Source organism: Quercus robur, chromosome 8, assembly GCF_932294415.1.
Source record: "Quercus robur chromosome 8, dhQueRobu3.1, whole genome shotgun sequence".
In the NCBI taxonomy this organism is placed as follows: domain Eukaryota; kingdom Viridiplantae; phylum Streptophyta; class Magnoliopsida; order Fagales; family Fagaceae; genus Quercus; species Quercus robur.
The window spans coordinates 4,161,212-4,230,190 of NC_065541.1; the positions used below are offsets into that span (position 1 = coordinate 4,161,212).

The 68,979-nt window shown below is 33.2% G+C and overlaps 1 protein-coding gene and 2 long non-coding RNA genes across 4 annotated transcripts; all 3 read right to left on the bottom strand.

The window, feature by feature from the left end:
- Positions 1–4,585: 4,585 nt before the first annotated feature.
- Positions 4,586–15,726, bottom strand: LOC126694251 (uncharacterized). 2 transcript variants are annotated; one of them, XR_007645698.1, is made up of 5 exons: positions 15,361–15,726; positions 12,945–13,167; positions 12,299–12,413; positions 5,711–5,828; positions 4,586–5,610 (listed from the first exon to the last, which is right to left on the bottom strand). It is a non-coding gene; the product is annotated as an uncharacterized LOC126694251 (long non-coding RNA). The 2 variants fall into 2 exon arrangements; XR_007645697.1 differs by having other exon boundaries at positions 12,299–12,407; positions 15,361–15,725.
- Positions 15,727–27,147: 11,421 nt separating this feature from the next.
- Positions 27,148–30,440, bottom strand: LOC126694249 (uncharacterized). Its single transcript, XM_050390332.1, has 2 exons — positions 30,222–30,440; positions 27,148–28,416 (listed from the first exon to the last, which is right to left on the bottom strand). Exon 2 carries the CDS (start codon positions 28,406–28,408, stop codon positions 27,422–27,424), a length of 987 nt encoding a protein of 328 aa, XP_050246289.1. The 5' UTR covers positions 28,409–28,416; positions 30,222–30,440; the 3' UTR covers positions 27,148–27,421.
- Positions 30,441–40,555: 10,115 nt separating this feature from the next.
- LOC126694252 (uncharacterized) lies at positions 40,556–51,663 on the bottom strand. The gene is made up of 3 exons (XR_007645699.1): positions 51,317–51,663; positions 41,681–41,798; positions 40,556–41,580 (listed from the first exon to the last, which is right to left on the bottom strand). It is a non-coding gene; the product is annotated as an uncharacterized LOC126694252 (long non-coding RNA).
- Between the last annotated feature and the right edge of the window lie 17,316 nt (positions 51,664–68,979).

Genomic DNA, 68,979 nt, shown 5'->3' on the forward strand with positions numbered 1-68,979 from the left:
TAACAGAAAAAAAAAAAAAAAAAAAAAAATTCAGCCATCAACAACGTTTCTTTTCCACTTCTCAACCCATGACCACCAACCACCAAAAAAAAAAACAAAAAACAAAAGCCAAAACAAACCTATAATCCAACCACCACCAACCTTCCTCTTCCACTTCTCAACCACAACCAGAAACACAACACAACTTAATAGAAATCAAACAAATCGAGCCATTGATGCACAGTCATCGTGACCCACGACCCAACCAACCAAATCGACCCACTAACCAATCAAACCCAACGAAGCACAATCACCCACGACCCACGAACCAATTGAACTACAAGATATTGAAGAGACCCATAGCCACACCATCAAGCACGGCCAACCCAAACCCACGAATCCGAACTGGCGACACCTCACAAATCACGAAATAGGCAACCCAAACCCATGGATCCGATCTCCACACCAATGCCCTCGAATCCGATCTCACCTCAATGCCGATGTCCACAATCCGATTTCACATGGGTTGGAGTCGGAACCAAGAGGAGAGAGCAGAGGAGAAGTGAGAAAGGAGAAAGAAAAGAAAAGAGAGAAAAGAAAAAATATGCGTGTGGAGTGAGAAGTGAGCGTGTGGGGAATAAAAAAAATATTTTTTGTTAATACCTTCCAGCTACAATGAACTGCTAGAGATAGCAGCTCACTCTAGCAATCACTCAAAAATTTTGAGCTTTACCTTCTTTGCTGTAGTGTGTGTTTTTGGTGTTTTGATTGCTAAAATGACTAAATAGTCATTTTAGCAACCTTATTGTGAATGCTCGAAAGGACCAATCACAAAAAGGTCTTGGTGATTTGTACTTCTAAAGACCATTGATAGGTTCCTCATCTCTTTCTCTTGCTAAGTTTTCAAGTTGAGCCTCCAAACTTGTGGAGTACCTTATAGGAAAATTCTTAATTTAAATTATACTAGCAATGTAAGGTTTACATTATGGATTTGTACACATTTGTTTAGTTCGCAATGTAAATCTTACAATGCTAGTACAATATAAACCTATAGATTTTGATAAAGAAACTTAAATTCAGCCCATGATATTTCCCTCATTCCACAAACTGGCCAAAATTTTGATGATGAGACTTAAATTTAAGATCTTATAGATCACAATATCATACTAGCCTCATTACATGCACAATGACTTTTTTTTAGTGTCATAATTTTTCATTCATCCCAATTAAAGATTTATAAGTTTTTCCACTAATATTATGCATTTAGAACTACAAATACAGCTAGAGTGTTATGAGGCTAACTCCAAAAAATGAACACCGAAAATTGAAATCATATGTTTGTGTGTGGATTTGTTCATTTTTTTAAGCTAGCCTCATGACATTCCTAGTTGTATTAGTGGTTTTAAATGAGTGATGTTAGTGGGAAAACATGTAAAACTTAAATTGGTACGAATGAAAAACTATGACACTAACCCCCCCCCCCCCCCCCCCCAAAAAAAAAGAAAAAAAAGAAAAAGAGTCTCATTGCACACGTGAGCATGTGTGATGAGGCTATTATTCCATAATCGTCATCCATTTTATTTGTTGCTTGTAATTTGATTGTTAATTGTTTTATTTTGGAAAAAAATAGTAGATACATATAAAATATTTTACTTGAAAGCGAACGGAGCAAAACCAAATTAACTTTAGCTAATATACATATTTCAATTATAAATCCCAAACGAAACTCTACCTATAAGCCGATATAACTAATATTTATATTCCATTTATTGTTAACAAAAGAATCAGTCCAAATATTTCATTTGATTTTTTTTTTTTTTAAGAAAAATATTTCATTTGATTCGAAACATAGTAAAAAATACTAAATACAATCCATATATATATATATATATATATATTTAATGAGTGGATAATAATCTATTTAGATATTCCATTTAGTGGGTTATAGTTAGCTCAACTAGTAAAATCTCTAATTGTTGAATAAGAGATTTGAGATTCAATTATCGTCTATACCAAAAACCTATTAATGTTTTTATCATCAAGAGCAAATGTCATAGGTTAACACTCTCTAAATATATATATATATATATATATATTCCATTTAAACTCTCTCAAATCAGAATTCAAGCAAAGTTGTACAAAAGGGAGAGAGAAGACTTCGTAATGGGAAATTAAAAAAAAAAAAAACACAATACCAAAACACATTTAAAAAAAATCATCAACCTGATTGTCCCTTGAATTTTAGAGTCATTTGGATTGTTTACAATATTTGAATGGAATCATCTCTATCTCTAATTGCATTGTATCATTACTCTCAATCAAATTGTTGGATGAATTAATGAAATACCTGATTCATGCTCTGCACCACCAAAACCCATTAAATTAAATAGGTTTAGACTTTAATTGAGATTAAGCAAGGTAATATCCAGATAGAATATGAGTTTTTGGGCTTCAAGGAAGGTAAGCTTTAATTTTTTCTCTCTCTTTGTTTAACGTTTTAATTAGATAATATTAATATATTATTAGAATTTACATTTTTAATTTAATGGGGTCTTCAGTCCTCGGTTTGTCTTATTGCACTAATTCTCTTTATTTTGGTAGAATTTTATAAAGAATGCAAAAAAGATAAAGAGGCAAAGTTGCAAAATAAATTCAAAAGCAACAAATCGCTACCCACATTCTCCAATATATGCATGTCCAACAACAATGTCAATTTAAGCAAATAAGAAAGCAGAGAAGATATAGCAGGTACTTTTTTCTTTTCATTATGAATAAATATAAAATTGTATTGTCCCATAGTATCTAAAATTAACTTGCTTTATTCATTTTAAACTGACAAGTGACTACAATCTAGAAGAGATCTCAACAATGTTAGAAATAAAACTGGCATAAGAAGTGTTTCTACTTTTTATTTTTATTTTTTATAAACATTTATGTTTCTAATTATTTTGCAATAAATACAACATATATTGTTTTATAGTAGGTTTTTTTTTTTTTTTTTTTTTTTTTTTTTTTCTTCTTCTTTTGGGAAAAAGTTACATAATCATGTTTATGCAGATAATATACCAAACAATTCAGCTATAATTTCCTATAATTTCCAGCAACCAACAAAAACAAAGGCTTCATCTTAGTAATAAACATATTTTTACATTAAATCATATTTTTTGTTAATTATTTAGACATTGGATGTCAATCTAAAACTCTACATTAATTATAATTCAGGAAAATATTATGAACCATGCAACTTTGGGCTTTGGCCAACCATCATGCAAATGCCTATATTGTGGTGCATTATTGTGGTATGAAGAATGTGTATGAAAAGCAATGCATTATAGAAATCCACATATTCAATAAGATAATGTGTTATTTGAGCTAACATCTCCAGAATCTCAACTGATAAAAGTTTTTTAATTTTTTCCGATTGAGCCGCCATAACCTCACCTAATGAGTTCTGAACCACAACCCCAATCCCAGCTTCGTCTTGCCCTTCAAACGTCGTCTTGCTCTTCAACCCCAAGTAAATGACCAAAAGGGGATTTAAGTCTTAATTTTCGACCAGCTAATACAATTGATTTACAAAGCAGTAATAAATATTAAAATTAAAATTTAGAGATTAATTAGAAAGTTGCAAAAAAATAAGTCATGAATGTATTGTTAAAAAAATTCTTGCATGCGCATACAAGGTTTTATGAGCCCTCCCTGCAAAATTTGTGATTGAAGTTCAAAGAAATTCAAGTAGATTTTTATTTTATTTTGGTTCTACGGCATTGCCCAGACACCACAAGAAGTGCTAGAACCACTAGGTTATCCCTCTAAACCCTAGTGGTTGATCTTTAAATATATCCAATTTACACACCTGTCTATTACATGGCTTCATAATTAGGAAATGGCATCGATAGTAACATGTTAAATTGTTAATATTCCTATATTACTACTACAATTTTCTTGGTCTCTTTACACAATATGCCATGGATTCCTTTTAATCAAACCAACCATTTCTTGGCTTCTTGCAATTCCATGAATACCTTTATAGCCTCCTCAGGCTCGTTCTATCAAATCCACCATGCAGAACCTTTTTTCCTCCCCAATATTGACTCTCAAATAAAGCAATTGCCTTTCAAGCCAAAGGAGCAATTATTTCCACAGCTCTTCGATGACTTGGAATCTGCAAAAGGATTGGGTCTTGCATTTTACACTTTCGTACCATTTGCTGATGATAATCACAGTTGATTGCACGGCTATACTAGGCAATGTATATACTATCAAAATAACATTGATGTGGTGGTCAAAACCTTTCTAACGCTTAAGTTAGAAAATAAAGGATGATGGAGCTTTGGTAACAGATGTGCCTTGGATAAGAATCCTACGATTGGCATTTTATTGTTTTTTTCCTGTACTCTTTGAGTTTACTGAGCTGTAGAGTAGCAACACTGTTATGGCTTTAACCCTTCCTAGCCTGTACAGGCGCATTCCACTATGTATGATTCTGCCGGTCTACCCTCTATACCATATTCACCAATAAAGCTACAAGAACTTGTAAAGAAATCAAAGCACCACAATCACCAACTAATAATCCCCTGTCAAACCTCCTCTAAGATTCAAGTCCTTATTTCTGAACAAGTTGCTTTTTGTAGAACTTGGACTAGTACAATCTCGAGATGACGAATCTGGAGGAAAAATGCAAGAAAGCTCAAGAGCTGAATTAACAAGCTGCTTTGGATTGTCTGTGCCTTTTCATTAGTAAAAGACATCTGTTGAACTAAACTTAAAATCTACACGATTTCAAATGATACATTAGAAATTATCAAATCACCACAAGATGAGAAGTGGGCACACAATATACTATGGAACAACAGGGTTGATCTTACTCAAATTTCTTAGCCTAAGAAGCACATGCACAATCATCCCAGACACAAAACCCTGCGCTGCACTTGAACCCACAAGTGAAACCGCTGTGCAAATAAGCATCACAAAAGATTCCTCCTTGGAATTCATGTCCCTTGAAGCCATAGCTAGCTCAATCCCCGCAAACAAGAGCAAAACTCCAAGTATCCCAACAGGAAATTGGTCCAAAATCTTCCCCAAAGAAGTCCCTAATACCAAACCCAACATCAATTTAGCTGTGCCAAGAAGTACCACACACCCACCACTCCTACCACCAAACTTGTACTGCCCAGCTAACCCACCATCACCATGGCAACTTGGCATAGCTCCAAACCAACACCCTATCACATTCATTAACCCGACCGTCACGGAAAGTGATGTGGCCGATAAGTCCTTCCCCGGAAAAAGATCAGACGACAACTTGCACACCCCGATCACAGAATTGTTTGGTAAATTGTTTCTATTAACATCTCTCCCAGAAGCCAATCAAAGTGTCATCATTCCAGGTCACCTTATAACGTCTAGTTATTCCTAGTTAGTACGGTTGGCTACTAGCAAGACCCAGAATATTGTTCAGAAACCTTCACAACCAATTTCACATACATGAAAGGATTTGAGCTGCCTCTACGGTTTCTCATCCTTGATGCCAGTGAATCAGCCATCTGCTCAATCTCAGGAAGAAATTTCAGAGCATGATAATTCACCCTGCACCTTAGCCTGCTGATTTCTTGAGGAACATTGTCATACCTGAACCCAGATCATTGCATGCGACAATCATTACATTTTTTTGGATAAATCCAGAACTGCGACTGCAGTAAAACATAGACAAAAAACACTCATGACTTACCCAAGCCGATTGACAAAAGGTTTAAGTGCCATTATCTTCTTCTCCTTGATTTGGGGTAGAACATTATCAATGTAAAATTGTGCTGGTGCATACTTAGGAATGTTTTTTTACTGTCCATCTATATAAAATAACACAATTTTGCAATCAAAACAAGTCATAAGCAATTGGCATAAATTAAACATCAAGATAACATTTAGTTCATTCAAAAATGTTGACCTTATAATTCATAAGGTCAATCCAGGCATTTTGTATTCAGTAGCTCGTGAACAAGCTTGAACTTGTTTGATAAGAAAATGAATCAAGCTTGAGCATATAATATTGTTTGGCGATAAGCTTGTGTTTGAAATAAATAAAACTACATAAACAAGACTAAACTTTTAATACTCGGATTTGCTCGGCTCCTTCATAGCCTTAATTGATTTAATTAGTGGGTCACCCATTGGACTATAAACGTATTAAAAGTTGAGCTAACTGAAACCCACACATTCATAATATTTTCAAAACAAATCATAAGTAGTAGTACTTTATAAGATTTTTATTTTTATTTTTTGTTAAACTGCAAATTACACACTCTAATTTTGACTGAAATTCAATTTAGTTATCTAATTTTACTTTTGTTTAATTAAGTTCTCTATATTTTAAATTTATTCAACTCAAGTTTTTAATCAAACTTCGTTAAAAAATTACCATTAAAAATATTTTTCTCACATTAAAAAAATCTATAAAATTAATAATAATAAAAAATTTAATTAGCTTATTTTTTTAAGAATCATTTTTTTCATCAGTTAATTACATACTTTCTTTTTTCTTTTTTTTTTAAAGGAAAATTTAATTACATACTTAATAGCAAATTTTTCTTTAACTTAAAAAAAAAAAAATAGCAATTTTTTTAACGAAATTATATAGTGATCTAATTATACAGCTTGAGACCGGTTTAGGTTTATGGGTCAAATGTCTCTTATCCTGACCCATGTTTTGAAAAGCAATTCGGAAACTCATATCGACTTCTTCCATTTAAACAAAGAGAATTGAAGGCCCTAATTTGTTCGAAAATGAACTCAATGGCGAGGCAAGCATGGAGGCTATTGAGAGGGCCGAGTCATAGTGGGAGCATCGACTCAATGAGTTGGGGACGAAACAATTATCAGACTCAACAATGGAGGGGGATCTGAGTGAAGGTTCGGGACGGTAACTTGGAGCAGGCGCTGACGTGGATGCAAAGGAAGATGCAATCTAGCGAGATCGAATGGCTGATAAGGAAGGAGCAGAGGCACCACATCAAGAACTCCGAGAAGCGCATCTTGGCTCGCAAGAACCTTGAGCGCAAGATTCGATCCTAGGACCTTGCTCGCAAGCTCAAAGCCATTCTCAGCAAGAAGGTCAGGTTGGTCCTTATTTCTATTACTTTCATTTCATTCTTTTTATATGCAGCATGATGATATTAGTAGTTGATTGTTACTAAATAGTTTAAATTTGATTTTGGTAATTTGAAGAACCAACATATAATATGTTGTGCGAAATTAATGAACCACAATGCTTTATTCGATTGTAATGAGTAACTAGTAACTAGTAGCTAACCCTTGCGATGCACGGATTCATTAAGAAAAAAACAATAGTGCAATTATCTATTAGATAATGACTCCATTTGAATATGATGTTTGCTTCAAAATCTTACATTATAAGCATATCTAACATGACCACAATCATCAATTTGCATATTTTAGAAAGTAGATAAGTAGTGTGTTACCGCCACTGTCTCTAAAATTGATTCATAACATTGATGTTTGGCTTGTCTTTGTCAATGGTGTGAGCATTTATCACTCAGCAAGAGTGACCCATAAAACAAAGTCCCGGATTGAAGCAAATCTTATTATAATCTCAAAGGTTAGAGAGGTTTTGACTAAATAGTTACAGCATGCATAATCTTCAAAGTTAGAGATAATCCAACAAATTTTTAATTAGATAAACCCCCAAACCCTTTAATTGAGAAAAGTAATGCAAGCTGAAAAATAAAAATTAGATATAAAGCATAAGTTTGAGGAGTACATAAAGTTATGGCCTTTTGCATATACATTTTGCACATGGCTGGCAAAGATTGTCCTTTGTTTTTTTTTTTTTTTTGGGGGCGGGGGGGGGGGGGGGGGGGGGGTGGGGTTGTTCTGTACATAAACTATTTCAAAAGGCAAAGCATAAATGTCTTCAATTTCTAGACACCAAGGTTATATTGTCCTACTATACTGAAAGATGTACACCTTCATTGCATTCCTTAGGTGCCTCATTTAAGTCCAACAGATATGTAAATGCAAATCAACATATATTGAAGACTAAAGCCCACATTAGCTCTAAAGCTTGGATATTTAGCTCTCAAAGATTAGTTCTTATACTCCTATGACTATATTGAAAAGGTTAATTATATACTAAGTCTCTATCCTCTTAAGTTTGGAATTTCTTATCGATCTGATGAAGAACAGGACTCTCCTCTAGGCCTTGAAAAAATATGGTAAAGAGTATGAGTAGCTGCAAAAATAACATAATTCTTTCCCCTTTCCATTTCAAAAAGATCTAAAATTCCGATCTACATAATCTGGTTCTTCATCTTCCAACCCCAAGAAATTCATAAACACCACTCCATACCAATCCCTACCACTTTTCCCTCATCATACCCAATTCTATGCCTATTTAATATCATAGAACCTGATATGAATTCCCAAAAAAAAAATCTGATTTCCCTAAATCCAAAACTTCTGCAACATCTGATTTCCCTAAATCCAAAACTTCTGCAACAAATTTCAGATCGCATTTGCATAAATCTTACATTCACTCAGCTAAAATAAAACTTACATATAATCAAGGGGTTTCTTTTTTCTAGCATCACCAACTCTTCTCCAGTTTCAAATGCCATTTTCAAATGCTAAAGTCTTCATTGGAGTATCTGACCTTGAATATTAGGCTTGTAGATAGTAATTCAATTATTTAAATAGAAACTTCAAAAGAGGTATTTTGGTGTTTCAATAGACATCTAAACAAACTAGATTTTTTTTTTCCCATACGCATCGTTCATAATGATAAAAATGTTAGTCCACTGCTAAACAACAATTTCAACACTGGTTCAATTAGTATTAAACATTTATTTACTGATGAGAGTCTCTCCTAAAATACTTTGACATCTTACACTCCCACTGACTGATAGATCATATCTTCCTTACTAATTTCTCAAAACTTGTTAATGGACGATTTTATAAATCAACTTGTTATTGCATCTTGTTCTTACATGAAAATTATCTTTTTTTCCTTACTATACATGTGAAATGCAAAGCAGTCTTTTCTAGAGATGTAAAATGTGAGTTAATATTGAGTACTTCAAGAGTAGAACAGCATGATAATGCCTCCTCTCACATAATAATGGATCCCACTAATTAAGTTCAAGGTGGGATCTACCATTTATATGAGAGGAGTAAATACCACATTATTTTACTCTTAAGGTAGGTACCTAATAATTTTCCATAAAATGTAAAGTAGTTGGGCAGAATTTCATACGTTTCTGATGCCTTCTATTGGAACTACCTAAAATGAGTTTGTTCTGTTTTATTTGTTCTTAGCATGGGAGCCGAGCCCATTTGTTACTAATTTTCTTAAATAGTTAGTAAAGAACTTGGGTTGAAATTGCAGAATTTCTTATAATAATCTGATTTAAAAATTATCAAAAAGACCATGACAATGGATTTTTCTTCTTTTACATCTTTTGGCTTATTTAATCATCTTTTGATAGCATCACGTGTAATATGAAAGACTAGATACTGAATTCACATAATTATAAGATCCAAAAATAAAACCAATCACACAACTAACCCAATACATAAGCTCACCATCAATAACCCATTTTTTAAAAATAAACAACAAATTTAGACTCCTACAGCTTTAGAAAACATCCTGACACATTACCAAACAAACAAGAAAAACATAAACAATAACAAAAACTATATGAAAATATTCTAGCACAAAGAACAAAACCTCAAATTTAAAATGTCCTCATCATACTGCATTCGTTCGCTAAGAAAACACCGGGACAAAAGATAGGAATATATGTAGAACTTTAACTAGTCCAAGGGCTGTAATCAAATAAGCCAAGTAGTGAATTTTCAAGCTCAGCTTGACAATAACAGTAACATGTTCAAACCCCGCTCCAGCTCAATCAAAGCCTACAAACAATTTCGAACTTGAGCTTGTCAAAAATTCTAAAAGCTTGAGCTTGACTTGATTCATTAGTCAAGTTGAGCTTGAGCTCAATATCTAGCTCAAACTGGGGTTCAATATCAAGCTCTTGATCTAATCTCAACCAAAAAAAAAAAAAAATCAATTAATGGATAATTACAGAAAACGATGGATTTTCGTTAGTGAGCCACGGGAAAATATCACAATTTCTCAATATTAATAGAATCTCATAAAATATAAAAATATCGCAAATGAATGATGCTAGGGACACAATGTTTTTCACAACTGCTTTGTGATTGGAGCAACATCACTTTCACCTAGGTCTACCACTAATACTTCTTTTGTTATGCACTAGGTACAACTCACAAGAAGCCATGTTAGCAATTATACAAAAAAAAAAAGGAAAAAAAAAATAAAAAAGAGTTGTGAAAAATATTGTCACTAGACTTATCGTATCACAAATTGGGAAGCGAGGGATGGACATTTTTTTTTGATAAGTAGAAGTGAGGGATGGACATAACAAGAACAGATCAATAAAGTAATCATGTATTTTTGACTAGTTTCATTGTCCTTCTCCTTCTCCTTAGGATTAACAAGTGCGATTCAACTTCGTTTTATTTTTTGGTGAATCGGTATACATTCATTGAGAAAAACCAAACAACACAAACAACAGAAGCTTGGACCAAAAAAAAAAAAAAAGACACAGGGAAATGGTCCCAACAACACAAAAGGTACCAATGTGTTACACACCAAAACAAAACTATACAAATAATTCTAGCTATACATAGCGATGGACCAGGGAGCTAATTACATGACTAGCATAGAGACAGCAGAACAGTTAAAACCAAGGCACATATCAGGCATATTACAAGTTTCGAACAACAAAAATTTAACATTGCCCATTTGTAACAGAGAAGCTTAGTGAATTTACTGTCAATAAAATAATGGCCTATAAGATTCCATGTTGGTTGCTTAACTGACTTACAGCAACTATAAATAGGAACCAAGGGGTTCCACTTCAGTGTGTGTCATAAGCACCAAGAGTGAGTGGAGTGGTGTGAAGAAAAGTTTGAAGGAAAAGTCTTCTAGTGTCAGTAGGTGTCTAAAGAAGTGAGTTGTGTGCAAGGATATTTATGTAATTTGATGTGTGTCTTGTAAAAGGTTAAGTGGCGGAGAAGTGCAAAGGCAAAAATAAAGTCTCCGTGTGTGTCTAAGTGTGACTTGTGTCTTGCAAAGTGTATTGTCAACTTGTCAATATTTGGAAATAAAAATTTTCTTTTAATATCTTTAGCATGTGTTGTCCTCTGTTTTGTTCAACAATCTGGTATCAAAGCTTCCACTAGTTCAACAGGCAATCCAGATTCCTCTAGCAAAAGGGCAGACAAAGAATAGATGGTCTTTGCTCTCAATGCAGCCCCTACAGAATACATACAAAGTATATCCCAATTTAGCTAGCCTGTCTCTAATTGTTAATTTGTTTTTAATTGCCAACCATCCCATGAAAGTACGTCTAGGAATAGCTAACTTCCACCAAAGAAACTTCCACCAATCCACCTCCAACTCTTTTACTCTAATTTCATTATAGGTGGCAGCACAAGAGTAGCAGCCAGAGCTTGTTATTGTCCACTTTGCTGCGTCTTTATATTTGAGATTCACAAGATGTAGCTAGCTTTGGCAGGCTTCCACATCCAAACATTGTCCGTCAAAACAGACTACTTTTGCTTCAGGCTTGCTGGCTGCATCATAAATCACTCTATATACAATAGGATGCCAATTGTCATGCCATAAGAATATGGTCTTCCCATCCCATACTTCAAATTTAATGAAGCTCATAGCCAGATCCCTTAATTTTAGGTGCATACCTGTGGGACTTTAACAGTCCATAGACACCTGCCTTTCAGCTGCTTGGAATGGACCCAGGCTACCCAAAGAGAGCCAACTGTTGTGTAAAGATTCCAGATATGTTATGGAATAGCTGATTTGTTCCAGTCCTTCTTCTCTCTTGGGAAGGTAAACTATTTTTTCCCAGGATACTTGGTTGAAATACTTCTATAATTAAATTGTAATTACAGTAATTTTGACAAGCTCTCTCTAATGTCTTAATAATTTTTTTTGGCAAGATTCATAGATGTGTACATGACAACTGGCATGACACATTACATTCATAATTAAATTGTTACGTTCACAGCATTATCACTGAAATAGTTATTACTTTCTACCTTGACCCTTAAGTGAGCCACCCCAAATACCCAGGAACCTAGTACACACAATGATAGAGAGAGAAGAAAATATTTTTTAAAAAACTTCATGGAATTAATATAATAAATAAACCCATAAAGCATTTTACAGAACAGAGAAATAGAGAGAGAAGTTTACCTTCTTTAAAAGCATCGCTTTTGTTGGCCTGAGCCGTGGCACTGTGCACAGAGAGCCCTAAGAACCAGGAATTGGTTGGAACTCACCTCAAAATAAAAACAAACCCTCCCTAATACTTGAAAAGATGAGAAAAATGTAAGAAACGAATTTTAGGGTTTGTTTTTCTTATTAACCAAACTGGGAATGAGAGGATGATATGTTATTTTTTAATATTTTTATCTTATAGGGATATTGACCTTGTAAAGGCTGAGTTTCAAGTTGGTTGAGTCCTTTTTTCTAGAAGCTTGAGCCCAATTTAATCTAGACTTGTCTTTTCAAGATTTTTTAATTATTTTTTTATTTTAGATGAGAAAAACTTAAGTGAGACTCAAATTGAAGTAATAATCCCTAGAAAGCTCTGAAACTTTGGCTCACCTCAAAGGTCTGTAAGGGGCATTACCATCATGCAAAAAGTCAAAGTATCACTTATGCATGTTAGAAAATGCCAAATCATGAGATAAAGGTAGCTATTTTCACATTCTAACAAATGTAAAATTTGTAGATTTTACGTTGAACACATAATTAATTCTAGACGAGAAAATCGACCACAATATGAGACACAAAAGGCATAGATGACAAGTAATTGGAGATATGAAAGAAAACTTACCAAAGCAGAATGACATGTATCAGAAGCATACTGCATTCGGCTAGAATGCAAGATACATCTTCTTTTATTAATAGTAAAAAATTGCACACCAAGCCCTAGCGGTCCGGCTTCAGCAATCTTAAGTGACCTCGTTTTTCCACTAAAGTGCCGAATGACTTGAAAACTTTCACTAGATCAGATCCAATATGCATTTCATTCGTCATGCATTGACCCTCTACTTCCACTGCATATGCATACATAACAGTTATGTAGCATTATTAAAATCAAGACCTAAAAGCTTTCTTCAAAATACCCAACAAAATAGAACTCCAAAGAACGAACTTGTACATATAGTACAACATGAAGGAAGTTCTTTCTTCAAAAAAAAATTGAAAGAGTAAAGACCCGATCGAATAATGACACCAAAAGGTATTCTGTCTCTCAGTATCTCTCACACTCTAATCTTCATCTTCATCATTATAACAAATAATTTTTTTGGGGTGGGGGGGGGGGGGGGGGGGGTGGGGGGCCCTAAAAGAATGAATTTCTTAAAAAGTGATAATCAAGTAAACCGGCACCTTTTGTAGTTTTGTTGTGATTCAACTTTATATGGTCTGAATGAGAACTTGGATGGAACTAATCAAGGGGCTGTACCTGCTATATCTAAGAAAAATCTAACTGAAATTTCCTAGTCATTTGTTATATCATCCAAGGTTTTAGAAAAAATAAAAATAAAACCTTCTATTTTGCACCTTTAGCAAGTAAAGAACACAAACTATATCATTGTACTTAACTGTGGAACAAAACCTGTTAAAATAGCAGTATGCTAGAGCAGAATTCACGTTAACGATGGGAAAAGAAACATAAAATACATTATGATAAATCTTAAAATTAGGTATCTTGTAGATTTGCATCTGGAATCAGATGATCCAATATAGTAGACTTATATTCCAACTACAACAAACAGAAAAAAAATTTACATTTCCTAACATTGCTTGTGATATGAAAAAAAAAAAAAAAAAAAAAAAAAAAAAAAAAAAAAGACTTATTCTTATTCCCCGGCTCACGTCTTAGTAAGCTCCTTCCTTCTTCGTAGTCCTCTGCCGCACTCTAATACTTAGAAAAGAATTGTTTGTTCTTTTTTCATTGAAGAAAAAGGATCACCCCTCTTCCTTTTTTTGGAAATAGCTCACGCTCACCTGCTATCTCGCTGGGGGGCCCCCTTCTTCGTGGAAAACACGAGCATCTTTTTTAATGCAGGAGGGCATACCACAAGCCGTTATCCCCAATGTAGGCAAACATTTTGCTCCATGAAGCCAAGCTGACTTAGTTTTTACAATTTTTTTATTTTTTATTTTTTGTCTTGTGCCCTGATACAGTACTAATCCCATCAAGTTTTGGATTAAACCGTAAAGGTGTATTTCAAAGATAATGTTACAATAAAAACTCAAATTAAGAAGAATACATCTTTTCTTGTTGAGAACTAATCATCTTGGAACTACACTGTTTCACTGCTCTTGTAGCAAAAGAGTTGTTGATGGAAGTTCTCAAGTCCCTAAAGTTAAAAGCACCTAGCCAAGGGTCATCTTTCCTACTCGAAAGAAGAAAAACACTGACAATGAGTTCTAACCCAATGGTGCGTCATAAATTTACCAATTAAAAAGAGAGAAGAAATGGAAAACATCATTACTCAATTAAACAAAACCACATCCTAGCTAAATTAGTCCAATTTTTTTCATCCAAGTTTGTATGAATTCTCCTATGTTTGAACTGCGAAGTGCCAATGTACCTAAGGTAACACTCAAATCTCTGTGTTTCCAAAAGATCACTCAGAACATATCAATGGAAAAGGTTGTCTTTTTATTTCAATGCTATAATATGAGAAACCCCTTGCAGTTTTTTGAGATAATTATTGAATAAAAAACAATCTCTCAGACCCAAAAATAAAAACCAATCACACAATTAACCCGATAAATAAGCTCAACATCAATAACCCATTTCAAAAAAAATTAAACAACAAATTCAGAGAGAGTCATACATACAGCTTTACTTTTTTATTACAAAACACCCCGATACATTACTTACCAACAAAACATAAACAATGAATAAAGATGATAATCTTCAAGCACAAAGAACAAAACTTTTAAATTCAAAACGTATTGATAATGCTGCGTTTGAAAAATATACATGGAACCAAACCCAATGAATGGAACTCAAAACTGGGCTCAAGTTTTAGAGGTCTCAAACGATAAGAGATCTAAAGATACGAAGTTAATGTTGCAAAATTTGTGACACTCAGAATGTGAAACTTCGAATTTGTGTGTATTCACTAGTCTCAAAGTCAATGAAGATTCTCACTAAAACAAAACACATAAAGAGAGAAGAAATCATTAAAAAATAGAAATAGAAACTTAGAGAGAGAGAGAGAGAGATTTACCTCGGGTAAAATTGTATCTTTCGTTGGCCTCAGGATTGGCTATGGGCACAGAGATACGAACAAGACCGCAAATTGAGAGATTTTACCTTCTGGGTTAATGTTTTTCTCTCTGTTTTCTCGCGAACCAAACAGGGAATGAGAGTATTTACAATTTCAAGGGCGGACACCAGGAATGGAAAACAAGATTTACTTTCCTAGATTTTGTGGGCAAAGCATTGTCTTCTATTCACTGGAGACAAGTAAGTATCAATCCTTTCAGAGTGAGGATGTTGTGGATTTTTATAGCTCCACAGAAAAATTGGACTGTTGTTGGATTGAACCTAGATGGTGCTAGATCACTAAAAGTGGCCGTATGTGCCAGCCTTTGTACTTTGTACATTTTAAATGCCCATTTTTTTGGGAGAAGATTCTGTTCTTGTATTTAGTACATGTAAGTTTTATTTAATTCCACAAAGTAATGTTCTAGAGTTTTTTTTTTTTTTAATTCAAGAGTTAATGTATGCTCCTTGTTAATTATAATCGATCCCATTAAAAAGTGAATTTGCCTTTGTGATAAGTATCGAGGCATATGGTCTTTTTAAAAAATTAAAAAAAAGTATTGAGGCATATACTATAACGAAATATAATGTTAATCTTGAAAAAAAAAAAAAAGGTAATTACACTAAAACAGGATAATTATGTATTTTTGCTTTGCTCCTATATTTCTCTTTTCATAGGTACTAGGTAGTGGCAGACCACTTTGAGGTGTGGGCTTTGTTTCAATTTTTTTTTTTTTACTCACGTGAACTTTCATTTAATGTATGTCAACCCTTTTTTCTTTAGGTGATGGATACTATGTTTTAGTATATTTTTTTAATTTCAACAACTAACTAATTTACAATTTTTTTTTTTAATTCGCGATCAAAAGGTAAATTTTAGTATTCAAAGTTAAACCCGTTTGAAAAAGACTTGAGAAGAACAAGAATCATGAGTTTGATAAACTAGAAATAACATTTGTACAACCAAGAGTCTTGTAACTCAAATAATATTATCTACTCTCCTTTATAAGGAAAACTAAAATTCAAATCTTCTCTCTCCTTTTTCATTATGTAACTATATAAAAAAGAAAAGAAAAGAAAGAACATTTATACTTTTGCAATCTATAGTAACAATAATTATAGAACTTTAAAATAAGTGACATTGAAAAATCTTTTAGAAGAAACTTTCATAAAAATAAAAAATAAAAAAATACAATTTGTATTGATTGAGAAGTTAATATCAAATCTTAAATACCCCATTCAACACAGGTTTCAACACATGACCTCTATATATACGAGCAGAGTCAATTTAATGGTAGTCTTTTTAAGGATATATATTAATATTACAATTAGGTCACTATGATTTTGGAACGTTGACAAAATAATTATAAACAAAAACAAAAATAATAATCATTACTAAAAAAACGTCATAATCATCGTTAATGGATTATTAAAGTATGATATAATTAATAATTAATAATAATTATTATTATAAGCACTGCCCTAGGGTGGTATCGGACCATTCCTAAAATGGTGCTGCACCAGGTATCCTCATTGGTCAGTAATTTGCTTGGGCAGCACATTGTAATGTACCTCATCTTCAATGGCTCATGGGAGGACAACCCATGATCATGCCTCCCCGAATAGAATCAAAGTGGACTGAAGAGACTGAATATGACCAATGTGGATTGAATAGGATTGAAGTGGATAGAATAGGACCAACATGGACCAAATGGACCCAATAGGACCAACATAGACCGAACAGAACCAAATTTGACCGAATAGGACAAAATGCCGATTAGGACCGAAGTGGAAAAATAAATGTGGACAATATTATTAGAGATAATTACGGATTACCCACCTGTGGTTTAGCCCGAAGTTAACTTATCCACCCGTGGTTTCATTTTTGACACTTTATCCACCCGTGGTTCATTTCTTTTATGCTTCGTAACCCACCTCTAATTTTTCTATTACTCTAACAAGTTTCATCAAAAAATCAAAGAAATCAGATCAAACGCTCCTCTCCCACGCACTCTCTCACGCTTGCTCACCCACCTGAGATCTTAAATGCTACAATGGCACCCATTTGATTTATTAGTCCGAGAATCATCTAGGTTTTCATCGTGCAAGGAAACCAAGGAAGAAGGAGAGCTACAGATTTTGGGTTTTGAGCGTTACCAACCTGTTCATGTTTGGGAACACTTTCGGTCTTAATTCGTTTGTGTTTCTCTCTATTGGGAGGGCTTCAAATCAGCGTTGGGTCATGGTGCTGTGGGTGGACTTGGGTTCATGGGGCCGTGGGTAGCAACTTGCCGTGGGTCTTAGGAGATGGATAGAAAAGCGGCAGAGATAGAAGCATAGTGTTGGACAAAGACGGAGGCAAGATCGACAATGACAAGCTCATCGATAAGTTTGGCTGTCAAAGGCTTGACCCTTCTCTCATCAATCGCATCGAGCTTCTCACCTTCTGCAGTGCCCACGGCTTCCTCCACCGTGGCGTCTTCTTTGCCCACGGGTTCCTCTACCTCCCAATGCTAACACACTCTAATAATATATGTATTGAGGGTAAATTGGAATTTGATGGTTGGATTTTTCCACTGTTTACGGAGATTTCAATGAAATATTGGATGGATGGACAAAAGAGAGAAAGGGGGAAGACAGAGAGAGGATGAGATCTGTGGAGTGGTTGATTTGAGTTTAATTTTTCTGGGTTTGAGAAGTCCCTGAAATATATGTCTGGATTTGAAATTGGGGTTTCAAATATATGCCTGGGTTTGAATTCCTTTGTTCTTAAGTTCCATTAAAGTTCTCTAAGTTTTTTTTTTCTTCCAACAGAGAAGTTGAAGCTGTGATTTTTCTCTCTCTGCATGTTAATTTTCAATGTGTTGCTAGCAATTTGTGACTCTTTTCTGTGGGCTTAATTTTGAAGCCAATTTGGTACAAAATGTAGTATCAAATGTTGTGCTATATTTTTCTTCTTCTTCGTTTATTTGATTTAGGGATTGGGTTTCGTTTGGTTGTTGGGGTTTGAAAAATGGGATTTGAGGCATGGTTATTGATGGATCCGTGGGTTTAGATGTGTGTGGGTGTGTTGATGTTTGTATTTTGACTTGGGTTTAGGGATTGTATTTTGATGGATCTGTGGTTGGTACTTTGATGGTATTGCTTGATTTGATTTGTATTAGTTTTCTGGGTGTATGTTCTTCATGTTTGTGAATTGTGAGAAAGTAATACCATATTTTAATCTTGTTTTTCTTTAGTTTTTTGTTTTTTTTTCTTGTTTTGGGAGGATAGAGACATAAAATGGGTGTAAAAGACTTATTTACCCCTTTGTTTTAAAGAGAGGTGGGTAACAGAGACTAAACGGAAGTAACCTTAGGTAGGTATAAAGTGTCAAAAATGATAGCATGGGTGGGTAAGTTAAATTCGGGCTAAACCACATGTGGGTAATCTGTAATTATCCCATATTATTAATATTATTATAATTAATATAATTTATTTAATGATGATGATGATTATGAGAAATAAGTTATTTATTTTATTAAATAAGTCTTATTGAGTAATGTTTATGATAATGATTAGTTGATCCAAATTAAAAAATACATATTTAAGAAAAAAATGTCTGAAGGCTTTTTATTTTATTTTTTTATTTATCCAAGTTGCCTTTGGTTAGTTTTGAGTTCTCAGATATGCCCATTTGTATATAATAATAAAAAATTATAAATGAAAGAATCTTCCAAAACTCCAGAAGGTATCCTTGAAGCATGGAGCGAGCTTACTTTTTGTGGTTGTTTCTTCATCTCACTTCCTATCTCCGCTTCTCCCTTTATTTATGTAGATTTCCCCCCCTCTTGATCTATTTTTCATCCTCCTTCAAGCTCTAACTCACATCATGGAATGATGATTTAACAGTGAAACGACATTTTTATTGTCCTTCTATATTACCTGGAAAAAAATCATATTACCATAATCTATTATACAATTTCTTTACCGCAACTATAAGTGGCAAATGTCGTGTGCTAACTTGCCCTTTGTTTAATGACAAATTTCAAAGATTATCCTCCATTTCAAAATTAAAATTTATTGTTTTAAATTTTTAATTAAACTGTATTTAAAAATGTTAAGTATGAATTTTTCTTATTATTATTTTTCCTTTTTTCAATGGGTTATGAAGAAATTTATCATTGCAAGTGTTTGTAGAATATGACTCGAATTAGGAGTTTGATTCCTTGTTGGATTTGGATAAAAAAGGAATTTTATTCCATTTGGGTTACTGTTGTTTGAAGTTATCAAGCTCTATTAGAAGTTTTGTCTACTACTTGGTTTTGAGTTCTATTTGGAATAGGAGTGATTCTCCTTTTGTGTGTAGAAAAAAAGTCTAATCCTTCTTGGTTTTGGATCTACTAGCTGACTCAAGTTTCCTATATAAGCATAATGTTGTTGCGGCAAATTGAGGAGAATTCTGAGGGGTGAGAAAAAGAGGCTCTTTCTTGGTTTGGTTATTTCATATTTGTGGGTTGCAATTTGATATAGTGAAATTTGTTCGTCGTCGCCGCGGATGTGGGCTATTGCTGAACCATGTAAATCTTGGTGTTTAGTGTCTATTTTCGTTTGGATTAATTTCTTTCGTTCCTATTAATTGTTTGGAGATATTTTTCAAGCCTAAAATATTCTCACAATCAATCGTGGTAAGTTTAAGCTTCCGCTATTTTACAACAAATTGGTATTAAAGTCAAGGTTCGTTACCTAGGCATTTGGATTTGTTCTCTTTGGAGATTTTGATGATTAGTTCATGGATCTGATTATTAGGGAGAAAGATGTCAGATGATTCCTCTACAAAATTTTTGGTAGATTCGTCAGGAAAAGCTTTGGCAGAGTCTTCTGCAAAACCTTTGGCTGTTAGGATGAAGGTTTCTAATGCCAAATTTGAAGTAGAGAAATTTGATGGAATGAATAACTTTGGCATGTGGCAATACGAATTTATAGATGTCTTGGTCCAACAAGAGTTGGATATTACTTTGGTCGGACAAGGATTCAGACAAGGATTGGGAAAAGATTAATAGATAAGCATGTGGCACCATTCATTTGTGTTTGGCCAAGAATCAAAAGTATTTTGTTATGTGGGAGATAGAGGCTAAAGAGTTTTGAAAGAAATTGGAGGACAAGTATATGACCAAGAGTGTGGAGGATCGTCTCTACTTGAAGAAAACGCTCTTTCATTTCCAATATCATACAAGTATTTCTATGTTTGAGCATTTGAATGATTACAATAAAATACTTGCTGATTTGCAAAACTTGGAAGTTAATATTAGCAGTGAGAATAAAGCTTTCTTGTTGCCGAATTCATTGCCTGATACTTATGATCATCTAATTACTACACTGCTATATGGAAAAGATGAGATTGTGTTTGATGATGTGTCCAATGCTTTGACTAATAATGGGTATCGTAAGAAAGATAAGCAAGCTCAAAGGGACACAATGACTGAGGCTTTGATTGTTAAGGGCATGTCTAATGATAAGAAACTCGAGAAAGATAAGTGTGCCTATTGTCGCAAAAAGAGGCATTGGAAAAAAGATTGTCCTCTGTTGCAAAACAAGGACAAGAAGGATTCTAATGCAAATGTAGCACATGATAGTGATGAGGATTTTGATTTTCTATTGACTAGTTCATCATTTGTTTGCCATTCAAATGAGTGGATTTTGGATTCAGCTTGCACCTTCCATATGTGTCCGAAGAAGGAATGGTTTTACAACCTAGAAGAGTCGGAACTTGGTTCAGTCAACATGGGTAATGATGAAACCTGTGAGATTTTGGGGAAAGGTAAAATCAAGCTAAAATTGCATGATGGAACATTTCTTTTTTCTAAATGAGAGTACATATATATTGTCAAGATTAGTTAATTAGCTGTCAAGATTAGTTAATGGCAGTTAGTTTATATATATATAACTTAAGTACAATATTTAGGCGTTTTTCTTCTTCTTGTTTGTTGTGTGTTTCCACTACTTTGGTTTCTTCTCTTTTTTGCTGAACAATGAACATTGCTATGTGGTTTCTCTTTCTTTGTTTTGTATTTTATTTGAAATTTCCTAAGCCCTTTTACATGTGACTAGCCTTGGAAATGTTGAAAACTTGATTATGTTTAGTAACAGTTTTTATTTTCTATTTTCAAAAACTTGTTTTTGAGAATATAAAGAAAAAACAATTTTTTTTTTTTTGGTATTTTTAAAATAAAAAACATGTTTGGTTAGTTGAAATTAAAAAAAAAAAATTAGTTTTTTGAAAAAAAAAATAGAAAAATAGAAAATAATATTGTTACTAGGATTTGAACTCTATTGCTAATTCATCGAATGAGACAGATTCATTAAATCAAATACGTATTTTCATTGATTTTGAAAAGTAGAAACTGAAAACATGCAAAATGTTGTTTTGAAAAGTACAACTTTGGGAACAGTTTTGCATGTTTTCCGTTTCTTTCACAAATTGAGTTTTGAGAACAGTTTTTGTTTTCTATCCATTTTGGTTTGCCAAACAAGTTTTTTAGTCTCAAAAATAAAAAATTGTTTTGAAAACAAAAAATAAGAGGAAAAAACAATTACTAAACATACCCTTATATTTTTTTTAATAAAAGGTGGGCTACCTTTACTTCTTTTTTAGTTTTGAGCCCCACGTTATGTGATGCATTAATTGCATCACATCAATTGAACATTTTAGTTATCCTTTTTTTTGAGAAGCAACTTTTTTTTTTTTTTTTTTTTTTTTTTTTTTTTTAATCTTTTTCTAGTTTTCAATATAAAGAAATGTATAGAAATGACTTATTATATTAATATATTCTTAAAAAATGTTTATTATCGATATTATTATTTTTGGGAGTGATATTTTAAGTTTGAGATTTGACATAATTGGTGAAATATGAGTCTGAAATTTTTTAATTCTTAACATAATATATATTATATAAAATAGTGGTAAACTCGAAATGGTACACCGATATTAAATGGTAACGAAATATTTCATTCTATTAACTAAACGAAACGGTCTTCGGTATGGTATTGACTCCCTTGCAACTCAGAGCATTTGTGATTGGTAGTTTATTTTAATTAAAATAAGTTTGGTTGCATGGGAATAAAATGAATAATATGGTAATATTAAAATTGAATTGAAAATTAAGTTTTTAGGATAATTATCTTTGGGATAATTATTTGAAAGATTGAAAGAATTTTACAGTTAATGGAAAATATTTTATAAGTTGGACTACATTTCACCTGCAAACAAACACAAGGCGTCCTTTTCATTTTTTTTTTTTTTTCCATTTTCATATTGTGAGAGGTGTTAAGCTTTTTATCGTCTTGGCATTGAGCTATTTTTCAAATATTCTTGTTTATGTTTAATAATAAAGAGTTGGGGTTTAATTCCCATTTACACTACCAATTAGTGTTTTAGTTTAATAACAAAGAGGTATTATCAAGAGTTGATGTTATAAGTTAAAACTCTCTCGTTAAAAAAAAAAAAAAAAAATTGTATGCATGGAATTAAAAGTACAACTTTTTTCTTTAAATATAATTCGATAGTTGAAAAAAAAAAAAGAGGAATTTGAGTTTTAGATATCTTCATTAGATGCAATAAAAAATGTTAACTAATTGAAATATAAGACACTTGACGAATTAATAATTAGGAAGAATTTTTCCCCTCTCACACTCTTTCACAGGTAAAGGGAAGAATAATGATTAGTTGTCAATATTCATCCAAAAAATAAAATAAAATAAAAGAAGTTGTCAAGGCCGCGTTTGGAGGAATGATCTTTAATAACATGGCACGCATCACATTCACATTTCACACTAGTACTTCACACACAAGTTTGTTCAGCCATTAGAAATTATTTTTTGGCATGGGTCATTCATTTTTCTATTACACTCATCTTATCTTCTTTTTTAAATTTTCTACACTCTCTTTGTTTTGAATCCCATTTACCACCGCACACCCTTGGTGCGTTGGTCACTTCACAAGTATAAGAGTTTGTGGGGTGTGGGGGACAAGGGCCGGAGTTTATGTCTTTAGAAAGGAGTTTCACACACATATACACTTAAATTAGGTTAGAATAGAAATTATCTTTTGTATAAAATATATATATATAAAAAAAATACAAAATGTAAGATTTATTGTACATGGCCTTATTATCATCATCCCCTCATTCTCTCTCCTCTTTATGTTTTAATAAGTCTTTGTTTATCTCTTCTCTTCTTCAATTGTTATCATTTTTTTTTCCATTTAATTATTTATTTATATAAGATAAAATCTCCTAAATTCGTATATTAATTTATAAAAATTTTTAAAAAATGAATTATTTTTGAAGAGATATTATTACATTTTTCCCCCCAAAAAAAAAAATCACTTTACTATCATTTGAAATATAGCCTAATATATCTATTATCATTTGAAATATATTTGGGGAGGATTATAAATCTACAATAACAAAAATTTAAACATATATATAAATATGATTATACAAACAAGAGAATTTAAAAATATTAAAAAAATTTGAAGGGAACAAGTGAAATTTTTTTAGGAGCTGTTTTTTTTTTTTTTTTTTTTTTTGAGAATGACATTCTTTTAGGGGCTAATTGTAAATATAATTAGAACATATGGGTAAATAAATAACTTTCAAAAAGTGCCCCCTGGTCTAGAAATTTAAATAGTTATTATTGAAGTAGGTATAGAAATTTCACTACATAAAATTTAAAAAATTTATCCAATAATTATTTAACATACATTATCATCACTAGTGGCTTTCAACTTTTTATTCTCATTTTATTTTAAGGAAATTAGACTCTTACAATGAATGATCTTCTATCCGTCCACAATGTGCTCACGGATTTTGTTTTGACTTATGTGTTCACAGATTTCAACTTGTGCCACAACTTGCCCACGTGGTGAGTTGTCAGTGGTAGAGAGGTGATGGTGAGTCCATTGTTTTTGTTTTATATAACCACTTTTACAACACTCTTTACATGTCATTCTTTATTTTGCAATGCACACATTAAAATAAATTTACTTTAATACTTCAGTAGGTGAGAGAAGAGAGGGAGAGTGTCAAATAGAAGAAAAGAGAAAATAAAAATAACTTTGACACAATGTTATAATGGTTATGTATACTTAACCATTGTAGCAAGTACTAAGTGGTGAAAATTTATGAAAACATTTTTTATGAAAACATTTTGCATTTTAATGGATTACATTAACCAATGAGAATGCTTAGAGAGTATAAAAAAAGAATTAGGTCAATTTATTTGTGTCCCATTGTAGTGGAGGAAAGGACAAAAAAGGCTAGAGGGAATACATTAGATCATTGTTTATATATATATATTGCTATTCCTTTACCCCAAAACAATGGCACAATCTCCCTTCATCATCTTTATCCATAAATGCAATTACTTGTAAAGAAAAATACACCTATGGGACTCTGTTCCTAAGCCCCAACCATAAAAGAAGACTCCATTAAAAGTATTTTGAACTGTAAGAACTCGCGCTCTTTCTTTTTAAACAAGTACTTTTTTAAGTGGAGGATAATTATCATACATATATGGTCAAGTTGAAGTTGTTGCTTTGTCTACTTAAGAGGAAGAAGAACAAGTGCAATTTATAGAGAAGGTACTATTTTGTTTTAATGCCTTTTATTTTGTAGAAGTGCTAGTGCAAGTCAACATCAGCATATTTGTTTGTTGTGAAGCAACAACTTGCGAAAATTAATTGCAATACGCATTAGACTCTTATTATTTTATTTTAAGGAAATTAGACTTTTATTATGAGTGATCTTTTATACGTCCACAATGTGCTCACTGCTCACGGATTTTATATGAATAAAGTGGCACAACTTGTGCCACAACTTGCCCACGTGACAAGTTGTGAGTGGTAGAGAGGTGATGGTGAGTCCATGTGGGGTTACCTCTCTACCACTCATAACTTTCCACGAGGGCAAGTTGTGGCACGAGTTGTGCCACTTTATGTGGCACTAGCATAGCTTATTTTATATAGGATCCAACCACAAAATTTTGACCCTTGTTTTCAACATCTGTTTTTAAGTGCTTTGGATTAATTTTTTGTACTTGTCTTTTTCTATGCTAGGATGTGCTATTTATGTCAACTAGCTTGCAACCCCATACATATGCATGAATACACTTAAAGATATACAATAAAATGCATAATATAATTCATATATATATAATTTAAATACTATTGATAGTCATTTTTATATTTTGTTAACTCTTTAAAACAAATTTGTAAGGATATTATTAGCTATAAAATGTAAATTGTCTGTGTTTTTTTTTAAATTATTGTGAAGCTTTTTTTTATGGTTTATTTATTTTAGACTCTTTAGTTTTTGTACGTAATAACTCACTTGGATAAAGATTTATGATGTGATCCCACATTTGATTCTAAAATTAAGAAATAAAACTCTTTAAAAATAAATAATTTAGGGCACACGGCGCAAAATTGGAGCTCTAATTTGGAATTCTAATTTGAGTTTTTCTCTGCTTTACCTATTATATTATATATATAGATATAAATGAGAGTAATACAATAATTGATGAAACTCTCTTTCAAAATTCAATCAACCAGAGTTTTATTGTTTGTTTGCATCTTGTTGTTGTGGCAAGAATAAGAATTATAACATGCTTAATAAAGAATATTATGTCATGAAATGCACACACTCTCTCTTTTACATAAGAAGGGAAAACTCTCACAAATACATAGAATTTCATGTACATTAGAAGTAAACAAATACATCATCAACCATTTGGTAGTCCGGGGAAAAAAATAGAGGAAGTTAATCAGTCCGGGTAGTTTATTCATCAAAATCAAGTGACTAGTGTTATGAATCTGAAAAACTATTAGAAGAACGATTTTGCAGCAGGTACTGTAGGTCGTTTTATGTTAAAGGTAGTTTTACATGAGTTAAAATTAATTTTAAACCAGTTCTAAATAGAGGGACACTAAACAAAATATTAGAGTGGATTTGAAATATAAATTGGAGCTCTCTCAGTGAGAGTTACATTGATATCCTCACTTCAATACCTCAAGCTTCAGGACCATGGTGTCGGGTTTGATCTCTCTCTCATACAAACACACACGTAATGCACAAATTCAACTATCTATAAGCTGAAGGGATTAATTACACTAATGGGTTTTTTTTTTTTTTTTTCTTCCAGAACTATAACTATCTGTTCTGCTTCTTTTGAATTACCATCAGATTGATTGCTTTCAGAAACTGTCGTAGAGCTATTGGTCTCTTCAATTTTCAAGCTTTGTGCACTCACACCGTCTCCAGTAGTCAAAACATCCACTGTTAAATTATGAGCATGAGCTGAATCAGGTACAGTCACTGTTCCATTCTGCTGGGAAGAATCAGAAGTGTCTGTACCTGTTACGGCTGTGTCATGGCATTCAGTACTTCAGTTGAGTTATTGCCTACATTGGTACTCAGCAGTGATGTGTTATTGATTGCTTCAGGGTGATATTGGCACATGCACAGAAGGGTTAGAATAATTAACGGCACAGAAGGGTTTGTCACTAGTACAAACAAAAGGCAAAATGAAGGGTGAAATTTGTGTGTTCAAATTAATCCTATTGGATAGACGTGTAAATTGCAAAGAAAAGGAATCCACAGAATCTTCAAAAGAACAAACAGAAATCACATACACACAGTATACATGTCCTAAAAAAGAAGAAGAAGAAAGACTAACAAATGTAAAAGAGAATGCGATGAGTAAGTATGCCAATCCTTATCTGTAAAGAGAGAGATTTGGAGCCTCCACAAATATATCAAAAAAAAAAAAATCCCTATTTACTATTGAAAACCCCTATACATTTGGGATGAGAATGCCCTTTTTTGTCCTTCTGTAAAGAGAGAGATATTTGGAGCAGCCAATGTCAAATTTGTTTTCAAAAAAAAAAAAAGAAATTCTAAAAAAATGTCAACATACCAGCAAATACACCTACATCAAAAAAATCCGTGTAACCTCCAGAAGCCTCAACATCACTTCACTTCCTCTCAGAATTTATACATTTTAACTTCAGCATTATTGCTGCTTATTTCCAACAATTTCACCTCTTCGTGATTCTCTAAACTATAAGAAAACAATACCGTATCTTGACCTCTCATATAGATGATCCCTACATCTTCATCAAAAAATAAAGGCTGGCCTCTAGAAATTTCTGTTATTGCACACAATTTCTTCAAAATAGATTGGCTGTGCTGCCCCTGGAAACGCCAAAGATGCAATTCAGAATCCAACCATCTGTATAAAAGTAACCTTGACTTTGATTCTAACAAATGCATTTCCTCAGGTATTCTGAAAAGCGTCAACACATCATTATCAACATCATACTCCATTAGAAGAGAACTCCAAAAGGAGTAAAATTTCTGTTGCCAAAAAACCCCATCCTTGTTGCAGTCATCCCGCTTAAATTCTTTTTCTTTCATCAAATAAGAATTTCTTATATAAACTACCCTCTCTTCCCACTCATGGCATCCTGAGTTGAATAGCACGAATCTGGTAGTTGAATCGACTACGTTTGTGTGCTTGAACAATTGGAACAATAGCAGAAACTGTTTGTGTCCTGTTACTGCAAATTTTGGATGAGGACCAGCTTTGGGATGAAATGGGACCTTCCATTGAAATCCTTCCAGAGGATCAGTAACCTGAAACTCCTTCTTTCGGTCATAAAAATTCTCCCTGAACAGAATACATCCCCCGGAGCAGCCAACGAAGGACAAACGTGTAGTATCAGATAATACCTTGACACACTCTGTACCCTCCTTTTCAACCTTCCAAATGGTAAATCTTTGTTTAATGCTACCAGCATATGCCGCCACCACAAAGCCCAAATCTGTTGTCACCGGTGAGTCTTTACGAATTTTCTCAACAATTAATCCCCACCCCTTTGAAGCAGCAGAAAATTTCAATCGACTAGCTAGCCCACAGTTGCGAACGATGTCTTCAAGAATAGGGTCAGGTACATATTTTGCTTTACTCATTTTAGAATCTGTTCAAACAGCAAAAAAGACAAATTTATAAATAAAAAAAACTGTCTAAAATATACAAAACTATTAATTATGGTTAATCAATATAAATCCAACTACAAATCAATGAAATTTAAGTCATTTAATCAAAGGATAATGCTTGTATAGCAACTTTGCCCAACAAAAAAGGTAGGCGGATAAATTCCCTTTTTTTTTTTTTTTTTTCCTGAACAGAAAGTTAAAATATAGCATGTCACAGAGAAAACTAAAAAACCAAAAGATGATATCATTTTTTTGCCTCTCCATACAAAAGTTTGCAAAGAAGCAACGGCCTCATGGCAGCTTCTGCTGCTTCAGCCTCCTTAGCCTTAGCTTCAGCCTTCTACCTTTCCTTTTCGTCTATAAGCTTCCCCAAATCCTCTTCCCTTCCTTCTTTCCTCAACTCCCCTTTTACAAACTCCTGCAACTCCTCAGTTAATTCAACCCCATCATCATCCAACATCGTATCAACCACATTAAGCACCTCATCCAACTTCCCAACCTCACTCAACGCCTTCATTATAAACTCATAACTCGCAACATCCATCTTGAGCTTCTTCACCATCAGATCAAAAAACAACTTGGCATCATCCACCTTCCCTACTCTAACCAACCCATCAACCAACTTATTATAAACCCCCAAGTTCGGCCTCAGCCCTGACTCAACCATTTTTCTATGATACCCGGCTGCATCATCCGCCCTATCTGCCTTAAAACAAGCATCCATCAATAACACAAACGTAAACTCATCCAGGTTCACCCCCTTCTCACTCATCTCCCCATATACCTCCTCGGCATCACCCAACATCCCATTATCACACAACTGCTCGATCAAATTATTGAACGACAAAGTATCCGGACTACACCTATACTGTCCCATCTACCTAAAAACCTCAATTGCATCCTTAAACCTCCCCTGCATGCAATACCCATCAACCATCACATTAAAACTCCCCAAATTCACCGTCAAACACCGCGGGGGCCTATTCTCCTCAATCAGCTTATCAAACAACCTCAACCCCAACTCGAACTTCCCATTTTTATTCAAAGCATCCAACGACGAATTAAACTCGACTGCACTCATCTTCACCTTTGAACCCTTCCCAACAGCCTCCTTCTCCATCCCTTTCATGAAATACCCTTTGACCAAAGCCCCATACACAACCCCATTCTCCACAAACCCACCAAGCTTCTCCTTCAACTCATCAAAAAGCCCAAAAACACCATCCAAATCCCCACTCCTCACGCACCCATTCATCAAATAGCTAGTAAGTTTGGCCAATTCAGAAAATCTCTTCAAATACTTCCCACCCAAATAAAGAAATCATACATTCTCCAATTAAAAACCCTAATTTCAAGGACTTGAAATGAAACAACCACATTACCAATGAATCCAAAACATATATTGTAACTCAAAGAAACAAACAGACCCACCCAAGTTCTGAAACAGCTTTCAATATTCACACTTTGCAATTATATAGGCCAAAAAAATTCTACCTAATCTAACAAGCAACAATGTATATGCATATTAATAAGCAATTCCAAATGTTAAAGCCGAAAAAAAAACCCTGTCAGGAATAGGTGTGCCTTGTTTAATTTCAAGGACTTGAAATGAAACAACCACATTACCCATGAACCCAAAACAAACAGAACCACCCAAGTTCTGAAACAGCTTTCAAGATTCACACTTTACAATTATATAGGCCAAAAATTTCTACCTAATCAAACAAGCAACAATGTATATGCATATTTATAAGCAATTCCAAAAGTTAAAGCCGAAAAAACAAACCTATTTTCTGGGGAAAATCTTTGAACCCGTTTTCTTGAATTGAATCGGTCTGTTTTTGTGGTGAGGAAAGCCAGATCAGGTCTGTTGTGGACTGGGAAGTGTCGAATAAGGAGAGAGCAAGGCAGCAGTTGGGAAAATTTTCTGCTTTTGAAAATGGGTTGAAGATCAAAATGGGTTGTGTTATTTGAGAAAAAATTGAGAGAATTTTTTCAGAGAGAAAAGGCAAGAAAGGAAGGTGAGAGAGAATGAAAAATTGAAAACACTAGACCAAAATGATTAGACTGACTAGCCGTTATGCCATATAAACCCAAAATGATTTTGAAAAAATAAATACTAAAAAAAATAATGATTTTCAAATATTTTTTTGATGAAGAAAAAATCAGTTTTTTTTTTTTTTTTTTTTTTTTTTTTTTTTTTTTTCACCCCCTTGTTCTTTTTGCTTTCAAAATACCAATGGACGGAAGAACCATTTAAAATTTCTTTTGGAATGTAATGAATTCATTAAAGAATATTTGTTCTTATGTTTTTAAAAAATTAAAAGGGTTGTTTTATTTGCTTGTGTGGTTTTCCTCTCAATGATATTATCATTTACCCAAAAGAAAAAAGAAAAAAAAAATTGGGTCTCAATATCTCATATTTTGTATTGGTATTTTAAATTTTAATAATACATTTTCCTTCTTTTTAAATTGAATAAATATTTCAAATTTACAATATTCAATCTAAATCATGAAATTAACTCATTTCAAATAAAGAATATTCATGATGAACAAACTCACTTAATGCTAAATTTAAGCTTTGATTCATTTATAAGTTGTAAATAACATACGTACGTTCAATTAAAAATTTCACATGGCAAGTAATTCTTGTAAGTGAAATTGTTATTGCGTAGAACACTAGAACTCATGTGCATGTTAGCTAGTGATTAGGACCAAAAAAAAAAACACAAAGCAAAATTTGAATTTAAAATAAAGTTGAGCCAAAGAAAATTGCTTTATATTTTTGTCTCAATATCTCATATTTTGTATTGGTATTTTAAATTTTTATACTATATATTTTTTCTTTTTACATTTTCCTCTATTTTAAGGTGTACGAGAATAACTAATAGCAAAGCCATTTTCGTGGGTTTCAGTTAGTTCATTTGGTAAAGTTTTTTTATGATTGAATAAGAGATTTGGGGTTCAATCTCTGCATGCACGAAAAATCGATTAGCATCTTGATCTGATGATAATGATAAAAAGCTATCGTTAAGAGCGGACGCCTTAGGTTGAAATTATCTCAAAAAAAATTAGAAACATAAAATCATTTAATTATAATGCTATAGTTACAAACATTATGCTGAGGAAACTTTAAAAAGTTTCAGTCTAGTAAAACCATTGATATCTAGAAATAACTAATGAAAATAATGAATTATTATATTATTTGTATATTGTCTTCTAAATTTAGTTTTTTGTCACTCGTTTTTGTACTTCTTTTAAAGATTTTAATTAAAAATATTTAGTGAAGTAATTGACTTTTCTTTTTTCTTTTTTATTCCTCAGAGCATTCACAACGAAAGAGTTAAAAAATTTAGCTTTTAGTACCTTATTGTACAATACACCCAAAATCAAAGATTCTATTTTAGAATACAATAGATTAAAATAATATAGAAAATACAATAAAATAATCTCTTCACTGCACTAACAATCAAAAATTAGGGACCATTAACAAGTCCATGAACTCACGAATTTGAACTCCCTTCACCAACCTGAGGACATAAGTTAAAGGCCAAATTTATGTAGCATATGCACAACCCTAAAAGACATGACCCGTAGACTCACACCCACTCCCACATGGCTCACATATGGCACTCTCAACAATACCCCGACGTTGGAGGTTAGCTAGTGTAGGGAGAGCATTCTTGTAGGCTCTCCAAGAAAAATGTTCCACCTTGCTAGGAATATTTAATCCCCGAAGTCTTTTCCAAAACTTCTTAGTATCACTATCATTAGAGCAGCTACCACTGTCACTTTGATCCCGAAACTTTATAGCGATCTTGTAAGCACTTCTAATCGAGAACTTCCCAATTGGAGCTGTTGTCAATATCAGAGCATCATTCGAAAGAGCAGTACTGATTGGTAGTCCCAAAATAACGTTTGCTTTATGAGGAAGAAAAAAAACTTGCCTCACCAATTTTGTCTTCCAACTCTTAGCCTCAGTGTCAATGAATTCATTTTCCAACGCTTGACGCTGCAAGATATTCAGTGCCAATGATGACATAACTTTGAAAGTTGATGTTGTGGGGAGCTATTTATCATTCCATATCCTATTTTTCTATCCATTTCCAACTCTTCCATCATATAAATTCACAAGTCATTGGGTTTAATCCTTCAAGTGATAGATGAACGATAATGACATTCTTTGGAGTGTTTTAAATCTATGGTTCGAATTTGACATTTTCTTTGTTCACTATCTACTTGTCTCCTAAGAAAAAGAAAACCACTTCTCATGATGGGATCGAGTTCAAACTAATTAGCTTTCTTTAAGAAAGGGTAGGTTGTTTATAAATCAGAATAAAATAGCATCCTAGAAGCATTTTACAAAATGGTCCTTGCAAGAGAAAAAGTAAAAGCTAAAGCAACAAAAATTTTTAAAATAATAATAATAATAATAATAAAAGATGATTCCGGAGTATACTTTGTATATACTATATAGTTCAAAGTTGGCTACAAAACCACTTGGTACTGCTTGGATTCAAATACAGTTTGTCAACAAAGAAATAAACGTCCACAGACAATATTTTGGATGTCCAAGGGTATACTGGTAATTTTGGAAGTGTAGGGGGTATTTGGGTCATTTTGAATATTTAAGGGTATTTTGGTAATTTTGGAAGTCAATAGGGTATTCAACTAGTTTTAAAGTATTTGGGTCATATTAGGTTAAATGGATGGGTTACTAATTAAATGGGTTGGGCGGGTAACGGATAATTAATTTATATATAAACGGGTCATAAATGGATAAATGGGTAATTACAAACCCAACTCGCCCATTTGCCACCCGTATTTGACATATATTTTTGTGTCACTATGTTTCTAAATAAGTAGGTTGTTGGCTTAAGGCAACGATTCTTTCGTTCTACTGCATCGCTGAGTTTGTAGGAGATTTTTCTTTTAGTGCACAATAACTTTGTAAAAGTTTTCAAGGAGAACAAGGATATTGAGGTAAATTTTGAAACAGAGGCAAGTTTTTTATTTTCCATCTAAATGTGATTTTATTTCTGTGACATCTAGCATTCAATTGGTTCGTTTGTAGGTAATTGTGGCCAATGATCAAACAAGGGAGGAGAAATGGCAGAAAGTGTAGTCAGCCTAGCTATAGAGTATTTGGTCCCCTTTGATAGGCCAAAAACGTATTAACCCCTTGTGATTAATGAATTGATTAATTAGCCAAGTTTATTAATTAATCAAATTAACATGCAAAGTGCGTGGTAGCACAAAAAAAATCACCAATTAAACTAAGTGCAGCGGAAATTAAATTGACAAGATGATTTGTTTTCGAATGGGGAAAACCAACACGGCAAAAATCCCACCGGATGATTTTAAAGTCACCACTCTCGAAAATCAATTATTATCAAAACTAGCGGTTACAAGTAAAGGAATCCCAATACCTTATACCAACCTACAGTTGAACCCTTATCCCAATACCCAATTGGACTTGTTCTGTAGTGACAATCTCTCCTTGTAATGCACGGCTCCCAATACATAACTAACCAATTGCGTGGATCCCAGTACGCGACTTCAATCACCAACTAGAGAAGGTTGTTGGCTGCAAAGTTCTTCAGTTCATCCAGACGATGAAGATCAAGAAGATGCTTGGTTACAAAACCCTACGGTATACAAACATAGCAACTTCTTCATAAGAGAGATGAACTAGGGTAAATTCTGTCTCCAGTCACAATTTGGTTAAACAAACTTTGCTCAACATTTGTGCAACTTGACAGACATAAATCCATCTCAAAAAATCCCAGCAACTGTATTTTTACCATAATGAATCGTTTTGAATTATAAGAAACCTTAAATAGGGTATATATAGAGAGGCTAGGTTAATCTTGAGTTTCTTGATGTAATGCATTTCAAGATTCGTTTTATGATCATGCCTTTTCCTTGTTGTGTTAATATGATATTGAGTTGATCATATTTAGTTTTTAGGGTTTCTTATGTTTTTCTTCAGTTGTTTTTTTTTTTTGTTTTTTTTTTCTTTTTCTTTTAATAATTTTTTTTAGTTAACTCAATCTAACTTGTAAAATTTAAGTTCTTGTGTTAGGACTTAGGATGCATACATGAAATCGAGAGTGTGTGTGCAAGATTCCAATCCTGCATATGCATATGGTTGAGTACAATGTTATTAAACCCGGCCCGGCTAGTCAAACTGATAACCTGATGACCCGGCACATAAAATGGTCCGGGTTTACCTTGTTGAAATAAGAAAAAAGGGTTAGATAATTTTTTTGAAAAAGGCTCTAAACTCTAGTACACAAATGTTGATTCTATGACTATGAGATTGAATAGAAATGTTACTATTTTTTTTTGCTTTAGGTAAAGAAAAGGTTTTCATAGGCCAGGTTACATGAGCTTTCTCCCACCTTACGTCCATTATCTCTCTCTGAATAGTTTATAGAGTTAAAAGGAAGGTATTAGAGAACAAATTCCTGAATTAAGGATTGATTAGGATGAGAAAATTACGATAGAGGACAATGATTGACAAAGCTTTGTTTTCATTAGAGCCCTATTTTTATTTAACAACGAAATTATTGAAGAAAAGGGGAAAAGGGTTTGTCTTTTTCATTTAGAATAACAAAGCCGAACACAAATGGGGCATTATGAAGGTAAAAAAAGAAGAAGAGCAATAGGCGATCAAAAGGAAACAAACAGTGGAAACAATGATAAAAAAAAAAAAAAAAAAACTGGTGGAAACAAAGAGTATGTGGTCTATTATAAGCCTAAGACCAAATCTTTTGTACACTTCAAATAAAAATAGTGATGTTTGGATGTTTCCTTTTGTGGTATTGCTTGTATAATTCATCCAAAATGAAGCAAAGAGTGGTCTAATCTTAACCCATATATAAGTCCATTAACAGGGTACTTAGAGAATAGAGGGTGGTTCCCAATTAAAAGTGGCCAAGGTGATGCTTTCATACTTCTTTTGATCACTTTTATATGAATCTAGCTACAAATTTTCATTCAATTATATGCGCTAATTGATTATTAGAGGTTGAGGGAATCTTGGGAAAAAGGTTTTGTTTCCAACAAAGTGTACCTTTTCACCAATATTACACTGAAGCTAACAACATTTTTTTGAAAAAGATTATTTTTAATGGATCTATTCATAATAGAGCGACTAAATTTTAACTGTTTGTCAACTTACCGTAATCTTCCTCCTTTTCCAAGCTTGGGACTGACTAGTTTGATTGTGAACAAAATATATGACGCTATGCACGAACACGTAGAATTTGACACACATAGAATTGAGGATTTATAGTTGACCCTAAGAACTTGGGACTAAAAAATATAGCTTTTAGCAACTTGAAAAACAACTTTATCTATTTTAACAACTCACTTTATAATGCACCCAACATCAAAGACACTATTTTTCTAGCAACTCATTTAAAATAATATAAACAACTCAATAAGATAATAATAAACATCCACCACAAAAACCAACACAACAGCAACAACCACCTCCACCATCACCCCACTAGCCACAACCACAAATCGTAACAGAAAAAAAAAATAAAAAAATTCAGCCATCAACAACGTTTCTTTTCCACTTCTCAACCCATGACCACGAACCACCAAAAAAAAAAAACAAAAAACAAAAGCCAAAACAAACCTATAATCCAACCACCACCAACCTTCCTCTTCCACTTCTCAACCACAACCAGAAACACAACACAACTTAATAGAAATCAAACAAATCGAGCCATTGATGCACAGTCATCGTGACCCACGACCCAACCAACCAAATCGACCCACTAACCAATCAAACCCAACGAAGCACAATCACCCACGACCCACGAACCAATTGAACTACAAGATATTGAAGAGACCCATAGCCACACCATCAAGCACGGCCAACCCAAACCCACGAATCCGAACTGGCGACACTTCACAAATCACGAAATAGGCAACCCAAACCCATGGATCCGATCTCCACACCAATGCCCTCGAATCCGATCTCACCTCAATGCCGATGTCCACAATCCGATTTCACATGGGTTGGAGTCGGAACCAAGAGGAGAGAGCAGAGGAGAAGTGAGAAAGGAGAAAGAAAAGAAAAGAGAGAAAAGAAAAAATATGCGTGTGGAGTGAGAAGTGAGCGTGTGGGGAATAAAAAAAATATTTTTTGTTAATACCTTCCAGCTACAATGAACTGCTAGAGATAGCAGCTCACTCTAGCAATCACTCAAAAATTTTGAGCTTTACCTTCTTTGCTGTAGTGTGTGTTTTTGGTGTTTTGATTGCTAAAATGACTAAATAGTCATTTTAGCAACCTTATTGTGAATGCTCGAAAGGACCAATCACAAAAAGGTCTTGGTGATTTGTACTTCTAAAGACCATTGATAGGTTCCTCATCTCTTTCTCTTGCTAAGTTTTCAAGTTGAGCCTCCAAACTTGTGGAGTACCTTATAGGAAAATTCTTAATTTAAATTATACTAGCAATGTAAGGTTTACATTATGGATTTGTACACATTTGTTTAGTTCGCAATGTAAATCTTACAATGCTAGTACAATATAAACCTATAGATTTTGATAAAGAAACTTAAATTCAGCCCATGATATTTCCCTCATTCCACAAACTGGCCAAAATTTTGATGATGAGACTTAAATTTAAGATCTTATAGATCACAATATCATACTAGCCTCATTACATGCACAATGACTTTTTTTTAGTGTCATAATTTTTCATTCATCCCAATTAAAGATTTATAAGTTTTTCCACTAATATTATGCATTTAGAACTACAAATACAGCTAGAGTGTTATGAGGCTAACTCCAAAAAATGAACACCGAAAATTGAAATCATATGTTTGTGTGTGGATTTGTTCATTTTTTTAAGCTAGCCTCATGACATTCCTAGTTGTATTAGTGGTTTTAAATGAGTGATGTTAGTGGGAAAACATGTAAAACTTAAATTGGTACGAATGAAAAACTATGACACTAAACCCCCCCCCCCCCCCCCCCCAAAAAAAAAGAAAAAAAAGAAAAAGAGTCTCATTGCACACGTGAGCATGTGTGATGAGGCTAGTATTCCATAATCGTCATCCATTTTATTTGTTGCTTGTAATTTGATTGTTAATTGTTTTATTTTGGAAAAAAATAGTAGATACATATAAAATATTTTACGTTAAAGCGAACGGAGCAAAACCAAATTAACTTTAGCTAATATACATATTTCAATTATAAATCCCAAACGAAACTCTACCTATAAGCCGATATAACTAATATTTATATTCCATTTATTGTTAACAAAAGAATCAGTCCAAATATTTCATTTGATTTTTTTTTTTTTTTTGAGAAAAATATTTCATTTGATTCGAAACATAGTAAAAAATACTAAATACAATCCATATATATATATATATATATATATTTAATGAGTGGATAATAATCTATTTAGATATTCCATTTAGTGGGTTATAGTTAGCTCAACTAGTAAAATCTCTAATTGTTGAATAAGAGATTTGAGATTCAATTATCGTCTATACCAAAAACCTATTAATGTTTTTATCATCAGGAGCAAATGTCATAGGTTAACACTCTCTAAATATATATATATATATATATATATATATATTCCATTTAAACTCTCTCAAATCAGAATTCAAGCAAAGTTGTACAAAAGGGAGAGAGAAGACTTCGTAATGGGAAATTAAAAAAAAAAAAAACACAATACCAAAACACATTTAAAAAAAATCATCAACCTGATTGTCCCTTGAATTTTAGAGTCATTTGGATTGTTTACAATATTTGAATGGAATCATCTCTATCTCTAATTGTATTGTATCATTACTCTCAATCAAATTGTTGGATGAATTAATGAAATACCTGATTCATGCTCTGCACCACCAAAACCCATTAAATTAAATAGGTTTAGACTTTAATTGAGATTAAGCAAGGTAATATCCAGATAGAATATGAGTTTTTGGGCTTCAAGGAAGGTAAGCTTTAATTTTTTCTCTCTCTTTGTTTAACGTTTTAATTAGATAATATTAATATATTATTAGAATTTACATTTTTAATTTAATGGGGTCTTCAGTCCTCGGTTTGTCTTATTGCACTAATTCTCTTTATTTTGGTAGAATTTTATAAAGAATGCAAAAAAGATAAAGAGACAAAGTTGCAAAATAAATTCAAAAGCAACAAATCGCTACCCACATTCTCCAATATATGCATGTCCAACAACAATGTCAATTTAAGCAAATAAGAAAGCAGAGAAGATATAGCAGGTACTTTTTTCTTTTCATTATGAATAAATATAAAATTGTATTGTCCCATAGTATCTAAAATTAACTTGCTTTATTCATTTTAAACTGACAAGTGACTACAATCTAGAAGAGAAGATCTCAACAATGTTAGAAATAAAACTGGCATAAGAAGTGTTTCTACTTTTTATTTTTATTTTTATAAACATTTATGTTTCTAATTATTTTGCAATAAATACAACATATATTGTTTTATAGTAGGTTGTTTTTTTTTTTTTTTTTTTTTTTCTTCTTTTGAGAAAAAGTTACATAATCATGTTTATGCAGATAATATACCAAACAATTCAGCTATAATTTCCTATAATTTCCAGCAACCAACAAAAACAAAGGCTTCATCTTAGTAATAAACATATTTTTACATTAAATCATATTTTTTGTTAATTATTTAGACATCGGATGTCAATCTAAAACTCTACATTAATTATAATTCAGGAAAATATTATGAACCATGCAACTTTGGGCTTTGGCCAATCATCATGCAAATGCCTATATTGTGGTGCATTATTGTGGTATGAAGAATGTGTATGAAAAGCAATGCATTATAGAAATCCACATATTCAATAAGATAATGTGTTATTTGAGCTAACATCTCCAGAATCTCAACTGATAAAAGTTTTTTAATTTTTTCCGATTGAGCCGCCATAACCTCACCTAATGAGTTCTGAACCACAACCCCAATCCCAGCTTCGTCTTGCCCTTCAAACGTCGTCTTGCTCTTCAACCCCAAGTAAATGACCAAAAGGGGATTTAAGTCTTAATTTTCGACCAGCTAATACAATTGATTTACAAAGCAGTAATAAATATTAAAATTAAAATTTAGAGATTAATTAGAAAGTTGCAAAAAAATAAGTCATGAATGTATTGTTAAAAAAATTCTTGCATGCGCATACAAGGTTTTATGAGCCCTCCCTGCAAAATTTGTGATTGAAGTTCAAAGAAATTCAAGTAGATTTTTATTTTATTTTGGTTCTACGGCATTGCCCAGACACCACAAGAAGTGCTAGAACCACTAGGTTATCCCTCTAAACCCTAGTGGTTGATCTTTAAATATATCCAATTTACACACCTGTCTATTACATGGCTTCATAATTAGGAAATGGCATCGATAGTAACATGTTAAATTGTTAATATTCCTATATTACTACTACAATTTTCTTGGTCTCTTTACACAATATGCCATGGATTCCTTTTAATCAAACCAACCATTTCTTGGCTTCTTGCAATTCCATGAATACCTTTATAGCCTCCTCAGGCTCGTTCTATCAAATCCACCATGCAGAACCTTTTTTCCTCCCCAATATTGACTCTCAAATAAAGCAATTGCCTTTCAAGCCAAAGGAGCAATTATTTCCACAGCTCTTCGATGACTTGGAATCTGCAAAAGGATTGGGTCTTGCATTTTACACTTTCGTACCATTTGCTGATGATAATCACAGTTGATTGCACGGCTATACTAGGCAATGTATATACTATCAAAATAACATTGATGTGGTGGTCAAAACCTTTCTAACGCTTAAGTTAGAAAATAAAGGATGATGGAGCTTTGGTAACAGATGTGCCTTGGATAAGAATCCTACGATTGGCATTTTATTGTTTTTTTCCTGTACTCTTTGAGTTTACTGAGCTGTAGAGTAGCAACACTGTTATGGCTTTAACCCTTCCTAGCCTGTACAGGCGCATTCCACTATGTATGATTCTGCCGGTCTACCCTCTATACCATATTCACCAATAAAGCTACAAGAACTTGTAAAGAAATCAAAGCACCACAATCACCAACTAATAATCCCCTGTCAAACCTCCTCTAAGATTCAAGTCCTTATTTCTGAACAAGTTGCTTTTTGTAGAACTTGGACTAGTACAATCTCGAGATGACGAATCTGGAGGAAAAATGCAAGAAAGCTCAAGAGCTGAATTAACAAGCTGCTTTGGATTGTCTGTGCCTTTTCATTAGTAAAAGACATCTGTTGAACTAAACTTAAAATCTACACGATTTCAAATGATACATTAGAAATTATCAAATCACCACAAGATGAGAAGTGGGCACACAATATACTATGGAACAACAGGGTTGATCTTACTCAAATTTCTTAGCCTAAGAAGCACATGCACAATCATCCCAGACACAAAACCCTGCGCTGCACTTGAACCCACAAGTGAAACCGCTGTGCAAATAAGCATCACAAAAGATTCCTCCTTGGAATTCATGTCCCTTGAAGCCATAGCTAGCTCAATCCCCGCAAACAAGAGCAAAACTCCAAGTATCCCAACAGGAAATTGGTCCAAAATCTTCCCCAAAGAAGTCCCTAATACCAAACCCAACATCAATTTAGCTGTGCCAAGAAGTACCACACACCCACCACTCCTACCACCAAACTTGTACTGCCCAGCTAACCCACCATCACCATGGCAACTTGGCATAGCTCCAAACCAACACCCTATCACATTCATTAACCCGACCGTCACGGAAAGTGATGTGGCCGATAAGTCCTTCCCCGGAAAAAGATCAGACGACAACTTGCACACCCCGATCACAGAATTGTTTGGTAAATTGTTTCTATTAACATCTCTCCCAGAAGCCAATCAAAGTGTCATCATTCCAGGTCACCTTATAACGTCTAGTTATTCCTAGTTAGTACGGTTGGCTACTAGCAAGACCCAGAATATTGTTCAGAAACCTTCACAACCAATTTCACATACATGAAAGGATTTGAGCTGCCTCTACGGTTTCTCATCCTTGATGCCAGTGAATCAGCCATCTGCTCAATCTCAGGAAGAAATTTCAGAGCATGATAATTCACCCTGCACCTTAGCCTGCTGATTTCTTGAGGAACATTGTCATACCTGAACCCAGATCATTGCATGCGACAATCATTACATTTTTTTGGATAAATCCAGAACTGCGACTGCAGTAAAACATAGACAAAAAACACTCATGACTTACCCAAGCCGATTGACAAAAGGTTTAAGTGCCATTATCTTCTTCTCCTTGATTTGGGGTAGAACATTATCAATGTAAAATTGTGCTGGTGCATACTTAGGAATGTTTTTTTACTGTCCATCTATATAAAATAACACAATTTTGCAATCAAAACAAGTCATAAGCAATTGGCATAAATTAAACATCAAGATAACATTTAGTTCATTCAAAAATGTTGACCTTATAATTCATAAGGTCAATCCAGGCATTTTGTATTCAGTAGCTCGTGAACAAGCTTGAACTTGTTTGATAAGAAAATGAATCAAGCTTGAGCATATAATATTGTTTGGCGATAAGCTTGTGTTTGAAATAAATAAAACTACATAAACAAGACTAAACTTTTAATACTCGGATTTGCTCGGCTCCTTCATAGCCTTAATTGATTTAATTAGTGGGTCACCCATTGGACTATAAACGTATTAAAAGTTGAGCTAACTGGAACCCACACATTCATAATATTTTCAAAACAAATCATAAGTAGTAGTACTTTATAAGATTTTTATTTTTATTTTTTGTTAAACTGCAAATTACACACTCTAATTTTGACTGAAATTCAATTTAGTTATCTAATTTTACTTTTGTTTAATTAAGTTCTCTATATTTTAAATTTATTCAACTCAAGTTTTTAATCAAACTTCGTTAAAAAATTACCATTAAAAATATTTTTCTCACATTAAAAAAATCTATAAAATTAATAATAATAAAAAATTTAATTAGCTTATTTTTTTAAGAATCATTTTTTTCATCAGTTAATTACATACTTTCTTTTTTCTTTTTTTTTTAAAGGAAAATTTAATTACATACTTAATAGCAAATTTTTCTTTAACTTAAAAAAAAAAAAAATAGCAATTTTTTTAACGAAATTATATAGTGATCTAATTATACAGCTTGAGACCGGTTTAGGTTTATGGGTCAAATGTCTCTTATCCTGACCCATGTTTTGAAAAGCAATTCGGAAACTCATATCGACTTCTTCCATTTAAACAAAGAGAATTGAAGGCCCTAATTTGTTCGAAAATGAACTCAATGGCGAGGCAAGCATGGAGGCTATTGAGAGGGCCGAGTCATAGTGGGAGCATCGACTCAATGAGTTGGGGACGAAACAATTATCAGACTCAACAATGGAGGGGGATCTGAGTGAAGGTTCGGGACGGTAACTTGGAGCAGGCGCTGACGTGGATGCAAAGGAAGATGCAATCTAGCGAGATCGAATGGCTGATAAGGAAGGAGCAGAGGCACCACATCAAGAACTCCGAGAAGCGCATCTTGGCTCGCAAGAACCTTGAGCGCAAGATTCGATCCTAGGACCTTGCTCGCAAGCTCAAAGCCATTCTCAGCAAGAAGGTCAGGTTGGTCCTTATTTCTATTACTTTCATTTCATTCTTTTTATATGCAGCATGATGATATTAGTAGTTGATTGTTACTAAATAGTTTAAATTTGATTTTGGTAATTTGAAGAACCAACATATAATATGTTGTGCGAAATTAATGAACCACAATGCTTTATTCGATTGTAATGAGTAACTAGTAACTAGTAGCTAACCCTTGCGATGCACGGATTCATTAAGAAAAAAACAATAGTGCAATTATCTATTAGATAATGACTCCATTTGAATATGATGTTTGCTTCAAAATCTTACATTATAAGCATATCTAACATGACCACAATCATCAATTTGCATATTTTAGAAAGTAGATAAGTAGTGTGTTACCGCCACTGTCTCTAAAATTGATTCATAACATTGATGTTTGGCTTGTCTTTGTCAATGGTGTGAGCATTTATCACTCAGCAAGAGTGACCCATAAAACAAAGTCCCGGATTGAAGCAAATCTTATTATAATCTCAAAGGTTAGAGAGGTTTTGACTAAATAGTTACAGCATGCATAATCTTCAAAGTTAGAGATAATCCAACAAATTTTTAATTAGATAAACCCCCAAACCCTTTAATTGAGAAAAGTAATGCAAGCTGAAAAATAAAAATTAGATATAAAGCATAAGTTTGAGGAGTACATAAAGTTATGGCCTTTTGCATATACATTTTGCACATGGCTGGCAAAGATTGTCCTTTGTTTTTTTTTTTTTTTGGGGGGGGGGGGGGGGGGTGGGGTTGTTCTGTACATAAACTATTTCAAAAGGCAAAGCATAAATGTCTTCAATTTCTAGACACCAAGGTTATATTGTCCTACTATACTGAAAGATGTACACCTTCATTGCATTCCTTAGGTGCCTCATTTAAGTCCAACAGATATGTAAATGCAAATCAACATATATTGAAGACTAAAGCCCACATTAGCTCTAAAGCTTGGATATTTAGCTCTCAAAGATTAGTTCTTATACTCCTATGACTATATTGAAAAGGTTAATTATATACTAAGTCTCTATCCTCTTAAGTTTGGAATTTCTTATCGATCTGATGAAGAACAGGACTCTCCTCTAGGCCTTGAAAAAATATGGTAAAGAGTATGAGTAGCTGCAAAAATAACATAATTCTTTCCCCTTTCCATTTCAAAAAGATCTAAAATTCCGATCTACATAATCTGGTTCTTCATCTTCCAACCCCAAGAAATTCATAAACACCACTCCATACCAATCCCTACCACTTTTCCCTCATCATACCCAATTCTATGCCTATTTAATATCATAGAACCTGATATGAATTCCCAAAAAAAAAATCTGATTTCCCTAAATCCAAAACTTCTGCAACATCTGATTTCCCTAAATCCAAAACTTCTGCAACAAATTTCAGATCGCATTTGCATAAATCTTACATTCACTCAGCTAAAATAAAACTTACATATAATCAAGGGGTTTCTTTTTTCTAGCATCACCAACTCTTCTCCAGTTTCAAATGCCATTTTCAAATGCTAAAGTCTTCATTGGAGTATCTGACCTTGAATATTAGGCTTGTAGATAGTAATTCAATTATTTAAATAGAAACTTCAAAAGAGGTATTTTGGTGTTTCAATAGACATCTAAACAAACTAGATTTTTTTTTTCCCATACGCATCGTTCATAATGATAAAAATGTTAGTCCACTGCTAAACAACAATTTCAACACTGGTTCAATTAGTATTAAACATTTATTTACTGATGAGAGTCTCTCCTAAAATACTTTGACATCTTACACTCCCACTGACTGATAGATCATATCTTCCTTACTAATTTCTCAAAACTTGTTAATGGACGATTTTATAAATCAACTTGTTATTGCATCTTGTTCTTACATGAAAATTATCTTTTTTTCCTTACTATACATGTGAAATGCAAAGCAGTCTTTTCTAGAGATGTAAAATGTGAGTTAATATTGAGTACTTCAAGAGTAGAACAGCATGATAATGCCTCCTCTCACATAATAATGGATCCCACTAATTAAGTTCAAGGTGGGATCTACCATTTATATGAGAGGAGTAAATACCACATTATTTTACTCTTAAGGTAGGTACCTAATAATTTTCCATAAAATGTAAAGTAGTTGGGCAGAATTTCATACGTTTCTGATGCCTTCTATTGGAACTACCTAAAATGAGTTTGTTCTGTTTTATTTGTTCTTAGCATGGGAGCCGAGCCCATTTGTTACTAATTTTCTTAAATAGTTAGTAAAGAACTTGGGTTGAAATTGCAGAATTTCTTATAATAATCTGATTTAAAAATTATCAAAAAGACCATGACAATGGATTTTTCTTCTTTTACATCTTTTGGCTTATTTAATCATCTTTTGATAGCATCACGTGTAATATGAAAGACTAGATACTGAATTCACATAATTATAAGATCCAAAAATAAAACCAATCACACAACTAACCCAATACATAAGCTCACCATCAATAACCCATTTTTTAAAAATAAACAACAAATTTAGACTCCTACAGCTTTAGAAAACATCCTGACACATTACCAAACAAACAAGAAAAACATAAACAATAACAAAAACTATATGAAAATATTCTAGCACAAAGAACAAAACCTCAAATTTAAAATGTCCTCATCATACTGCATTCGTTCGCTAAGAAAACACCGGGACAAAAGATAGGAATATATGTAGAACTTTAACTAGTCCAAGGGCTGTAATCAAATAAGCCAAGTAGTGAATTTTCAAGCTCAGCTTGACAATAACAGTAACATGTTCAAACCCCGCTCCAGCTCAATCAAAGCCTACAAACAATTTCGAACTTGAGCTTGTCAAAAATTCTAAAAGCTTGAGCTTGACTTGATTCATTAGTCAAGTTGAGCTTGAGCTCAATATCTAGCTCAAACTGGGGTTCAATATCAAGCTCTTGATCTAATCTCAACCAAAAAAAAAAAAAAATCAATTAATGGATAATTACAGAAAACGATGGATTTTCGTTAGTGAGCCACGGGAAAATATCACAATTTCTCAATATTAATAGAATCTCATAAAATATAAAAATATCGCAAATGAATGATGCTAGGGACACAATGTTTTTCACAACTGCTTTGTGATTGGAGCAACATCACTTTCACCTAGGTCTACCACTAATACTTCTTTTGTTATGCACTAGGTACAACTCACAAGAAGCCATGTTAGCAATTATACAAAAAAAAAAAGGAAAAAAAAAATAAAAAAGAGTTGTGAAAAATATTGTCACTAGACTTATCGTATCACAAATTGGGAAGCGAGGGATGGACATTTTTTTTTGATAAGTAGAAGTGAGGGATGGACATAACAAGAACAGATCAATAAAGTAATCATGTATTTTTGACTAGTTTCATTGTCCTTCTCCTTCTCCTTAGGATTAACAAGTGCGATTCAACTTCGTTTTATTTTTTGGTGAATCGGTATACATTCATTGAGAAAAACCAAACAACACAAACAACAGAAGCTTGGACCAAAAAAAAAAAAAAAGACACAGGGAAATGGTCCCAACAACACAAAAGGTACCAATGTGTTACACACCAAAACAAAACTATACAAATAATTCTAGCTATACATAGCGATGGACCAGGGAGCTAATTACATGACTAGCATAGAGACAGCAGAACAGTTAAAACCAAGGCACATATCAGGCATATTACAAGTTTCGAACAACAAAAATTTAACATTGCCCATTTGTAACAGAGAAGCTTAGTGAATTTACTGTCAATAAAATAATGGCCTATAAGATTCCATGTTGGTTGCTTAACTGACTTACAGCAACTATAAATAGGAACCAAGGGGTTCCACTTCAGTGTGTGTCATAAGCACCAAGAGTGAGTGGAGTGGTGTGAAGAAAAGTTTGAAGGAAAAGTCTTCTAGTGTCAGTAGGTGTCTAAAGAAGTGAGTTGTGTGCAAGGATATTTATGTAATTTGATGTGTGTCTTGTAAAAGGTTAAGTGGCGGAGAAGTGCAAAGGCAAAAATAAAGTCTCCGTGTGTGTCTAAGTGTGACTTGTGTTTTGCAAAGTGTATTGTCAACTTGTCAATATTTGGAAATAAAAATTTTCTTTTAATATCTTTAGCATGTGTTGTCCTCTGTTTTGTTCAACAATCTGGTATCAAAGCTTCCACTAGTTCAACAGGCAATCCAGATTCCTCTAGCAAAAGGGCAGACAAAGAATAGGTGGTCTTTGCTCTCAATGCAGCCCCTACAGAATACATACAAAGTATATCCCAATTTAGCTAGCCTGTCTCTAATTGTTAATTTGTTTTTAATTGCCAACCATCCCATGAAAGTACGTCTAGGAATAGCTAACTTCCACCAAAGAAACTTCCACCAATCCACCTCCAACTCTTTTACTCTAATTTCATTATAGGTGGCAGCACAAGAGTAGCAGCCAGAGCTTGTTATTGTCCACTTTGCTGCGTCTTTATATTTGAGATTCACAAGATGTAGCTAGCTTTGGCAGGCTTCCACATCCAAACATTGTCCGTCAAAACAGACTACTTTTGCTTCAGGCTTGCTGGCTGCATCATAAATCACTCTATATACAATAGGATGCCAATTGTCATGCCATAAGAATATGGTCTTCCCATCCCATACTTCAAATTTAATGAAGCTCATAGCCAGATCCCTTAATTTTAGGTGCATACCTGTGGGACTTTAACAGTCCATAGACACCTGCCTTTCAGCTGCTTGGAATGGACCCAGGCTACCCAAAGAGAGCCAACTGTTGTGTAAAGATTCCAGATATGTTATGGAATAGCTGATTTGTTCCAGTCCTTCTTCTCTCTTGGGAAGGTAAACTATTTTTTCCCAGGATACTTGGTTGAAATACTTCTATAATTAAATTGTAATTACAGTAATTTTGACAAGCTCTCTCTAATGTCTTAATAATTTTTTTTGGCAAGATTCATAGATGTGTACATGACAACTGGCATGACACATTACATTCATAATTAAATTGTTACGTTCACAGCATTATCACTGAAATAGTTATTACTTTCTACCTTGACCCTTAAGTGAGCCACCCCAAATACCCAGGAACCTAGTACACACAATGATAGAGAGAGAAGAAAATATTTTTTTAAAAACTTCATGGAATTAATATAATAAATAAACCCATAAAGCATTTTACAGAACAGAGAAATAGAGAGAGAAGTTTACCTTCTTTAAAAGCATCGCTTTTGTTGGCCTGAGCCGTGGCACTGTGCACAGAGAGCCCTAAGAACCAGGAATTGGTTGGAACTCACCTCAAAATAAAAACAAACCCTCCCTAATACTTGAAAAGATGAGAAAAATGTAAGAAACGAATTTTAGGGTTTGTTTTTCTTATTAACCAAACTGGGAATGAGAGGATGATATGTTATTTTTTAATATTTTTATCTTATAGGGATATTGACCTTGTAAAGGCTGAGTTTCAAGTTGGTTGAGTCCTTTTTTCTAGAAGCTTGAGCCCAATTTAATCTAGACTTGTCTTTTCAAGATTTTTTAATTATTTTTTTATTTTAGATGAGAAAAACTTAAGTGAGACTCAAATTGAAGTAATAATCCCTAGAAAGCTCTGAAACTTTGGCTCACCTCAAAGGTCTGTAAGGGGCATTACCATCATGCAAAAAGTCAAAGTATCACTTATGCATGTTAGAAAATGCCAAATCATGAGATAAAGGTAGCTATTTTCACATTCTAACAAATGTAAAATTTGTAGATTTTACGTTGAACACATAATTAATTCTAGACGAGAAAATCGACCACAATATGAGACACAAAAGGCATAGATGACAAGTAATTGGAGATATGAAAGAAAACTTACCAAAGCAGAATGACATGTATCAGAAGCATACTGCATTCGGCTAGAATGCAAGATACATCTTCTTTTATTAATAGTAAAAAATTGCACACCAAGCCCTAGCGGTCCGGCTTCAGCAATCTTAAGTGACCTCGTTTTTCCACTAAAGTGCCGAATGACTTGAAAACTTTCACTAGATCAGATCCAATATGCATTTCATTCGTCATGCATTGACCCTCTACTTCCACTGCATATGCATACATAACAGTTATGTAGCATTATTAAAATCAAGACCTAAAAGCTTTCTTCAAAATACCCAACAAAATAGAACTCCAAAGAACGAACTTGTACATATAGTACAACATGAAGGAAGTTCTTTCTTCAAAAAAAAATTGAAAGAGTAAAGACCCGATCGAATAATGACACCAAAAGGTATTCTGTCTCTCAGTATCTCTCACACTCTAATCTTCATCTTCATCATTATAACAAATAATTTTTTTGGGGTGGGGGGGGGGGGGGGGGGTGGGGGGCCCTAAAAGAATGAATTTCTTAAAAAGTGATAATCAAGTAAACCGGCACCTTTTGTAGTTTTGTTGTGATTCAACTTTATATGGTCTGAATGAGAACTTGGATGGAACTAATCAAGGGGCTGTACCTGCTATATCTAAGAAAAATCTAACTGAAATTTCCTAGTCATTTGTTATATCATCCAAGGTTTTAGAAAAAATAAAAATAAAACCTTCTATTTTGCACCTTTAGCAAGTAAAGAACACAAACTATATCATTGTACTTAACTGTGGAACAACACCTGTTAAAATAGCAGTATGCTAGAGCAGAATTCACGTTAACGATGGGAAAAGAAACATAAAATACATTATGATAAATCTTAAAATTAGGTATCTTGTAGATTTGCATCTGGAATCAGATGATCCAATATAGTAGACTTATATTCCAACTACAACAAACAGAAAAAAAATTTACATTTCCTAACATTGCTTGTGATATGAAAAAAAAAAAAAAAAAAAAAAAAAAGAAAAAAAAGACTTATTCTTATTCCCCGGCTCACGTCTTAGTAAGCTCCTTCCTTCTTCGTAGTCCTCTGCCGCACTCTAATACTTAGAAAAGAATTGTTTGTTCTTTTTTCATTGAAGAAAAAGGATCACCCCTCTTCCTTTTTTTGGAAATAGCTCACGCTCACCTGCTATCTCGCTGGGGGGCCCCCTTCTTCGTGGAAAACACGAGCATCTTTTTTAATGCAGGAGGGCATACCACAAGCCGTTATCCCCAATGTAGGCAAACATTTTGCTCCATGAAGCCAAGCTGACTTAGTTTTTACAATTTTTTTATTTTTTATTTTTTGTCTTGTGCCCTGATACAGTACTAATCCCATCAAGTTTTGGATTAAACCGTAAAGGTGTATTTCAAAGATAATGTTACAATAAAAACTCAAATTAAGAAGAATACATCTTTTCTTGTTGAGAACTAATCATCTTGGAACTACACTGTTTCACTGCTCTTGTAGCAAAAGAGTTGTTGATGGAAGTTCTCAAGTCCCTAAAGTTAAAAGCACCTAGCCAAGGGTCATCTTTCCTACTCGAAAGAAGAAAAACACTGACAATGAGTTCTAACCCAATGGTGCGTCATAAATTTACCAATTAAAAAGAGAGAAGAAATGGAAAACATCATTACTCAATTAAACAAAACCACATCCTAGCTAAATTAGTCCAATTTTTTTCATCCAAGTTTGTATGAATTCTCCTATGTTTGAACTGCGAAGTGCCAATGTACCTAAGGTAACACTCAAATCTCTGTGTTTCCAAAAGATCACTCAGAACATATCAATGGAAAAGGTTGTCTTTTTATTTCAATGCTATAATATGAGAAACCCCTTGCAGTTTTTTGAGATAATTATTGAATAAAAAACAATCTCTCAGACCCAAAAATAAAAACCAATCACACAATTAACCCGATAAATAAGCTCAACATCAATAACCCATTTCAAAAAAAATTAAACAACAAATTCAGAGAGAGTCATACATACAGCTTTACTTTTTTATTACAAAACACCCCGATACATTACTTACCAACAAAACATAAACAATGAATAAAGATGATAATCTTCAAGCACAAAGAACAAAACTTTTAAATTCAAAACGTATTGATAATGCTGCGTTTGAAAAATATACATGGAACCAAACCCAATGAATGGAACTCAAAACTGGGCTCAAGTTTTAGAGGTCTCAAACGATAAGAGATCTAAAGATACGAAGTTAATGTTGCAAAATTTGTGACACTCAGAATGTGAAACTTCGAATTTGTGTGTATTCACTAGTCTCAAAGTCAATGAAGATTCTCACTAAAACAAAACACATAAAGAGAGAAGAAATCATTAAAAAATAGAAATAGAAACTTAGAGAGAGAGAGAGAGAGATTTACCTCGGGTAAAATTGTATCTTTCGTTGGCCTCAGGATTGGCTATGGGCACAGAGATACGAACAAGACCGCAAATTGAGAGATTTTACCTTCTGGGTTAATGTTTTTCTCTCTGTTTTCTCGCGAACCAAACAGGGAATGAGAGTATTTACAATTTCAAGGGCGGTGACTGTGATGATTGATTTTCTTTTTTTCCTTCTTTTCTTTTCTTTTATTTAATTGGGCTGAATTTAAAGTTGGGTTGGGCTATGATTAATGTCCCGGATTTAGCCTAGTTATGTCCAGACCTTAAATAGATAATATTAGCCCACACTATTCCCTAATACTAGCTTGTAAGTCATGCTTGCATATACATACATGAGATCTATTTACAAATAAGCATAATTATATGTATATTAAAATTTTACCAAATTTGTATATAATATTTACATATTTTGAAAATATAAAATACATTATTTACTAATAAAATAAATATAAATTTATTTGAAATAAATAAAAAATATATTTAAAATTTTAATCGTGAAATTCTCAATTTTAGTTTTTTTTTTTTTTTTTATTTTGATAGATTCTCAATTTTAGTTTGTCTAAATAAAATAACAACAACAACAATAATAATAATAATAATATAAGAAATTCTCAAAGATGTCAAGGTATCAAATTCAAGTTTTGTATGGTTTGGCATCTATTTCAAATATTTAATTACATAAGTAATGAAGCAAAAAAAAAAAAAAAAAATTACTTAAGTAATTAAACAAACAAACATTTCTATTATACAAAATTGTAAAGAGAGAATGCTACACATACATAATATTCAAAGGTGATTGATACGTATAACATACTAACCATCTTTAACAAAATATATATAGAACATGAATCTCATAAAATTTTAATTGGTTAAAATAATTACTAAAAATATAAGTATAAAACAGGATAACAAAGAAATAGGATAATCACTAATTTTTAGGAAGAAAAACTTACGGTAAGTTGAGAAGACAACAAAAATAACCCTTGATGTTTGAAGAATAATAGAAGTACAACTTCCTTTTGAAGAAAATTTATAAATGGTGTGGCCCTCGTGGCAAAATAGCTAGCAATAATTGCTAAGAAAAAGGAGCACATATGGCCCTGACAACACATGGAATCAATGATTCCAAAAGGAAGAGGGGCACTTTAGAAAGGGAAGATACTGAGCTTCAAGGTTGTAATATGATAAACGAATCACCATTTGAAATAGTAAAGGAACTTTATGAAATCTATTATTGTAAGATTGGTTTGAATAATATGGCATGTGAACTCTATTTTAAAAAGTCTATAGCAAAAGTACGCTGACTCCCAATTGCCAATTGGTTTTGCATATAGCTACCGACAATGTCAAATCCTTCCCACTAATATTGGCACATTGTTGAATACGAGAATATCCACACAATTTCTCAAGAAATAGAATTGAAAGGCAGGGGAGAAAAGAAAATGAATGGTCCTTTGCTGGATAACTTTAAGAACGTATAAAGACAAAGAGCAGTAGGTCCATTTTTTGTCTCCCACAATCTTTAGATTATTCTTTACAGATTGCTATAGACCGATCAACCGTTGGAGGAAATACTTTAGATCATTTCTTTTTCCCCAAAGCAATGTCACAATCTAGCTCTCATATTTTTTTTTTTTGTCCCTGCATCATCTTTGCCCATAGATGTGATAACTTGTGAAGCAAAATACATCTATGGGACTCTCTGTTCCTAAGCCCCTAGCATAGTTAGAAACTCCATTAAGTGTATTTTGTAATGTTACATTACATATGCCCTTTCCAAGATTAGCTTATCTTAGACATTTATGTCAGGTTGAAGTTGCTGCTTTGTCTACTTGAGAAGAAAAACAGGTTCAATAAAAGATAAGGTTCTCATTTGTTTCTGATGCCTTTCATTGGGTCTAAAACAGCAAGAATACTTATGGATCATAATCTCAAACTTAGTAAGTATGAAGGGAAGGAGTTGCAAGATCCAAGTTTCTACAGAAGGTTGATAGGAAGATTGTTATACCTGACCATAACTAGGCCCGACATTACTTTTGCTGTGAATAGATTAAGCCAACTCATGGCACATCCTAGAGAACCACATTTGCAAGCAGCTAATAAGGTCTTGCAGTATCTAAAGAGTACACTAGGCCAAGGTTTGTTCTTCTCAAGCAAATCAGAACTACAAGATGTGAAGATCGAATAGATTGTATTATTAGGAGGGCATGACATAAGAAGAAATAAAGGAAAAATAGATGTCCCTGTTACATATACACTAATCCAATGGTGTGGGTCTTTGTATGGGGTAAATATATTTTAAATTTGAATGTTCGAGAACAATTCACAATTATGACACTAATTTGATTCAAAGTTCAAACTCTACTATCTCTCATCATCTAAACTCTACTGTCTTAGCTACATCATAGTTTTAGCACATGACCATACCTTATATTACTTATCATGCCCACTATTTTTGGGCCAAATAGCTAGGAATTATGTGACTTTCTTTCAAGTGCTAAAGGGACGGAACTATCAACCATGTAAAACTGTGGTGGCATCTACCTCAAGTGCATTCAATTAATTATTGTCTAGGTTATGGAAAATAATAAAATAATTCCATGTGCAAAAATTGGAAGCAACGTTTACCAATTAGGAAAAGGAATACTAGTTACATAATTGCCGAAGAGGTGCAATGTTTAGAAAAAAAATTCTACCCAATTGACATTGGACAATTCGTTCATCCTCAGTGCTGTAGAATCCAACCGAAGTGTTGTTACCCGTAAGTCAAAACCACGTAGGAATTGGATTCCTATATTGCGGTGCACGAAACCGAAACCAAATCCAAGAAGGACAAAACAATCTCCTAGAGTCCTGGTTTAACTAGGATTGTGTCATACATCAATTGCCCAAGCAAGCCACCGACTCAACACAAACCTTTTCAATATATATAGGGTGGGGTGAAGCAAACACAACACCACATCATAATGGAGAAAAAGGCACCATTAAAGGGAGCGAAACATAACAGATCATTGGTTGGGTCTAATAAAGCTCAAATCTTTTGCACTATATCGAATCCAAAAAATATCAACAGAGTTGCCAAGTTTTTTGAACAAAGAGTTACCAAAGAGTATTTGGCTTCATGTTTTGGGTGGTGTGTATATTCTTATTCATATGGTAGAAGTACACGTAGTGATGAAGCAAATTGGCGCAGCCTCTTTCTCTTAAACCCCATTAGCCTAGAGAAAATAACACTGCCACCATTGAAGAGACAAGAATCTATTGGCTATTGCCTCTTGTCTTCTAGTCCAACCGAACCTGCTGGTTGCTTGGTCATACTATTTGCAAAGCGACTTCCTTTGATCATGTACTGTCACCTTGGCGATGAAGAATGGACCAGTTTAGACTATTATTGGGAGCTGAAGTGGGGTTTCCGGGAGATAAGCCGAGGCCGTTGGAGCAGTTTGTGGCCCAAAAATTTGAGGCGGCAACTTGAATGCCCTGTTTGGTGCAATGGCTACTTGTATGCAGCGACATCCGCGTGCAAATATCTTGTAAAATTTCATGACTTTCAACAAGATAGCAGCCTTGAATTTCGGATAGAGATTTTGGAACCCTGGCTACCCATGTCTCGATCAAGGATAGTTTTTTCTGCTGAATATTACTTGATGGAATCTTGTGGCAAACTTTTCTCAATTGAAGTAAAGCATTACAATCACAAGCACATTGTAGGAATTGATATCCATAGATTCGATTTTTCGAAGAAGAAGGAGGAGGAGTGTTCAAAGGTAGAAAGTGCAAAGGATTTGGCATTTTTTGTGAGCTTGGAATATGGCTGGGCGTTTTGTTGTCCTACAGCATATACGCCAGAGATTGAAGGGAATCGTGTATATTTCACTTTGGCTAATGACGGACATAAAATTTTGTACTCATACAACATAGAAGACAAGGAAATTTCAGTCTCTTCACCTTTTCTAAATCTACCAACACTGCAATCCTCTGAGCCTGATATTGAAGAAGTACATTTACCTTACCTTCCTCCCGACTTGTTTGAACTGATTTTCCGGAGTCTAAGTTTTGTTGATTATTTGCACTTTCGTGCTACCTGTAAATGGTTTCATTCTGTGGCTCCATCGATCCAATGGAGAATGGCCTCACAAAGGTTTGAAAACCTTTCTTTGTCTCCATGGCTGACTTTTCTAGAGAAAGATGGTGCTTGTGCTTTCATTGACCCAAGGTGTGGTGACAAATATTTCATCAGCTTGCCACAACCATTGAAAGCAAGCAATGTCCTTTGTGGCACAAAACATGGTTGGCTGCTATTGATAGTAGACGATGAGTCACCGTTCCTTTTCAATCCATTTACACAAGTGATTCTCCCACTACCATTCTCGGATTCTTCAATTGAGGCATGCACTTCCATTGGCATTTCATCCCCTCCATGCACTTCAGAATGTGTACTAGTTGTGATTCTAAAGAAGAAGGTGGGGTTTTGTATGTTGGGGGATGAGGTTTGGACTGAAAAATTTATAGAAACCGACTTTCTGATTGATGACAATAGCCCAGTTTTCTACAGAGGAGCATTTTATTGTCTGGGTCAGAAAGGAAATCTAGCAATTCTGAAGCTAAATGATGAAGAGCAAGAGGGTACTTTTGCTGTTACTTTTGATGTCCTTACCAAGCCTAAACCACCATGCACTGGTTACATCCAAAATTTTCTTGTAGAATGTGGTGGTGAGCTCTTATCAGTATTTGTGGGTCCTTTTGGAAAATGGGTTCGAGTTTTCAAGCTGAATGAATCAAAAATGACATGGATCAGGGTTGAAAGTTTGGGAGATTATATGCTTTTTCTTAGTTCCAAATCATCCTTTTCAGCGAAAGCACAAACACCAGGAATGGAAAACAAGATTTACTTTCCTAGATTTTGTGGGCAAAGCATTGTCTTCTATTCACTGGAGACAAGTAAGTATCAATCCTTTCAGAGTGAGGATGTTGTGGATTTTTATAGCTCCACAGAAAAATTGGACTGTTGTTGGATTGAACCTAGATGGTGCTAGATCACTAAAAGTGGCCGTATGTGCCAGCCTTTGTACTTTGTACATTTTAAATGCCCATTTTTTTGGGAGAAGATTCTGTTCTTGTATTTAGTACATGTAAGTTTTATTTAATTCCACAAAGTAATGTTCTAGAGTTTTTTTTTTTTTTTAATTCAAGAGTTAATGTATGCTCCTTGTTAATTATAATCGATCCCATTAAAAAGTGAATTTGCCTTTGCGATAAGTATCGAGGCATATGGTCTTTTTAAAAAATTAAAAAAAAGTATTGAGGCATATACTATAACGAAATATAATGTTAATCTTGAAAAAAAAAAAAAAGGTAATTACACTAAAACAGGATAATTATGTATTTTTGCTTTGCTCCTATATTTCTCTTTTCATAGGTACTAGGTAGTGGCAGACCACTTTGAGGTGTGGGCTTTGTTTCAATTTTTTTTTTTTTACTCACGTGAACTTTGATTTAATGTATGTCAACCCTTTTTTCTTTAGGTGATGGATACTATGTTTTAGTATATTTTTTTAATTTCAACAACTAACTAATTTACAATTTTTTTTTTAAATTCGCGATCAAAAGGTAAATTTTAGTATTCAAAGTTAAACCCGTTTGAAAAAGACTTGAGAAGAACAAGAATCATGAGTTTGATAAACTAGAAATAACATTTGTACAACCAAGAGTCTTGTAACTCAAATAATATTATCTACTCTCCTTTATAAGGAAAACTAAAATTCAAATCTTCTCTCTCCTTTTTCATTATGTAACTATATAAAAAAGAAAAGAAAAGAAAGAACATTTATACTTTTGCAATCTATAGTAACAATAATTATAGAACTTTAAAATAAGTGACATTGAAAAATCTTTTAGAAGAAACTTTCATAAAAATAAAAAATAAAAAAATACAATTTGTATTGATTGAGAAGTTAATATCAAATCTTAAATACCCCATTCAACACAGGTTTCAACACATGACCTCTATATATACGAGCAGAGTCAATTTAATGGTAGTCTTTTTAAGGATATATATTAATATTACAATTAGGTCACTATGATTTTGGAACGTTGACAAAATAATTATAAACAAAAACAAAAATAATAATCATTACTAAAAAAATGTCATAATCATCGTTAATGGATTATTAAAGTATGATATAATTAATAATTAATAATAATTATTATTATAAGCACTGCCCTAGGGTGGTATCGGACCATTCCTAAAATGGTGCTGCACCAGGTATCCTCATTGGTCAGTAATTTGCTTGGGCAGCACATTGCAATGTACCTCATCTTCAATGGCTCATGGGAGGACAACCCATGATCATGCCTCCCCGAATAGAATCAAAGTGGACTGAAGAGACTGAATATGACCAATGTGGATTGAATAGGATTGAAGTGGATAGAATAGGACCAACATGGACCAAATGGACCCAATAGGACCAACGTAGACCGAACAGAACCAAATTTGACCGAATAGGACAAAATGCCGATTAGGACCGAAGTGGAAAAATAAATGTGGACAATATTATTAGAGATAATTACGGATTACCCACCTGTGGTTTAGCCCGAAGTTAACTTATCCACCCGTGGTTTCATTTTTGACACTTTATCCACCCGTGGTTCATTTCTTTTATGCTTCGTAACCCACCTCTAATTTTTCTATTACTCTAACAAGTTTCATCAAAAAATCAAAGAAATCAGATCAAACGCTCCTCTCCCACGCACTCTCTCATGCTTGCTCACCCACCTGAGATCTTAAATGCTACAATGGCACCCATTTGATTTATTAGTCCGAGAATCATCTAGGTTTTCATCGTGCAAGGAAACCAAGGAAGAAGGAGAGCTACAGATTTTGGGTTTTGAGCGTTACCAACCTGTTCATGTTTGGGAACACTTTCGGTCTTAATTCGTTTGTGTTTCTCTCTATTGGGAGGGCTTCAAATCAGCGTTGGGTCATGGTGCTGTGGGTGGACTTGGGTTCATGGGGCCGTGGGTAGCAACTTGCCGTGGGTCTTAGGAGATGGATAGAAAAGCGGCAGAGATAGAAGCATAGTGTTGGACAAAGACGGAGGCAAGATCGACAATGACAAGCTCATCGATAAGTTTGGCTGTCAAAGGCTTGACCCTTCTCTCATCAATCGCATCGAGCTTCTCACCTTCTGCAGTGCCCACGGCTTCCTCCACCGTGGCGTCTTCTTTGCCCACGGGTTCCTCTACCTCCCAATGCTAACACACTCTAATAATATATGTATTGAGGGTAAATTGGAATTTGATGGTTGGATTTTTCCACTGTTTACGGAGATTTCAATGAAATATTGGATGGATGGACAAAAGAGAGAAAGGGGGAAGACAGAGAGAGGATGAGATCTGTGGAGTGGTTGATTTGAGTTTAATTTTTCTGGGTTTGAGAAGTCCCTGAAATATATGTCTGGATTTGAAATTGGGGTTTCAAATATATGCCTGGGTTTGAATTCCTTTGTTCTTAAGTTCCATTAAAGTTCTCTAAGTTTTTTTTTTCTTCCAACAGAGAAGTTGAAGCTGTGATTTTTCTCTCTCTGCATGTTAATTTTCAATGTGTTGCTAGCAATTTGTGACTCTTTTCTGTGGGCTTAATTTTGAAGCCAATTTGGTACAAAATGTAGTATCAAATGTTGTGCTATATTTTTCTTCTTCTTCGTTTATTTGATTTAGGGATTGGGTTTCGTTTGGTTGTTGGGGTTTGAAAAATGGGATTTGAGGCATGGTTATTGATGGATCCGTGGGTTTAGATGTGTGTGGGTGTGTTGATGTTTGTATTTTGACTTGGGTTTAGGGATTGTATTTTGATGGATCTGTGGTTGGTACTTTGATGGTATTGCTTGATTTGATTTGTATTAGTTTTCTGGGTGTATGTTCTTCATGTTTGTGAATTGTGAGAAAGTAATACCATATTTTAATCTTGTTTTTCTTTTGTTTTTTGTTTTTTTTTCTTGTTTTGGGAGGATAGAGACATAAAATGGGTGTAAAAGACTTATTTACCCCTTTGTTTTAAAGAGAGGTGGGTAACAGAGACTAAACGGAAGTAACCTTAGGTAGGTATAAAGTGTCAAAAATGATAGCATGGGTGGGTAAGTTAAATTCGGGCTAAACCACATGTGGGTAATCTGTAATTATCCCATATTATTAATATTATTATAATTAATATAATTTATTTAATGATGATGATGATTATGAGAAATAAGTTATTTATTTTATTAAATAAGTCTTATTGAGTAATGTTTATGATAATGATTAGTTGATCCAAATTAAAAAATACATATTTAAGAAAAAAATGTCTGAAGGCTTTTTATTTTATTTTTTTATTTATCCAAGTTGCCTTTGGTTAGTTTTGAGTTCTCAGATATGCCCATTTGTATATAATAATAAAAAATTATAAATGAAAGAATCTTCCAAAACTCCAGAAGGTATCCTTGAAGCATGGAGCGAGCTTACTTTTTGTGGTTGTTTCTTCATCTCACTTCCTATCTCCGCTTCTCCCTTTATTTATGTAGATTTTCCCCCCTCTTGATCTATTTTTCATCCTCCTTCAAGCTCTAACTCACATCATGGAATGATGATTTAACAGTGAAACGACATTTTTATTGTCCTTCTATATTACCTGGAAAAAAAATCATATTACCATAATCTATTATACAATTTCTTTACCGCAACTATAAGTGGCAAATGTCGTGTGCTAACTTGCCCTTTGTTTAATGACAAATTTCAAAGATTATCCTCCATTTCAAAATTAAAATTTATTGTTTTAAATTTTTAATTAAACTGTATTTAAAAATGTTAAGTATGAATTTTTCTTATTATTATTTTTCCTTTTTTCAATGGGTTATGAAGAAATTTATCATTGCAAGTGTTTGTAGAATATGACTCGAATTAGGAGTTTGATTCCTTGTTGGATTTGGATAAAAAAGGAATTTTATTCCATTTGGGTTACTGTTGTTTGAAGTTATCAAGCTCTATTAGAAGTTTTGTCTACTACTTGGTTTTGAGTTCTATTTGGAATAGGAGTGATTCTCCTTTTGTGTGTAGAAAAAAAGTCTAATCCTTCTTGGTTTTGGATCTACTAGCTGACTCAAGTTTCCTATATAAGCATAATGTTGTTGCGGCAAATTGAGGAGAATTCTGAGGGGTGAGAAAAAGAGGCTCTTTCTTGGTTTGGTTATTTCATATTTGTGGGTTGCAATTTGATATAGTGAAATTTGTTCGTCGTCGCCGCGGATGTGGGCTATTGCTGAACCATGTAAATCTTGGTGTTTAGTGTCTATTTTCGTTTGGATTAATTTCTTTCGTTCCTATTAATTGTTTGGAGATATTTTTCAAGCCTAAAATATTCTCACAATCAATCGTGGTAAGTTTAAGCTTCCGCTATTTTACAACAAATTGGTATTAAAGTCAAGGTTCGTTACCTAGGCATTTGGATTTGTTCTCTTTGGAGATTTTGATGATTAGTTCATGGATCTGATTATTAGGGAGAAAGATGTCAGATGATTCCTCTACAAAATTTTTGGTAGATTCGTCAGGAAAAGCTTTGGCAGAGTCTTCTGCAAAACCTTTGGCTGTTAGGATGAAGGTTTCTAATGCCAAATTTGAAGTAGAGAAATTTGATGGAATGAATAACTTTGGCATGTGGCAATACGAATTTATAGATGTCTTGGTCCAACAAGAGTTGGATATTACTTTGGTCGGACAAGGATTCAGACAAGGATTGGGAAAAGATTAATAGATAAGCATGTGGCACCATTCATTTGTGTTTGGCCAAGAATCAAAAGTATTTTGTTATGTGGGAGATAGAGGCTAAAGAGTTTTGAAAGAAATTGGAGGACAAGTATATGACCAAGAGTGTGGAGGATCGTCTCTACTTGAAGAAAACGCTCTTTCATTTCCAATATCATACAAGTATTTCTATGTTTGAGCATTTGAATAATTACAATAAAATACTTGCTGATTTGCAAAACTTGGAAGTTAATATTAGCAGTGAGAATAAAGCTTTCTTGTTGCCGAATTCATTGCCTGATACTTATGATCATCTAATTACTACACTGCTATATGGAAAAGATGAGATTGTGTTTGATGATGTGTCCAATGCTTTGACTAATAATGGGTATCGTAAGAAAGATAAGCAAGCTCAAAGGGACACAATGACTGAGGCTTTGATTGTTAAGGGCATGTCTAATGATAAGAAACTCGAGAAAGATAAGTGTGCCTATTGTCGCAAAAAGAGGCATTGGAAAAAAGATTGTCCTCTGTTGCAAAACAAGGACAAGAAGGATTCTAATGCAAATGTAGCACATGATAGTGATGAGGATTTTGATTTTCTATTGACTAGTTCATCATTTGTTTGCCATTCAAATGAGTGGATTTTGGATTCAGCTTGCACCTTCCATATGTGTCCGAAGAAGGAATGGTTTTACAACCTAGAAGAGTCGGAACTTGGTTCAGTCAACATGGGTAATGATGAAACCTGTGAGATTTTGGGGAAAGGTAAAATCAAGCTAAAATTGCATGATGGAACATTTCTTTTTTCTAAATGAGAGTACATATATATTGTCAAGATTAGTTAATTAGCTGTCAAGATTAGTTAATGGCAGTTAGTTTATATATATATAACTTAAGTACAATATTTAGGCGTTTTTCTTCTTCTTGTTTGTTGTGTGTTTCCACTACTTTGGTTTCTTCTCTTTTTTGCTGAACAATGAACATTGCTATGTGGTTTCTCTTTCTTTGTTTTGTATTTTATTTGAAATTTCCTAAGCCCTTTTACATGTGACTAGCCTTGGAAATGTTGAAAACTTGATTATGTTTAGTAACAGTTTTTATTTTCTATTTTCAAAAACTTGTTTTTGAGAATATAAAGAAAAAACAATTTTTTTTTTTTGGTATTTTTAAAATAAAAAACATGTTTGGTTAGTTGAAATTAAAAAAAAAAATAATTAGTTTTTTGAAAAAAAAAATAGAAAAATAGAAAATAATATTGTTACTAGGATTTGAACTCTATTGCTAATTCATCGAATGAGACAGATTCATTAAATCAAATACGTATTTTCATTGATTTTGAAAAGTAGAAACTGAAAACATGCAAAATGTTGTTTTGAAAAGTACAACTTTGGGAACAGTTTTGCATGTTTTCAGTTTCTTTCACAAATTGAGTTTTGAGAACAGTTTTTGTTTTCTATCCATTTTGGTTTGCCAAACAAGTTTTTTAGTCTCAAAAATAAAAAATTGTTTTGAAAACAAAAAATAAGAGGAAAAAACAATTACTAAACATACCCTTATATTTTTTTTAATAAAAGGTGGGCTACCTTTACTTCTTTTTTAGTTTTGAGCCCCACGTTATGTGATGCATTAATTGCATCACATCAATTGAACATTTTAGTTATCCTTTTTTTTGAGAAGCAACTTTTTTTTTTTTTTTTTTTTTTAATCTTTTTCTAGTTTTCAATATAAAGAAATGTATAGAAATGACTTATTATATTAATATATTCTTAAAAAATGTTTATTATCGATATTATTATTTTTGGGAGTGATATTTTAAGTTTGAGATTTGACATAATTGGTGAAATATGAGTCTGAAATTTTTTAATTCTTAACATAATATATATTATATAAAATAGTGGTAAACTCGAAATGGTACACCGATATTAAATGGTAACGAAATATTTCATTCTATTAACTAAACGAAACGGTCTTCGGTATGGTATTGACTCCCTTGCAACTCAGAGCATTTGTGATTGGTAGTTTATTTTAATTAAAATAAGTTTGGTTGCATGGGAATAAAATGAATAATATGGTAATATTAAAATTGAATTGAAAATTAAGTTTTTAGGATAATTATCTTTGGGATAATTATTTGAAAGATTGAAAGAATTTTACGGTTAATGGAAAATATTTTATAAGTTTGACTACATTTCACCTGCAAACAAACACAAGGCGTCCTTTTCATTTTTTTTTTTTTTTCCATTTTCATATTGTGAGAGGTGTTAAGCTTTTTATCGTCTTGGCATTGAGCTATTTTTCAAATATTCTTGTTTATGTTTAATAATAAAGAGTTGGGGTTTAATTCCCATTTACACTAGAAACCAATTAGTGTTTTAGTTTAATAACAAAGAGGTATTATCAAGAGTGGATGTTATAAGTTAAAACTCTCTCGTTAAAAAAAAAAAAAAATTGTATGCATGGAATTAAAAGTACAACTTTTTTCTTTAAATATAATTCGATAGTTGAAAAAAAAAAAAGAGGAATTTGAGTTTTAGATATCTTCATTAGATGCAATAAAAAATGTTAACTAATTGAAATATAAGACACTTGACGAATTAATAATTAGGAAGAATTTTTCCCCTCTCACACTCTTTCACAGGTAAAGGGAAGAATAATGATTAGTTGTCAATATTCATCCAAAAAATAAAATAAAATAAAAGAAGTTGTCAAGGCCGCGTTTGGAGGAATGATCTTTAATAACATGGCACGCATCGCATTCACATTTCACACTAGTACTTCACACACAAGTTTGTTCAGCCATTAGAAATTATTTTTTGGCATGGGTCATTCATTTTTCTATTACACTCATCTTATCTTCTTTTTTAAATTTTCTACACTCTCTTTGTTTTGAATCCCATTTACCACCGCACACCCTTGGTGCGTTGGTCACTTCACAAGTATAAGAGCTTGTGGGGTGTGGGGGACAAGGGCCGGAGTTTATGTCTTTAGAAAGGAGTTTCACACACATATACACTTAAATTAGGTTAGAATAGAAATTATCTTTTGTATAAAATATATATATATATAAAAAATACAAAATGTAAGATTTATTGTACATGGCCTTATTATCATCATCCCCTCATTCTCTCTCCTCTTTATGTTTTAATAAGTCTTTGTTTATCTCTTCTCTTCTTCAATTGTTATCATTTTTTTTTCCATTTAATTATTTATTTATATAAGATAAAATCTCCTAAATTCGTATATTAATTTATAAAAATTTTTAAAAAATGAATTATTTTTGAAGAGATATTATTACATTTTTCCCCCCAAAAAAAAAAATCACTTTACTATCATTTGAAATATAGCCTAATATATCTATTATCATTTGAAATATATTTGGGGAGGATTATAAATCTACAATAACAAAAATTTAAACATATATATAAATATGATTATACAAACAAGAGAATTTAAAAATATTAAAAAAATTTGAAGGGAACAAGTGAAATTTTTTTAGGAGCTGTTTTTTTTTTTTTTTTTTTTTTTTGAGAATGACATTCTTTTAGGGGCTAATTGTAAATATAATTAGAACATATGGGTAAATAAATAACTTTCAAAAAGTGCCCCCTGGTCTAGAAATTTAAATAGTTATTATTGAAGTAGGTATAGAAATTTCACTACATAAAATTTAAAAAATTTATCCAATAATTATTTAACATACATTATCATCACTAGTGGCTTTCAACTTTTTATTCTCATTTTATTTTAAGGAAATTAGACTCTTACAATGAATGATCTTCTATCCGTCCACAATGTGCTCACGGATTTTGTTTTGACTTATGTGTTCACAGATTTCAACTTGTGCCACAACTTGCCCACGTGGTGAGTTGTCAGTGGTAGAGAGGTGATGGTGAGTCCATTGTTTTTGTTTTATATAACCACTTTTACAACACTCTTTACATGTCATTCTTTATTTTGCAATGCACACATTAAAATAAATTTACTTTAATACTTCAGTAGGTGAGAGAAGAGAGGGAGAGTGTCAAATAGAAGAAAAGAGAAAATAAAAATAACTTTGACACAATGTTATAATGGTTATGTATACTTAACCATTGTAGCAAGTACTAAGTGGTGAAAATTTATGAAAACATTTTTTATGAAAACATTTTGCATTTTAATGGATTACATTAACCAATGAGAATGCTTAGAGAGTATAAAAAAAGAATTAGGTCAATTTATTTGTGTCCCATTGTAGTGGAGGAAAGGACAAAAAAGGCTAGAGGGAATACATTAGATCATTGTTTATATATATATATTGCTATTCCTTTACCCCAAAACAATGGCACAATCTCCCTTCATCATCTTTATCCATAAATGCAATTACTTGTAAAGAAAAATACACCTATGGGACTCTGTTCCTAAGCCCCAACCATAAAAGAAGACTCCATTAAAAGTATTTTGAACTGTAAGAACTCGCGCTCTTTCTTTTTAAACAAGTACTTTTTTAAGTGGAGGATAATTATCATACATATATGGTCAAGTTGAAGTTGTTGCTTTGTCTACTTAAGAGGAAGAAGAACAAGTGCAATTTATAGAGAAGGTACTATTTTGTTTTAATGCCTTTTATTTTGTAGAAGTGCTAGTGCAAGTCAACATCAGCATATTTGTTTGTTGTGAAGCAACAACTTGCGAAAATTAATTGCAATACGCATTAGACTCTTATTATTTTATTTTAAGGAAATTAGACTTTTATTATGAGTGATCTTTTATACGTCCACAATGTGCTCACTGCTCACGGATTTTATATGAATAAAGTGGCACAACTTGTGCCACAACTTGCCCACGTGACAAGTTGTGAGTGGTAGAGAGGTGATGGTGAGTCCATGTGGGGTTACCTCTCTACCACTCATAACTTTCCACGAGGGCAAGTTGTGGCACGAGTTGTGCCACTTTATGTGGCACTAGCATAGCTTATTTTATATAGGATCCAACCACAAAATTTTGACCCTTGTTTTCAACATCTGTTTTTAAGTGCTTTGGATTAATTTTTTGTACTCGTCTTTTTCTATGCTAGGATGTGCTATTTATGTCAACTAGCTTGCAACCCCATACATATGCATGAATACACTTAAAGATATACAATAAAATGCATAATATAATTCATATATATATAATTTAAATACTATTGATAGTCATTTTTATATTTTGTTAACTCTTTAAAACAAATTTGTAAGGATATTATTAGCTATAAAATGTAAATTGTCTGTGTTTTTTTTTAAATTATTGTGAAGCTTTTTTTTATGGTTTATTTATTTTAGACTCTTTAGTTTTTGTACGTAATAACTCACTTGGATAAAGATTTATGATGTGATCCCACATTTGATTCTAAAATTAAGAAATAAAACTCTTTAAAAATAAATAATTTAGGGCACACGGCGCAAAATTGGAGCTCTAATTTGGAATTCTAATTTGAGTTTTTCTCTGCTTTACCTATTATATTATATATATAGATATAAATGAGAGTAATACAATAATTGATGAAACTCTCTTTCAAAATTCAATCAACCAGAGTTTTATTGTTTGTTTGCATCTTGTTGTTGTGGCAAGAATAAGAATTATAACATGCTTAATAAAGAATATTATGTCATGAAATGCACACACTCTCTCTTTTACATAAGAAGGGAAAACTCTCACAAATACATAGAATTTCATGTACATTAGAAGTAAACAAATACATCATCAACCATTTGGTAGTCCGGGGAAAAAAATAGAGGAAGTTAATCAGTCCGGGTAGTTTATTCATCAAAATCAAGTGACTAGTGTTATGAATCTGAAAAACTATTAGAAGAACGATTTTGCAGCAGGTACTGTAGGTCGTTTTATGTTAAAGGTAGTTTTACATGAGTTAAAATTAATTTTAAACCAGTTCTAAATAGAGGGACACTAAACAAAATATTAGAGTGGATTTGAAATATAAATTGGAGCTCTCTCAGTGAGAGTTACATTGATATCCTCACTTCAATACCTCAAGCTTCAGGACCATGGTGTCGGGTTTGATCTCTCTCTCATACAAACACACACGTAATGCACAAATTCAACTATCTATAAGCTGAAGGGATTAATTACACTAATGGGTTTTTTTTTTTTTTTTTTCTTCCAGAACTATAACTATCTGTTCTGCTTCTTTTGAATTACCATCAGATTGATTGCTTTCAGAAACTGTCGTAGAGCTATTGGTCTCTTCAATTTTCAAGCTTTGTGCACTCACACCGTCTCCAGTAGTCAAAACATCCACTGTTAAATTATGAGCATGAGCTGAATCAGGTACAGTCACTGTTCCATTCTGCTGGGAAGAATCAGAAGTGTCTGTACCTGTTACGGCTGTGTCATGGCATTCAGTACTTCAGTTGAGTTATTGCCTACATTGGTACTCAGCAGTGATGTGTTATTGATTGCTTCAGGGTGATATTGGCACATGCACAGAAGGGTTAGAATAATTAACGGCACAGAAGGGTTTGTCACTAGTACAAACAAAAGGCAAAATGAAGGGTGAAATTTGTGTGTTCAAATTAATCCTATTGGATAGACGTGTAAATTGCAAAGAAAAGGAATCCACAGAATCTTCAAAAGAACAAACAGAAATCACATACACACAGTATACATGTCCTAAAAAAGAAGAAGAAGAAAGACTAACAAATGTAAAAGAGAATGCGATGAGTAAGTATGCCAATCCTTATCTGTAAAGAGAGAGATTTGGAGCCTCCACAAATATATCAAAAAAAAAAAATCCCTATTTACTATTGAAAACCCCTATACATTTGGGATGAGAATGCCCTTTTTTGTCCTTCTGTAAAGAGAGAGATATTTGGAGCAGCCAATGTCAAATTTGTTTTCAAAAAAAAAAAAAGAAATTCTAAAAAAATGTCAACATACCAGCAAATACACCTACATCAAAAAAATCCGTGTAACCTCCAGAAGCCTCAACATCACTTCACTTCCTCTCAGAATTTATACATTTTAACTTCAGCATTATTGCTGCTTATTTCCAACAATTTCACCTCTTCGTGATTCTCTAAACTATAAGAAAACAATACCGTATCTTGACCTCTCATATAGATGATCCCTACATCTTCATCAAAAAATAAAGGCTGGCCTCTAGAAATTTCTGTTATTGCACACAATTTCTTCAAAATAGATTGGCTGTGCTGCCCCTGGAAACGCCAAAGATGCAATTCAGAATCCAACCATCTGTATAAAAGTAACCTTGACTTTGATTCTAACAAATGCATTTCCTCAGGTATTCTGAAAAGCGTCAACACATCATTATCAACATCATACTCCATTAGAAGAGAACTCCAAAAGGAGTAAAATTTCTGTTGCCAAAAAACCCCATCCTTGTTGCAGTCATCCCGCTTAAATTCTTTTTCTTTCATCAAATAAGAATTTCTTATATAAACTACCCTCTCTTCCCACTCATGGCATCCTGAGTTGAATAGCACGAATCTGGTAGTTGAATCGACTACGTTTGTGTGCTTGAACAATTGGAACAATAGCAGAAACTGTTTGTGTCCTGTTACTGCAAATTTTGGATGAGGACCAGCTTTGGGATGAAATGGGACCTTCCATTGAAATCCTTCCAGAGGATCAGTAACCTGAAACTCCTTCTTTCGGTCATAAAAATTCTCCCTGAACAGAATACATCCCCCGGAGCAGCCAACGAAGGACAAACGTGTAGTATCAGATAATACCTTGACACACTCTGTACCCTCCTTTTCAACCTTCCAAATGGTAAATCTTTGTTTAATGCTACCAGCATATGCCGCCACCACAAAGCCCAAATCTGTTGTCACCGGTGAGTCTTTACGAATTTTCTCAACAATTAATC

Bases quoted from the DNA above. Each gene is read 5' to 3' on its own strand.
- LOC126694249 (XM_050390332.1), bottom strand. From the start codon at position 28,408: ATGAGTAAAGCAAAATATGTACCTGACCCTATTCTTGAAGACATCGTT.